This window comes from Falco rusticolus, chromosome 2 (assembly GCF_015220075.1).
Source record: "Falco rusticolus isolate bFalRus1 chromosome 2, bFalRus1.pri, whole genome shotgun sequence".
Classification (NCBI taxonomy): Eukaryota; Metazoa; Chordata; class Aves; order Falconiformes; family Falconidae; genus Falco; species Falco rusticolus.
The window spans coordinates 113,878,089-113,942,251 of NC_051188.1; the positions used below are offsets into that span (position 1 = coordinate 113,878,089).

General features: G+C 48.5%; 2 protein-coding genes across 7 annotated transcripts; both read right to left on the bottom strand.

Moving 5' to 3' along the window:
* Positions 1-480: 480 nt before the first annotated feature.
* CD2 (CD2 molecule) lies at positions 481-14,027 on the bottom strand. Its single transcript, XM_037378437.1, has 5 exons — positions 13,867-14,027; positions 10,691-10,990; positions 8,014-8,256; positions 4,439-4,558; positions 481-2,443 (listed from the first exon to the last, which is right to left on the bottom strand). The coding sequence occupies exons 1-5, from the start codon at positions 13,925-13,927 to the stop codon at positions 2,235-2,237; spliced, it is 933 nt and encodes a 310-aa protein (XP_037234334.1). The 5' UTR covers positions 13,928-14,027; the 3' UTR covers positions 481-2,234.
* Positions 14,028-26,907: 12,880 nt separating this feature from the next.
* LOC119143614 lies at positions 26,908-60,548 on the bottom strand. Of its 6 annotated transcripts, XM_037378036.1 has the most exons (10): positions 56,652-60,548; positions 56,364-56,518; positions 46,332-49,403; positions 44,902-45,055; positions 38,522-40,578; positions 37,393-37,671; positions 35,195-35,443; positions 31,702-31,839; positions 30,968-31,087; positions 26,908-29,535 (listed from the first exon to the last, which is right to left on the bottom strand). In XM_037378036.1, exons 5-10 carry the CDS (start codon positions 38,580-38,582, stop codon positions 29,375-29,377), a joined length of 1,008 nt encoding a protein of 335 aa, XP_037233933.1. In that variant the 5' UTR covers positions 38,583-40,578; positions 44,902-45,055; positions 46,332-49,403; positions 56,364-56,518; positions 56,652-60,548; the 3' UTR covers positions 26,908-29,374. The 6 variants fall into 6 exon arrangements, with proteins under 6 accessions (XP_037233933.1, XP_037233934.1, XP_037233936.1 ...); XM_037378037.1 differs by lacking the exons at positions 56,364-56,518; positions 56,652-60,548 and having other exon boundaries at positions 46,332-46,429; positions 49,270-55,967; XM_037378039.1 differs by lacking the exons at positions 56,364-56,518; positions 56,652-60,548 and having other exon boundaries at positions 38,902-40,578; positions 46,332-55,967.
* Between the last annotated feature and the right edge of the window lie 3,615 nt (positions 60,549-64,163).

Sequence of the window (64,163 nt, forward strand, 5' to 3'; positions counted from 1 at the left end):
TCTCTCAGAGACACGACAGCAGCTCACCAAGCCTCAGCCATGGGGAAGAAGCATCTCCAAAGCATCTCTACAGCTCTGTTGAGCCCAGGGCACAGTGGCAGGGGGGTCCCAGGAGGAGCCCGCTCTCCGCCTCAGATCCCAGTAACTCTCCCGCTCCCCCAGGAAGGACTGGTGCTCCCGTAACCACAGAAAAGTCTCAACTCATCTGCTTGCTCTAGAGAGGGCATGGATAAAGCTCTGGCCACGCAGGACAGGCAGAGCATCCTGCCACAGCAGGCAGGCAGGCACAGCGGCTGTGCACACCCACGCCGACCTGAGCCCACCAGCTGCCGGCACTCAGGTGGCAGCCGGTACCTCCCGGGGATTGGTGTGAAACCTCCTGCGTCCATATTTCCATGGCTCAGGGACCAAAATGTTTTTCTTGCCTCCTTTGTACCAAAGTGAGATCCAGATCCTGAAGTACCAGCACATGGTGTGAACTAAGATCCTCTCCACCCACTCATCTTTATTCATTCACTACAGGGATATAGCAGACGTTACAAAATAAACCATGAAATGTTTACCAAATGCAACTTTAAATAGCGAAAGCCCTAAAACAAGCTGCAGAAAGCTGCGGCAAGAGCAAGTGACACTCCCAGGGCTTTGCCTCCAAATTCAAGCAAAGTGACTGAGCTCCGGAGGAGGCAGACACCTCCTCCTCCCCGACAGTTACTTCCCTGCCCTTGCACCAGAAGATACAAAGAGTCACATTTCTGAGGAGGAACGAAGGATGGCTGTTCTATCTCCCCTGGCATGTCTGGGATAGCCAAGCCTGAAAGAGGTACTACACATTCTTCTGCCTAGCGACACGCTAGCTGGAAGTCTCGTGCTCTGTGGCTGTCGCAGCTCTCTCCTCCTCCAGCTGTGCTGCTTCTTACACCAGATGTGCAAGTGTACCCATTCAGACATTGCTCTAAAAAGGCCTGTCCTCTCTCGGCTCCTCAGCCGTCCCATAGAGGCAGTTAGGAACATCTCCAAGGACCAGAGGAGTGAGCAGCGTTTGTCCAGCACATGGAGGGTGATGCAGGTATTGCAGTCCAGCCTCTCCCTCCGGAAGGGAGATCTCTCAGCAGCTGTCATCGTCACCTGGTTATACACGAGGCACTTACCAGCAAAATCAAGGGACACGGTCCCTCACCATCAGCAGGAGGGCCGATGATGGAAAGCCATGACAATTCAGACAATGTCATGAGTAATCAGACTGCTCGACACTCTGTAGCACTTGTTTTGTGAGCCAGTGGATACCGGACCTCTTCTACAATAAAAAAATTGTCCTAACAGCTGAACAGATCTATGCTGAAAATAAAATTCCATTTTATTTGCCAGCAAGGAGTCACAGAAAACCGAACTGAAACAGTCCTTGGAGAGGCTGCGTAGCACATTCCCCTGGCCCTCAGCAGGTCAGGCTGACTCACAGATCGTTGCCTCATCTGCCCTTTGAAATCCCCAGTGCTGGAAATACTCTCCCAGAAATCTATTTCAGTAATTTGTTTGCAAAAAAACCTAATAAATAGATCCTGACCTTGCTCTCCCTTGCTGCAGTTTAAGCCCCTGGTTCCTAGCTTTAAACATGGTAGAGAAAGTGAAAAGTTTACTCTTTTCCCACTTGTGTTTTCCCACACAGATGCTTCAAGGCTGCCACATCTCCTTTCATTATTTCCTTCTCTGCGTTAGATGATACCAATGCTTTCAACTTCAGACAAACATTTGATTATATGCAACTGTTTTTTGATCCTGGAGGTCATGCATCTGATGCTGAAGCCAGAGGGGCTGTCCTAATGCGTGGCAGAAGAAAGGAAAGATACATGACAAAACCTTGTAAGATCCTTAGGCTTGCAAGAGCTTTAGCTTCTTCTTGATATAATCCATCCAAAAAGCATGAGGACACAACAAGGTGCAGTAAAAACAAGTGAACCACGGAAAGACACAGGTTTCAAGGCTCAATGCTCCATACCCTAACATGGAGACACTTGAAGAAAAATGGCCACAGGGATGAATGCCCATCACCTTGAATCTCCTCCACTGGGTCTCTTCATCTCCATTTGATGCTCTCTCTAATTTTCTGCAACGAAAGCTGCCGTTTCATAGCTGAGCGTTACGCAAGGCTGGGCAGGAGGGGTTCCTGACTATTGGAAACTTTCTTTTCCCAGTGAATGGTGGAGCAGGGAGACCACTGTCCCTCCCAGGGCAGATGTTCATGGTCTTTCTCTGGGGTGGTTTGGAGTCCTCTGCTGAGTGCGGGGCCTGGGCCGTGGGGGCAGTGCTTGCTGCTGCACATAGGGCTGCGGCAGCGGCCGCTGCTGCACATGCAGCTGCTTCGGGGTGGGATTGCACGGTGGCTGGGGGAGCTCCCGCACCACCATCTCACTGTCCACCTGGCGAGCCTGCATCATTCGCTCCTCATCTGCAACGACAGAAGGATCCTGCAGTCAGGCACATACTAAGCAGAAAGCAAACAGTGCTTGGCCCGAGCAAGAAAAAGCCAAATACTGGTCTCACTTGGAAGGTCACTCTTAGGTGTTCCTCCTACTCCAGGGAACAACCAAAATCACCTCTGCTTACGTATCCCGGGCAAACCCAAAAGCTTTTTGGCTGCCTGGCTGAGGTCAAGGTAGCTGGGGGCATCTGGGGCACCTCTGCCCTCTCGGGGCGGAAGGGGGGCGGTCAGGGACTGACTTTGCCAGGGATGTCCCACTGGTGGACACCCCCAGCCTGAGCTGCTCTGTCCTCTTTTGGAAACAGGCCACTGAAGGGAAAGGGAGATGTAACCCCAGGAGGCAACACCAAAGCACTCTGCCCTGCCACTATCTGTGCTGGGATGTCCAGGCACCTGGAAGCCAGAAGTCCCTTTTGTCGGCATTACTTTCTCCACACACAGAAGCAGTAAATTCATGCCAGCTGACTTTTGATCACTCACTCATCATTTCTGAAATGTCAGTCCGCTTAGCTTAGGCATTGAGGGATTTACCTCTCAAGACACTGAAATGACCTTAAGCACACACTTTAGAGAGCTGGTCACCCCTCTTATGTTAGTTCTCATTTTCCCAGACTTCTCTTTTTCTCAATTCTTGCTGAATCCAGACCCAAGAACTAAGGATATGCTACCACTGCACAGCGGAGGGAGTAACATATCCCACTCAAACAAGAACGCCCATCACGTCAAACAACACTCCGATGGCTACGCTCACACCAGCGTCACGCTCACGAGCTGTGGCAAGCCTCTTGAGATGACAACCCATGGCTGCACCGTGGCGAGCTCTCGCAGCAAATGGGGAAAGAGCTTGCTTATTCTTCATGGTTGTAGCTTCAGGGGAAGCCAGAGGGCCATGGCAAGTTACCCACGCTCAGGGGCAGCGGGGCTGCACTCCCCCCAGCCATGGGAGCAGTGATGCTCACCCTTGTTGTCAGCCTGACAGCTGGCACCTTTGAGGTATTGGCTGAGGTTTCATTCAGGCATTGCTCTTTTTATCTTGACAGAGACCTCTGTGGTGTAAAAACGGAGCTTTTACACCCGTTTGGTATCTCAAGAACTGGCTCACACAGAGAGCAGCTGTCCTTTGGAGCCACACAGGAAGCCTGATGCATTGTGTGGGGGCAGGACTCAAGCCTTCAACAAGCCCTGCAGGTCCACCTCCCTCCTGCTTCAGCCCTCCCTTCCAGTGGGCCAGATAACGCTTCTTTCGTGGCAGCTTAGCATCCTCCGTCTACCCAAACCAGCAGCAATGCCCAGGCAGAGTAATTCCTGTGGTCTTAAAGAGGCATGAATTTCTGACAACAGACGAAATCTCTACCCACTCGGAAAACCTCGACTCTGTTTGTGCCCCACGTTGGACCTTCAGTGTTGACAGGCCTCCAAGGACACTGTTTTGTAGAGAGGACAAGTTCTGTGAGATGCCTGAGGAGACTCCCAGAAAAGCTGAGCCCTTCTTGCCCCTTCTCACTCACTACCTACAAAACTTCCAAATGTGACTAATGATTTCAAGGATCCTAATTTTACACCATATAAATTTAATGAAAAAGTCTGCTGACTAATGATTTCAAGGATCTTAATTTTACACCGTATGAATTTAATGAAAAAGTCTGCTGACGGGATATCTAATTGTGTATTTTAGCCCCACGGGTGCTCGTGACTGGTGGCTTTGGCCCAGCTTTAGAGGGGCAATTCTTCCCCTACAGATAAACAAAAGGGCTTGAGGACATTAAGTCTTTTGTTCAAAGCATGTACCAGAAACTGAGGCTGGCAATGCCAACCAATCTGCCGAGGTTCACCATACGCCAAAACCAGGTCATTGCTCATGCCAAGGCAGAGAACATGCTCCTGCCCACAGGGCTGCTGTCAGTGGGAAGCTTCAGAATTTTAGGTGGCTCGTTAGCAACATAAAGCCCCTTAAGCACTTACCATCATCTTCAAGCCGTTCTGCTTTCTTCTTCCTGATACAATAAATAAGCAAAGTCAGGAAGGTGACAAAGATGACTGTACCTCCTGCTATGCCTAAGATGAGATAAAGGTCCAGCTGGCCTAGTTAAAGGAATGAAAGAGGGTGTTAGAAAAGAAACAACTTGCACAACATCTGTCTAGAATTCTTTATTTTCTTCCACTGACTGTAAAGGCAGCCCCAGTGAGAGCCCACCCTTTGCCTTTTCTCTGAACACAGCAGAAAGTTGCTGGTTCTTATCGTGGAGAATTTTGATTGCTCCCTGATGGATTCACGTTCTGCAGAAAATTGAAACCAGAGCATTCATGTGTGCTAGCTCATCTTACTTAAATTACCACAAATGCCCTGTTCCTGATAGCAATGGACCCTTTTAAGGACGAGCATCCAGGCAGTGCTCAGCATCTAACCAGAATAAACTTTTTAAGTAATTCCTACTGAGCTGGAAACACTGACACTAGCTTGCTTCATAGTATTTTGGTACTTCCTCTTCAATTTTTGGCTGTAGGCAAATTAAAAAATAGTGAAAAGAAAAAAACCATAACCAAATATCCCACAGTCTCAAAATGAGAGTTCAGTTTGCCCAGTGACGAAAAAATTTATACAAATGTTGCTTATTTTCACCAGATAAGGTTTGCTGGATGCTGGTCTTCCTTCACCACCTCCTGCTGGGGCTGTCCTGGCATTCAGCACTCGTGCTCGAGCACAGGCGCCATGGGGCTGAACCCAGCAAAAGTCTACCTTCCTGGGGGGGGACAAAGCTCCAAAGAGTGTCCTCAGCATCCACTGGCCATGCGTGTGGGGGGCTAAGAATGATGACACAAAGCCAAGAAGTCTACAGTATAAAGGCCACCATCAGCCTGGGCTGCCCCGGTGGAAAAAAAGATGAGTGCCCTCATTGATGTGGGTCTTCTCACCAGTGTTACACCAAGGTGTATTTTGCCCTTTTCATCCCTGTTCCTCCCAGCTGACTGTAAGGTGAGCCCAGGCAGATTCACGTATAGTTCTGCTTATATAAAAAGTTAGCGGAGCTGAAGGCCATTTGAAGCACGTCTTGTCTGCTAAAGGTCAGAATCCAAGGTGATAGGCTTCCAACGCAGGACCAAATGGAGAACTCATGGAGGCCAGCAGAGCTGGAAGAAGGTTTGGCTGCAAGCTGAGGGACTTTTCATCTACTGTGGAGCTGGCAGAGCCCTGCCACCACACAGAAAGGTTTGAGGTGGTTTTAGTTTGCATAGGACAGGTAGGGCTACAGGGGTTTAGTGGTTTTTTTGGTGCCTGAGAAGTGCTCTATTTGTACCTTAAAGATCCGTGTAGCAAAACTTTTACTATGTAATGATTTGAAAAAAAAAACAAACCAGACTTTCCCACTCAAATGACCCTGTGAAAGGAGAGCATTTCTCAAGGGTGAGAAGTGAAATCCAAGTATCTCGCTGATGGCTAGTGGCTGCCTATACCATCGATGGAGGCAGGCCCACGCTTGCCCAGCTTGTGCCCTGGGGTGGCCAGCGTCAGCCATCATTTCCTCATTAAGACAATGTGTTTGGGCTAGTTTGCTCTGCCATAAAGAGACCTAATCCAGCAGCATGTTTTCACACCTGGCTTCCATGCCCACGCCACATCCCGCTCCCCCACACCCCAGCCCCTTCCCAGCGCCAGCACCAACAGAACTGGGCAGCCCATCAGGTCAGGCAGCTCATGCAGCAGAAAAACCCTTTCTGGGGGGGCTATTTTAGGCATCGGGGGTGTGCTTCAGGAGGCCAGGGATGCACAGGAGAGCAGAGGCCACCCCGTCCCTCAGCTCTTTGCCCTTCAGCCAGCCTCAGCAGACCTTGGGTCACTTCAGTAAGGTCTCTGCACCTTAAGGCTTGCTCCCTCCCTTCTCACACTGCGGGCTGGCCTTCAGACTTGCACTTTCCCTAAATTCACTATGGAAGTAACAGCTGGAGACTGGAAATGCTGAGCCCGCTATTGTGATCCCCACCAACAACAACCACTTCTCCACCAGCTGTAGTGGGAATCTAGAGCAAGAGAGTGCAGCGCTTTGAATGAAGTGCTTGGGGTTAGCGGGGATGAAGCCAAGCCCAGTGAATTCAAGGACATTTCCCCCATACTGCACTGGAAATCTGAACTTTGAACTGAACACCACATCCAGTGCCATACCAGTATGGTCTGTCCCTTGGTTTTGCCATAACTTTCACAATTTTTACAAGGGGGAGAGATGACTTCTTTTGCCTATCTAATAATTTTCAGCATGGCTCTGTCCATTTAAAATTCAATTCCTTCATTTCTTTTGCTATGTTTGGCGTTTAGGAAGATGACGCTTCAAGTGAGTAAGAAAATCCAGGGTACATTTGAGCCATGCTCATCTGAGCCACGCACCCCAAAGCTCAGCTAAATTTTCCATAACCTCCCTCGTGATTTCTAGTCCAAACAGCTTATTTCTCCCCTTCTGAGAGCACCCATCCACATCCAGAGGCAGCGAGCAGCTACCACCTTCATAGGTATGATCATGGAAAGGAGAAAAATAACGTGCAGCTGATTTCGGTCAAGAGCAAAACCCCTGAACTCAATGCCGCGGTTTCACATACACAGGAGAAGATCCCAAGCCATATTTTCCAAAAATAAGCTGTTAACTTATGTTGTGGTAGCCTGGGTAGTTTTATACTATCTTATTGAGATCAGCTCTTTGGCTTTGGACTGGTTGACTGGAGTCAGCCCTTGGGAAGTACCATTAGTTTTAAAGGAATGAAGGAGCATAGAAATGGAGGGGAAAGTGCCTTCTGCCTTTTGCAGGCTGCTGTGTGTGATTGAAACACTTCTAGAACCACCTCCCCAGTTTCTTCTTTACTTCATTGGTCTACCACTAATGATGGTTGGCACCACCTGAGTCCATCAGGATGCTGACACCAAGAAGTCTGTCAGGATACCTCTGGCAACTTTTGGAGGAAGAGTCAGCAGCGATGGAAGGGAGGGAGAAAATTACAGGATGCGCAAGAATCTCTCACTCTTGCCTGATCTCACTGGCAGGCTGCAGCTTCCCCCAGGAGACTTCACCTCCAGTGGAAGCAGCATTGCAGTGCGCCTGGGGGGGCCTCTCTGCCACCCACAAGGTTTTTGACTCTGGAAAAGCCTCTCCCCTCTTCCAGTGACCCCCAGGCCTCAATGAGCATGGGGAAAACACCGCTGGCCACAGGAGAAGAGGAAGAGCGTGGCCCACCTTGCATCCCACTGCCCCTGGCTTGGCTTCCCTGCTGCTAGAGCACAGCTGCCATATGGGTAGCAGTGGGGCAGGCAGCAGCAGGGTGGGGAGGGTGGAGATGCGACAAGGCTGGGGAATGCCAAGCAGAAAGCACGGCTCATATCCTGGCTACCACACCAACATCGGCTCCCAAGAACTGTGGTGGTGCTGGACCTGCCATACCGGGTACTGGGAACCATCAATGCTCCTGGCACCTGGACCAGTCCTACAGATACATGCAACTGCGTCAGGCTTTGTGGGTCTGCCCTAGCAGATTCCAATAAAAACAGAATTTTTTACCTGAGCACTTAAGTACTTTTTCAGCAATTTTTTCGCTGACTTGGTTCTTAACAACACATCTGAACTTCCCAGAATACCGTGTGTGCAATTCCAACCGTGTGACATTATTTTGGACTTTTTTGCCTTTATCGTGAGCCAGTTCTATTATAAATGTTTCATCTTTAGTCTTCGGCTTCACTTCACACTTGACAGATGCAGTTTTATTCATGCATTCAGCACTGAGGATTGGCTGAGGAACAGGGTCTGGAAAAGAAGAGAAGAGACAGGCACGTCTGAGATGGTTTCTCCTTTTGAAAACCTCCATTAATAAGCAGAACAAGAGCTTAGCCCCCAATAAGCTGTAAAGGAGTAACATCAGCTAACGAGACCAGAGAAGAACAAAGAGCCAATTAGACTTCTGCTACAGAAGGAACACGGCAATAATAAAGAAAAAGCAGTGTGTTAGCCTACATATTTGGCCTAGCAAGACAGAGTTCCACCACCATGGGTGGACTACTTGCAGGCTCAGCTCACAGCCCACAGTCAGCCAGGGGAGGGGGAAGGTGTGTTTTCAGGGGGGGCGGTGGATGGGAGGGTCTCGGAGCCACAGCTGCCTTCAACTTCGATGTTTTGGTGCAAATAAAGTCAGCTCTGGTCTGCCTTTGCCCATCAGAAGAGATTTTCTCTAAGGCAGGACAAACAGCTGCTGACGATGCTTTTTATGCTACCAACGGCACTCAGCTAGCGCAACAGCCGCAGCATGAAACCCCATCAAAACACAACTGAAAACACAAAATGGACACCTCTCAGCTCTCAAAGAGGTTGTGACAGAGAGAATTGATGTCTGTCTCTTCTTACATCCTGCAAACAGCTAGTTACAGTTTGATTCCAGATTCTCTATCGCTGGTGGCACTGCAAGAGCCAGAAGAGCCTGCGGGGCTTTCCGCAGCTAGGGGCAACTGGCAGGGACATCAGATGGAAAAAAATTAATTTCTACCTTTAGACCAGGTAAACAAAAACATGCCAGGGCCACCTCTAGTTACAGGCACTGTAAGTCGTAGACATCATAAATTTTAAAGACAACGAGGGCTGCTTGTAGCAGTCTGGGTTCACACTGCAACACCTGCAGCCACTCCTCTCCTACGAGCTGTAACCTATATATCAGGAGAACAACTCAGTGTTCCCAGACTACAGTCCAGGTCCCGGTGATGGAGTTGTGTGATGGTATCATCTAAGCTATTCCTTTTTTTTGGAGCAAACTGTTCGTCCAACCCTAGTAGCAAAGTACAATCTGGCTGACAAATGGCTCTAGCACCTGACCGTTACTAAAGGGCTTTGTTTCCAGACCTGCGTGTCGGAGGTAGGGCAACCTTTCTGCTGCGCAGTAGGTGAAATGATGCACATGTAGCTAGGTTGGAACCGTAACCTGACAATTGAACCCAGGACTTCCCAGTGACAGCTCAGTGGCTGAAAGCATGAGTAAACAGCATCAGGTCCTGATGGCTTCCTGAATCTGGAGAGTTTACAATAATAATTCCCAAAGTAGTGAGACACTCACTGCTCAGCAGCCCCTTAGCCACGGGGCCTCCCACCATCTAGAAACCCTGCTAAACCCAGTCCAGCTGTCATCAGTGCCTCATCAAGGCATCATTTCTGTAGTGCCAGCTGGTGCCCACAAACTCATGAGGCTGGCAGAGGTGTGCATGCTGGCTGAGGAAGGACAAAGCAAAATCACCCTCTTGCTGGGAAAAAAAAACCTCACGCTGCCCTACAGCTTAGAGATCTGGAGAGGTGGCAGCAGCTACAAAAGAGCAAAATAGCCATCCCCATCTTCCCTACTCATCCCAAAAGCTTTGGGCTGCCATGGCTCTGGTCTCTCAGGACAAGACACAGCTTTGAAGCCACACAGCTGATATCCCCAGGCGTGTGCCCAAGTGTGCTTTGAACAGCACAATCGTCGTATTTCTTGTGTTATGCTATGCAAGGATAGGGTGCGGGAGTCTTCTTCCCCTGCAAATTCAACTTCTGTTGTGGTGTATCTCGGGGGAGGTGACTTCTGGCTATTTTTTACGTTAAAAGCAAAAATGGAGTGGGATTGCATTGCCTAAATACAGGCATTTAGTGCCACCAGGGCTCCTGAGATCTCCTCAGGAGGCTGGCAGATGCAACCCAAGGTGCTCACCTTGCTGGAACAGTAGCTAGAGACCAAAAATCGTAACTCAGTGCCTGTAAAATAGCACCAGAAGTGCCAGAAGTGCCCAGTGCATCAGCTACTGGTGTACCTCATACAGGTCACTGCAATCCCATAAGAAGTTTCTGGAAGCAGGGTGCTGCTGGGAGCACAACCCTGCTCGCATGGTGCTACCCCAGCTCAGGGTCTGAGGGGTCCCAGCACCGGCTCACCCTGCTGCCAACACAGCCACGCTCAGGGGCTGCTGGCTTGGGCACACGTAGAAACCTGGCAGCTGACAAAGAGTGGAGCTGGAAAGAAGCATGGGACCACAGGGCATTAATAGGAGCAAGAGAATGGGGAACATGGAGAGACTGCTGTCAGCGGCATGAGGAAAGAGATATGTCTCACAGAAGCCCCCCCAAAACAGAAAGAGGGGCAACGAGTGGGAAGGGCTGTAGGAGAGAGCAGGAATACCAAGTCTTAATCAGCTGTGCTGAGAATGGTATGGGAAGAGCAAAAACTCACCCTGAACGACGAATATTGTATCTTCTTCTGCCTTGAACTTCCCATCCTGCTGATAAACAGTCACCCTGTACTTTCCACTGTCCTCTTTCACCACCTGCTCTATTTGTAAAGTCCCATTTAGGAGCACCTTACACCTGCACTGGTCCCTGTTCACATAGTACTTCACTTTCTTATCTTTTATCTGGAGCAACCTTCTGCTGTCTTTCAGCCACGTTGCATCATATACGCTCCCAGCAGCAGCGGTGATGCTGAGAAGAGCCGACTCATTCACTGCCGCGTAAATCCAACTGGTGACAGAGCCTGTAAAGGGAAGCACAACCAGCCCATCAACGTGTGTCCAGCAGCCCCGGCTGCCGTGCTCGGCAGCCACAACGGTGACCAAAAAGGTTGTCACTTGCTACCCTTCCTGCCCCAAAGTTGCCTAAGCCTCCCTGCATTACTGACGCCGTCTTCTTCCCCTGCTCCAAAGCACCTCTTGATCATTCATTAGATAAATGTCAGCACCCAATTTAATTCTGAGAGGCAAGGAATCTAAGAGTCTGTCTTTCAAAACCTGGCTTTATACTGTGCCTGACTTATTTGGGGTGATTTTGGATGCTAAGACTCATGGCTGCTTGTGAACTTAACCCTTCCTGAAAATAAGGTCACTTTGGTGTGTTTTGAGCATGGCACAGGCTGGTACCCGGCGTGCCCATCACTGCAAACGTTACTGCGGACAGCAAGAACACAAACTGGTTGTGGCCCTGGACAGCAGGATCAGTCCAGCAATAACAGTGATGGCAGGAATAATAATAATAGTAGCCCATGTCAAGCAGCGAGTAAGTGTAAGGCACTGAACTGGTGGCAGACCCAGTGCTGCCAGCCTGCAGTGCCCCCTTCTCACCCATCCTGGGCCCCCTGCCCCGCTGGAATATATCCACTTGATTTGTCTAGCACAGGATCACAACGGGGCAAGTAAGGCAGAAACACAGAGCTAACCACATCCTGGGAACCGATCGGGTGCTGCTGACATTAGGAGACAAGCAAAAGCCAAAAAAAACCCATCCTTTCTCTTTGCAGGACTCCTTTGGTGACAGGTCCCCTCTCCAGAGCAGCCAAGAGGAGGTTCCTCCCAAAGGTGCTACCAGGACTGGGCAGCACGTAGCGTGTGGCTGCTGAAGGGGATACCGAGGGAAGCCAGGGCTGATAGCCATCAATCACGCCACTGCCAGCGGGACTGACGGATCCCCGGGCTGTGCCGGGGTGGCCTGCCCTCTCCCCAAGGGGTTCTCGCTTGACGAGTCCCATCTTCAGGGAAACGGGGCTTTGGAGTGCAAAGTTTGGCAGGAGTTCACTTGAAGGAAGGTGGTGTCTCCACCCCTGTGGCGGGTGGAAAATTTGCAGGAGGAGGTAGAAAAGTGGTCACAAGCGTCAGGTGGGATAAGCTCACTGAAAACGGAATGTGCACGCAGAGCCGTGGCTTATTGCATTTGTCATTTTCTTATGGTTCTCTTCAATTTACAAGATAAAGCCAATTGGCAGGAGGGGATTTCTCTTCTCATCACCAGATAGAGCTGATTCTGCTCTGATTTTCTATGTTTTAAGCACTTTCGCCCCACAGAATGAAAAACTACATTCATGCATATTTTTATTAAAGTCCTTCATTCCTGATATCTAGGACAATGATAAACTTTATCAAGGGGGAAAACAAACCCAGTCACTATTTTATGACACTAACGATATTACAGATAATCAAAGAACTGAAATAGTGTGCCTCTGCAACAAGAAAATTAATACTGAAGTGCTTCTGGCACTTCACCCCCGGTCTAGGGAGAGGCTGTTATTTCACTATTACATTTCTTACAAGGTATTTGACATATCTAATGAAATAATTTGGAAAGCAAACTATCAACCAGTCTTGGAAGCAGCTATCCTCCCCCACACAGATGACGCTACAGATTATACCCAAATATTTGAACTCTGATACTTGTTTCTGCTCAGTCACACACAGGTACTTAGAGCTAGCAACAGGATTTCTTTGCATAACAGATACTATCACTTACTTTTTCTCTCTGGTAGTAAAGAAAAAAATAATCTCAGTTTTCAAGGATAATTTAGTAGCTTCTTTATGAACAGACCCCATCTCTGGATATTTATCTGTTCTCTATAGTCTTGCTAATGGAAAGCTGAGTATCCCACACATAAGATATTAAAAATCTGTCTAGCTAATGCAACAGCATTTCTGCTCATGCCAACTGAAGTGTGCTCCAAGGGGCAGAAAGACCCAAACTGGCAGCATAGAGCTCGCTTGCAGTCACAAGAAACAGTTAAAAGGAGAAGGTCTCATCGTAACTTTAGAGAAGTAAGAAAGTCTTTGAAATGAATCTTCCATTCAAGGAAACAATCTTCATTACCGCGGTGGAAGATGTTTTATATATAATGTACGAAAAAAAAAATAAAATCCTTATTTATCTATTAATTTTGTTCTGGAGGAAAAGCAAAACATTAGAGAGACAGACATACAATCTGCAGTGGAATGAAATGGGGGGAGAGGGGGGAGGAGGAAATCTACGCATGATTGCATTGTCTCCATTTCTTACAACCTTCTCTAATCTATGAGTTAACACCTTAATTAAGTTTTCAGATTCATATTTTAAAAAATAATGAGTGCAATAATATGCAAAATATAAAAGATGTATGCACTTGCTTGCTGTTTTCACATCTTAGACTTCCTCAACTCCACTGAAGGCACTGAGATATATCACTCTTTCTGTTAATATTTATGGAATATAATTTGCACTTTCAAAAGATTTGCTCATCTTTGATAAGAAAAGGAAATTACATGCAATAATGCACCATGAACTGGATCTCTAATGTAGTACAAGCTACCTCGAGGGCAGAGAGAAAACTGCATGCTGACATTTCTCATTATACATGTGTCAAATTAGGGCTCATTAACTTAAAACCAAAACTGTTTACAGCTTATTATAACTGGAATAGGAAACTCAGGTCCTGCCCTCCCTCCGGCTGAAAACTAAATCAAATAATAATAGCAATAACCCAAGGATCTTCACTCATTGGAAAAGTGGAACTAGTTTCTTATCTGTTACATCCCACCAAGTTGTAAATGGTTTAAAATGCAATTTTAACAACGCTACGCTAGCCTGAAAGAGCAAAAAACAGTAAGAAAAACTCACATTTTACACTGGGAAATAAAAGCAGCAAGCACTTGGCTAGGAAAATCCTCCTAAAGTTCATTTTCAGAATCAAAAAAATCCAGTGTCGCCTTGTCTAAGGATAGCTCCTGGCAGGTGGAAGGATTTTCTGCTGTGAGCGCGCAGTCATGGGACGCATTGGTACAGCCCTCGTACCCTCCTCCCCTCCTCCACCTCTCACCCCAGCACTTCTCGTTTCTCACACAGGCACAAAAACCACGGGAAAAAATACCTCTCAGTGGGGTGTTTTATCAGGATGGGGACAACGGAAAACACACACTCAAATGTGGGAATTCCCCCAGGGTCTCTCTACCCAGCTGGACGGCCAGCCAGAGCCCTCATCCTCTTTAATGTTCACCCAAAGGGTTCGACTCCATCATCCGCATGCCACCATCCCTGTGGGAAAGAGGCGGTTTGAGAGCAGGGGGGTGACAGGAATCCTTCTGCTTCCCCCCAGCCTCAGCAGCAGCGGGAGGACAGCAAGCCCAGGACCCCCGGTGGGGAGCAGGCAGCCAACAGCTGTTGAGACAACATGTAGAAAGGAGACACGCTCCCCTTGGAAACGGCCAGGATCAGCTTTGCATTCACGTCTGATCTACGAGGGGCTGGCCAGTGCCACGCAAAGGTGTCCTACAGGCACAGCCAGCTAAGCAAGCTGCAAAACAGGGAGTGTGGAAGGGGATGAAAACACGACCCTGGGTCTAGCCTGCAACCAGAAACCTGAAGCTGGCTGGCGTGGGAAAGATGGTGAAGAGAGAAGCTGGGAGGAGGTATGAGAGTTAGGTCCAAAACCACGAGAGGCTAATAAAATCTTTATTCCCAATTCCAGCTTTGTATCGCAGGGTTTGGACCAAGAAAGAAGACAGAAGAAAAGCTGTGGCACAGAAGGTATATTAGATAAATTTTCCCCATTAGATATATTATATATATATATAATTAGGTAATATATTATTATATATATTAGATGCATCTTTCTCATTCATTCATGTCATTCTTCTTCCTCGAAGTTATAGTAAGGTCTTGTAAGACACCTTCTCTTCTCCAGCTTTGTCATTTGTAACTGGTACTAATGCTGGTAAATACCCCCTTTTTGCACAAAAGGAGAAAAAGTTACCTGAGGTAAAATGCATTAAGGTCACACAGTATTGCTGCCTCTGCACGTCGCGGGAAAACCTAGCTTTTCTTCCTTCTTTCTGTTACTGTTTCCTTACAAAGAACGCACAAGGGAGGCACATGCAAAAGGAGAGAGGAAGCAACAGCAGCAAAATGATATTTCTGTGCCTGACTTCTACCCTTGGAGAAAAACAAGCTGAGGGCAGGGGCTGCCACGCCTGGGCATCTTCCCTCGCACAGCAGACTGTGCCAGCAGTGCTGGCCCTGGGGGGCTGCGGGGACCTCTCTCCCCTCTGTGGGGACCTCTCTCCCCTCTGTGGGGACCCCTCTCTCTCCCCAGCCACACTGGCACGGACATGCAAGGTCTGCATGCTCAGACCCATCTGCTTCCAGCCCGAGCGCTCACAGGGCTCTGGGCGAAGGCAGCAAGCCGACCTCTCTGGCGCTGTGGTTCTTCTTGCTGTGGTCCATAAAGCAGAGCGGAAGGAGGCCACTGGCACGCTGAAACTGCTGCCCACACTCCGCTCCACTTGTTTCGCTTCTTCCTCCAGGCGACATCCCTCAAAGCCACCACCTGCTTCCAGCGTGCCCCTGCGCTTGGTCTGTTTGTCGGCACCCTCAGATTGCGAGCGCACTGGGGCAGGGACTGTCCTGCTCTGTGCACACAGACCCTGCTCCGTGCCATCCTGCTCGTGACTACAGGCAGCAACTGGGATTGGGACAGATGGAATACAAATGGAAAGATGCATGTGTGTGTGTGTGTGTGTGTGTGCGTGTGAAGGCGAGGGAAAGAAGAGAGGTAAAGCTCCTAGCAGCAGAACAGGGCTTAAAAGGATGCCCTGGATTCATAATGAAGTTGGCTACTTTCAGTTAATCAAGTTCGTCATGCCCAGATGCCTGCGCTCTTGTAAAATCACAGCTGAAATTACTCAGACTGGAAGCCCCTATGCTCCGGCAGACCAGTCATAGCACATCAAACGTGGCATGCTTTCGCCTGTTAGGGGAACAAAGAGACAGGAGCAAGAAACCACTCCTAAAGGATATAAAAAGGTCTGTTCAAAAATGAGTGAAGAGACACTCGGGAGAGGTGGTGAGGGCTCAGTAGCTGATGTCCCCTGTCCACTGTGCATCACAGAAGTGGCACCAGGATTTGACATTTCTGAGCACTTGGAGGGGTGTGACCAAAATCAACTTGCTTAGAGATTTTGTCTAACAAAAGCACAGCCAAGCCAGAAAAGGAGCACACCACCCACCTGCAGCGAGAACTCCCCATGAGATCCTGGCGTGTGCATGGTCCATCCCACTGAGGATCCCCTTTTCTAACCAGCATCAGAAACCTGCTGCACCGTCAGACCCCGCTGGACAAGGAGAAGGCAGGTGTCTAACCTCAGCCTGCCTGACAGATAAGAAGTGCAGAAATGGCAACATCTTTGCAGCTTTATCTTTTCTCTCTCTTGAGGAGCAAGACAATGTCATGCTGCAGTCCTGACTTGTCTTCAATCCCCTTTTTAAATGAAGGGAAGGATTTTCTGGATGTTACCGGGAGGGAAGCACCGGGAGTCCCTGCGCTGATGTCTCTGGTTCCTTCCAAGGAAAGCCCCAAGGGAAGGCGCTAAGGGAGAGGGTGTCTGAAAGTATCTCTGGCAAGAACAGCAGCTTTGGGCTGCTGCCCCAGAGGACTTCTGGAGACCAGCGCCTACCTTCAGTGATGTGGGACGGGACGCACGTCCTGCAAACAGCTATGGCAGGGGGCACTGGCAGAGCAGCCCCCCGCTCCAGCTGGCGATGCCCCCAGGGAGCAGCAGGACAGGCCCGGCGAGAGCTATGGCTGCCAGCTGCGTGCTGCCGCAGCCCAAACGCCCACCCAAGTTGTGGTGGGCAGGACGAGGCGAGGTCTGCCAAGCCCGCAGATAACCGTGCCCTCCCGTGCCTCTGCTCGCTGCAGACACCCTCTCTCTAGCCCGCTACAGAGGAAGCAACACTGCTGGGCTAGACACGCGCCAGCTGGAAAACCAAGGCACCGATGGAAAAGCAGATGTCTCCCAGTACGGTGCTGCTGGACCTCTCTTCACTCAGGTCCATCAGCCCATGGCTAAGGATGCTTGGTTCAGCCCACCGCATTGCTACGCTTCCCCATCCTCCGCTGCACGGCAGGGCGGAGGACCGAGTACAGTGTGACAACACAGTGTATCTTTCCAGCCAGTTATCTCTGTGGTACTGTTTCCATTGCAAAAAACACAAAGTGCCGTTAGTCATACACATTTGCCTTTGTTGCCTGCTCTTTCTTTTACTCTTCTGTTCTTCGTAATAGACTAAGCCGTTTCCTCACAGGGAATGTAAGTATCGTACTTACATTTCCATGTAAAGGTGACAGACTCCCACACACTTGAAGGCAACATCTTAAGAGACAATACGTAGCTGCTCCCAGCTCTAAGTCTTCAACTTAGTGATGAGCCAATAAACATTCACGCCTGAGGCTTACAAAAAAAAAAAAAAAAAAAAAAGAGAGAGAGAGAGAGAGAAAGAATGTTATTTGATCTACTAGAAAAGGAAGAGTACAAATACACTTAGTGTGTTCTGCTCGGTAAGGTCAGCGTGCAATGAGCCAGTGTGGATTTGTGGCTCATCTGCTAATTTGTAGTGTCTTCTCTGGTATGAAGCTTAGGCCACACTAAATGGCACTTGCATGGACTGCTCTGCCCTGAAAGAAGAGTCAGACACCCTGGGCTCACCATCACCCAAGACCCTCATCGTGAAAGATGACAAGAGTACCGCAAACTCACACCTCTCGATTTCCCCTAAAGACAGGCCTTTGGTTGAGGCACAGTTGGTGAGGAGAAGAGAGAAGAATGTGGTCTTGATTGGAATGCCAGGCGGGTAATATCACGTGGAGGGGAACCCTTGGATACAGCTAACCTTAGTCTTGGGAGCTCTCCTGGGATTGCACCCTAGCCTGCAAGATCAACAGCCGAGCTCCTCCTGGGTCACCCTGGACGGTAGCTGAGGGTTGCGTGATGGCACATTGCCCTTCACTGTAGCTTTTTGCAGGAATTATGGGCAGTGGCTGGAGTAGGAAAGAAGTCAGCAACTGCCCCTGCACTGTGAAATTCCGAGGAACTGCTGGCTTCCACATACAGTTTCAGCCATTTGGCTGATGAAGGCCACACGCCACCTCCTCTTCACTCCTGCCTTACACAGAGCCAAGAAAAAGGAAGAAGTCCAGCTTCAGTGAAGCAGTGTAAATATGAAGATCGTGAACTCAGAATAAAACTTGGGCCGAGGGTTTGGCAAGGATGCTGACTCAGTGGCTTGGAGCCTGTTACATGCAAACCGAGAGCACTGCTTTGCCTGGGCGCAGTGGAAATATTCAAAATATAGTGGCACACCCTGATAGCACTGAAACAGCTGACCGCAGAAACTTTTTTATCCTTCTCTAAAAAAAGCTAAATGGAAGCTTTCAAATCTTGACTCATGCAGAATAGCCTTCAGCTGATCATCTGAAGATAAATGGTTCCTTTGTGATGTGCATAATGCCACATCATCATCCCCAGGTGTTCTCTCTCTCAGGCTTGTTTTCTTCTTTTCCACCTGTAAGCATGTGTCAACAGCCACACCTCACCAAAGACACCCGGTTTAAGTCTGGTCTGAAGGATCATCACCTCCTTACAGCAGTCTGACAATCTGTGGTTTACAACCACTGAGGTTAGAGCAGATGTCAGCATCCCATCAGACAATCTCAGACAGTGCATTTCAGTCTTGCTTGTGTGACACTGATTTCCATCATCTATAACGATCCTAGATTTAGGATCTAACTTTCAGTGTCCTATTCAAGTACCTTTCAGTGACATTACTAATACTGCAAAACATGTTGCAGTCCCAGCAAAAGTTTGCTGGCGTGATGCTATCAGCCTGCCTTACACAAGAAGCCAGGTAACTGAACAGAACAGCCTCTCCCAGTCTTAGCAGTGATCAATACCGGAAAACATGTATTAACTACAATATGAAGTTATAGATAGAATAATAGAAGAACAGCTGCTCTTAGAAATATATCCAGGAAAGACAACTTGTTACTACCATCTAAGTAATCTTTCGGTCAAGTTCTGATACTCTCCAGAAATTGTCAGCTTAACAAACGCGTGAGTAACTGATGTCTTGTACAATGTTTTACTCTATTATACTATTTTAACTCCAGAGAGGAGTGAGGGACAGTCCAAAACAGGTAGATGGGAGGATGGGAAGTGATCCAGGAGACTGAGCAGGAACAACTGGGTAATACATTTCAGTACTAAAGGCATTTATTCCTGGGAGGAGCCCCAAATGGCCTTTATACAGTTTCCCCACACAAAGAAAGGCCTTAACTTCAAATGCAAGGCATCAGCACAACTCTCTTGATAAGCTGCAGAGTCATTGTAGGGATTTGTCCTACCAGTGCACACATGCAGGCATAAAACATCCCTTCTCCTAGAAGACCTTGGATAAACCTCTCTGAAGTATCACTGTGGACCCCAAAATTTCTATCACCTGTGACTGTAATTTATTTATGAGATGGTGGACCTGTAACAGTAAACAAAAGCCCACTATGTGGCCCTGTACGTACACATAAGGAGGTCTGGAGCTTATCATCCAGGAAATCAGGAGATAAACTCAGAAATGGGCAAGCGACCTGCCAGCTCAGACCTGCTGCTGCACACGCTGAAGCAAGAAAAAGAGCATCCTGGTCCCTTTCACATCCCTTACACAGCTGCTCCTTGGACCACGTACATCTGGGGCCATAAGGTCCAGTGCACCATACATCCCTTTTGCTGCTCGCTGCAGATCCCTACGCAGCATCTTGGTCTCCCCTTCTCCTGCTCTGGTCCCACAAGTTTTCTGTGCCCCATGAACCTGGTTTTGGCCTCTGTGATGCCTGTCTGTCCCTCCGTACAGCCATTTCAAGGCATCAGCTCATCTAGTCCTGCCAGCTAGCAAGCTGTGAGGGCAGCAAGTGGGGCAAAAACCAGGAGCCGAGAGCCTTGCCGTGACCAGGCAGCGTGGTTTTGGCTAGCTGGTGTGGCAGGACACCTTGCTCTTCCCAGCAGCCTCAAGCCAGCACAGGTGGCACCACCGGGACCAGGCAGTATCGTCCCTCTCACTGTGTCACCCAGCCCCACATCGGGCTAAAAAGCCCCAGCAGACCCAGTGGGCAGCCCCTCAGTGCGTGGGGACAGCAGGGCAGCAGGACAGGCTCGGCCCCATCCCAATGGCGCTCAGCTCTGCTGCCATCGCACCACGCTCGCACAGGAAACCTCGGGCGGCTGCAGCAGGGAGCTGCGTGGTAGCAAAGAGCAGGTCTTTTCCACAGCGGGGGAAAGTACAGGCACAAAGCTGCCTGGCTTTCTGAACATCTACAGCCCACGGCTCCTGTTGTCAGCCAGGCAGGGGAATGGGTAAGGTGCTGTGTCATTGCATTTCTGAGAATTTCTGTTTTGTAAGCTCTCAATGAGGCATGCACGTCCTGCACAACGCATCTGAGCACCAGCAAAGTGGAGGCAGGCTGTGGCTTTTCACAGCATTTCTACCCAGGCAATGTGTGAGGCCCAGCTCCCGCTGTCACACTCCTGAGTGTCAGAAGGAAACCAGCATCCTGCGAGTTAGCGAGGTTAACGAGAGAGGTGCTGCCTGCCATAACAGCTTTGGTAAACCTCCTTCCTTGCATCCTGGGCAGTCAGACATCCTGTGGCAGCCTGACCACAGCGCTCACTGCAGCCTGAGCAGCCTCCGCATGCAGCACCCGGGGGTCTCCAGCCCTCAGCCGCACCAGCACACAGGCATGAGATGCTGCTCTGTAGCAGCCTGGCTTAAACCCATCCTACAGAGGCCTGGTCATCACCCCAGTAGTACAGATAGGGAAATGAGGCAGAGGAAGACGGAATGGCTTGCTAAGGTCAGTCAGCCAGTCCAAAGAAAGAACAAATGGAACCAGATGCTCCCCTGACCCAAACTCCTGGCTCCCAACTCCCTGTCTACAAAACACCATTTAAAAGCACCTTCCATTCAGAGCATCTATGGCTGCAAATGAGGTCTCAGCGGTCAAGTTCAGGATGGTGCCACCATTCTTCCCACCCACCCCTTTCTGTTTCCATCACAGAAGAGCGGGCTTTTTGTGGACTATGTTTCTCTCATGTCCCCTACGCACACCACCTGCAGCAACTCGGAAAAAATTTGCTGAAAAGTAGCGACTGCTTTGCAGAGCTGCAAGTTTACAGCGCAGGCTTAATGGAAAGCTACTGTGCATGCCTGCTGCCCACACAGGTAGGATGCACTGGGTTGGAACTACAGCTGCAGCGGTTATTTGTGTTATGCTGGAAGTTCCTTTCAGCTCTGCAGCACCAGTCACTCAGTAGGAACACAGGCATCTACTTTCCTCTCTCCCCGAGGCTGTTGAACCATTGAGGTTTTTTCAGGCAGACGGTATCAAATTCATGGCAGTGTCGACTCCTGCTGATCTTCTCTCTGGCAAAGAAGGGCCTCTCCATCTACAGCTGGTTCTCCAGAGAAAGCATTTGTATTTGCCAAATAATGAAGCTCTGAAGTCTCAACAAAGGATAAGGAAACAAAGCTCACTAGCAGAAACCAAATCACCTGAAGTAAAAGAACCCCAAACCCTCAACAGCTGGGCAGGAATATATACAAGCAGAAGATGAAGTTGCACAGCTTTCACCGTGGCCTCCTATGGCAGCAAGAGAACTCCGGGTCCAGCTTGTGCGCAGGAAGGAAAGGGAACAGGCGTGTTCTCACCAGTGCTCAGGGGACCTAAAAAGCTGCCCAGGGTCCTGCCCTTCCACCACCCTTCTCCCATCTTATTTGGCAAAACCCATACCAGAAAGTGAGGTCAGGAGAAAAATCCTGAAAGGGCTGGCTAGGAGGAGAGAAGAGGCAAGGGACAGAAAAAAAGAAAAGGTATTTCCCATTTGCTGCTGTGGGAAGATTGTGTTTGATCCCCTTCTGGGGCTTATCAAAACTGCACATTCCCTGCAAATGGCTCGTGTGAAAGGCAGAAGGAGTAAGGAGGCCCCGGTCAGGCGTCACCGGCAGGGCTCAGGGGAGCTGTGGTCTACCACTGGGAGAGAAGCGCATCCATGTGGGGAGTACGATTCATGCCAAATGTCAGGGAAAGTAGGAGCAAGGAGGGAACAGCAGCGACTACTGCTTTTAGAGGACAACATTTTGCAGGGTGATGGAGGTCAGACCTGGCCTGAAACCCCTGCAGCCTCCCCACCCATTTGAGGGAAAAAACAGCATCTCTGACTGCCGCTACTCACCATCACTTCCATAGCCTCGGTCATTGAGCCTGCGCCCTTCCTTCCTCTGGGATGCTCCGCAGCGGTCGCTCTGCATCTCTGCATCCTCCTCTCCTGGTCCTGCCACGGTTCATCCGGTGACGGCAGAGATACCCGCAGCAGAGACTGTCCCACCCAGCAGGTAGCGCCTGCTCCAGGCTACGTGTGCCGCCTGGGAGAAGCCTTCTCCCACCCCAGCCTCTGCAGTCAGCTCGAGATGAATCCCTTAACTGAGGTTTGTCTGTTGTTTCAGAGAAACCTGAGGCCTATTGCTCCGTGACGGAAAGCTTTTGTGGCAGCGCAACATAAAAACTTAAGGCTCTTTGCTGCAAGTCACCCAAAGTCACTATCGCAATTCTTTCCACATAGACAAAAACACCATCACATCACCTTTTTCTTTCATTTTTTGTTTGAAGATATCTTATTACATGGGGTTTAGGATCAAAAAAAACCTTTTTAAAGCACTTCGCTCCTTAGTTTTGGGAAAATATGTTTTGCCCTCAAAGAGGAACTTGTATAAACCAAAGCTGAGACAGCAACGCTGGCAAGAGGATAGCCACTAAACTGTATTTCTTTATTCCATTTGCATATGATAAGGAAACAGATAATAATTCTCTTTAATGTACTGTGTTTGCAATTCCAAAAGATTTGCTGAAAATTGCCTTCAAGCAATTCTTGGTCTATAATACATCTAGTTTCTGTAGCGTTAATACCAAAAGCTATCAGGAGCTGTCATCAGTTTAGGTGAGTTTTAAATATTCTGCATAGAATTCAGGTTCCAAGTTTTGCTTGTTCCCTCGTTTCCAATATTAACCATAACATACACACTTTATACTATAGCTCTATGCAATGTTTTATCGTGGACATTGGCTGTGACATGGAATATGCTAACGAGAAAAATAAAACAATTAAAAATAAGCTGGCATTAACCACTCACGTTTGCTACCTCTACACATGAAAGCCTGTCCTTGCTGTTAGTGTTCGGCGCAATGGCACGGTGAGCAGACTACAGACATCTCCCTGTGCACCAGAACCAGCCCCTGCCCCAAAAAGCCCATAAACCAAGCAGCATAAGCCAAGTATTCCCATCTCCAGGAGGCAGAGACTCACCCCATCCTACAACACCCACCCCTCCAGCTCCCAGGGACCACGGGGAGAGTGAAGGGAAAACCCACAGATCACTCGCTGCCTGCAGTGACATCCCGGCTCCGGCTGGGACATCAGGCATCCCTGGCCACAGCCCGGCAGGTCCAAAGCCAGCTCCTGGAGGGAAGGGGAGGCACGGCGCTGGCACACGGCCCCTTCTCCAAGGAAAGCTTGAAGGTGATGGCAGGTGTGGACTGAGGAAGACAGCAACGTTAGCTCCTGGGACTGAGGACCAAGCTGCCAAGCACGCATCTGTACGTGCATTGAGAGGTGAGGGGTATAGCAGGTACCAAAACTTGCAAGTGTAACGAACTGTTTGATGAAACCAGGCCCCTCATATCCTCATGGTTGATGGAAGGGTGGGAGAACCCCAGGGACATGGAGCTGCTTGGGGCCGAAATCCCATCTCCTGGCCGAGGTGGGAAATACCTTCATGAAGACACCAACGATGCCACCAGCACGCACAGGCAGAACTGCTCTGGGCTCTTCCCATGCTAGGTGAACGTGATTGCTCTCCAGCTCCTGAGGGGGTTAGCCATATTTGAACACTTTAGGAGGGTGTCTCTGCTCCCTCCCCATATCACTCTCATCTTCCATATCATTAAAAATCCTTTGCCCACCAGGCGGTCTGCTTCGGTACAGGCAGGGAACAGATTCTGTAGCCCCTGTCAATAGGGGATGGCTGTGTTACTCAGCCACATTTCTTGCTGGTGACCAAGAGAGCTGGAGGAGGTGAGAGTCCCTCAGCCTCAGGGCTGGCCAAGAGCTGCACTGCAGCCCCACAGCCAGCCTGGAGCCACGCAAGCGGCGTCCAAGGGAGGCCAGCCACAAAGAAAGATGCCGTGCTTCCCCGTGGTGCTGCATAGCCCAAAGAGATCTCTTAGCTGATCATACCGAAGTTAAATTAATTTTGATATAGTCAACACGATACTTGCCACCATTTGCTTGCTGGAGAAGTACAAATATTTAGAAGGGCTTCATCTAAGGGTCTTCTACGTTCTCGGTAAAGACTCCCCCGCTGTAGCCAGCCGCATGGTCTGCCCAAAAGGTGGGATCTTGCAGAAAGGCAACGCAGTGCTCATGGTGAGCCACACCAGCACAGGATGCAGTCACTGGTTGCCAAAGGTCACAGGGCTGCCGCTGGGTGATGAGGTGGTTTCCCAGCCTCTTATACACCAGAGGACAAGAGGGGAGCATTGCATCCGCTCAGGAGGGACTTTACCACCACTAGCCTTGTACGGGCAGGGTTTGATTGCACCCAGACACTGAAGAGGCTGGCCAAAGGCACAAGCAAAACCCAAACGCTGATCCAAGCATCTGCAATGACAGCAGAATTCTGCTTCCACCTCCGACAGAAATGGGCAATGCTGCTCTTCTTGCCCCCATCTGTTACTGGTTCTGTGTGTTTATCTATGGAAGTCCATGGGGCATCTCACTCCTCCCTGTCTGGTGGTGGCAATACCTACACTTCTGGATCTTATAGAGCCATCAGAATTTGTTGGCTAGCGTTATGGAAATGATTTTGAACATATCTGTCAGTAACGCTGTATCCTATTACACATGAACTCTTCTTTTTACTTATTTTGAAATTAATTGCAATAATTCATTAAAAGTGACACAAACTTTTTATGCACCTGCCTAAAATCTAGAGGGTTTTTTCAGCTACACCATGATTTTCATCAGAAGTTAACAAAACCACTGCTCACACGCCTCTCCAGTATTTACAATGAACATTTCATCTTCTATTGTAAACTGGCCCGTTATCAGTTTTGTCTGTCTGCTCTCAGGCTCACCAAGTTCTACTCTGCAGTTCCTGTAGAGCTGATGGTGGCAGGGAGGGCTGGTCCTCCAGCTCCCCACAAACTGCTGGCTCTTGCCTCGGTGCTTTCTGTCCCAGCAGCGGGCTCCGAGGGAGGATGTACACAGCCACTGGGACACCAGGCACGGCAGCCTGGGATAGAGGTTGCAAAGCAGAGCACAAATTGATTCATTATTGGGATGGGGAGCTTTACTGACGTGAGAATTTTATGAGGATGAGTTCATTCTGAGAGCTAAAAAAAAAAAATAATCTAAAGGGATCATTCCCCTTTCTCTGATCACTGTTAGACAACATGTTTCTTTTCTGCTTTTGCTTTCACATTGATCTTCAGTCAAATAAGATCATTTTCTGTTCTTTTGTATTAATGAACTGCACAAATTGCATGATGAAAAGACTACATACTACATTTCATGTCATTTGTTGTTCAGTACATGCCACAAGCAGAAGGGAATTTTTCTCTTCCCACCATGAAACATTGACATGGATGGAAATCTAAACATCCATTCTGTACAGTGCTATAAACCACCGGTGGTTTGTCTCAGCTGGGAAGAAACCAGATCCCAAAGCACCTGCTTTTCCCACAGAGCAGAGCTCCGCTTGTCCGGCCAGCACTCCATGAGCAGAGGGATGGACCCTTTCCTACTCCCAGCCTTTCCCAGCCAGGGCCAGCAGCTGGAGTGGATGGTGTGACCATCAGCTCTGTGAGGCTCCTCTCAAGCACCAGGTCCCCACAGGAGGCCAGAGGCACCCAGAGGCACCCCAGCACCAAGGGCTCCCTCAGCAGCCCACAGATGATAGGGCTGGCATGGCACAGCCTCACCAAGGCCACCAGAAGCCTCAAAGAGACAGCACAGACATCTCTCTTCCTGGTCAAATTGCTGATAGCACCACGTACACCCATACCGTTACATGCCAGGCAGCCCCATGCCTGAAAGCATCTTCACTGTTGGGTGATGCAGAGCCACAGTCAGGCTGGAAGACAATTGCAGACTCAGGTCGGTGGCTCCTTGGGGTGCTGGGTTCACAGGCTGCAGGCCAGGCTCACCCACGTCCAGTCACACCACTGTTCCAGGGCTAACCCTGTAATGGTAAAGTCAAGGGATTTTATATGACCACAAGCCACCAGGACATTGGTTTTACACAGTGCCTGGGCACACCTGCCTAGGGGCGAGCACGAGAGTCACCTCCTCCCTGCAAAAAGGACAGTGTGGTCAAGCATCCTCCTCTCTAACAGCTAAGGTGGCTCAGGTGTCACAAGAAAATACAGATGGATAAAGATGAGTAAAATAAGACCATCTCCCTGCGTCCCTTCCCCGCACCTCACAGTTCAGGCAAGGCACCAGGGCAGGGTTTGGTGAGCTGCTGGGGCACATGCATGTGCGGGCACATGAGCACACACGCTCTGACGGGGACCAGTTACATACCACTGTCCTGCAGCCTCTCCTGGACCGGCTTACAAACAAATGTCCTTGTGATCTCTGTTCCCTTGACCGCCCAAGTCGGGTCCAGTCAGCAGTAACTTGTTATCGCTTTCCAGGCGAAAATTTGGAAACCAGCCTGTACTTCCAGTGAAAACCATAAAGGAGCAATTATTAAATAACAGAACTTAAACAGTTCCAAAACAAGTTAGAAAACAGATCTTTTTATTAGGAACAAAATTATCACGAGGAAAAGAAAAAGAACACCAAAAAAGAACAATAGCTGGGCACGAACACACATGGTTAAAAGAAGAGCGCAGGTTGCACAGCTTCTCTACTGACCTCCCAGTAACAGAAATCTTTGCCCCATTGCTGAACAGCATCTTCAGCAGGGAAGGACAGAAAACCAGCTGGGTCCTATCTGCCTCATAAAGATATCTCGAGTCTCCGATTCCCATCTCAATGGGAAAAACCCTTCCCAGACTGGGGTTACACCAGTGGCGGTGCTAACAAGGCACCCCCAGTGCCCCCCCGCCCGGGGTTGACAGCAGCAAGGCAGCACCAGGGCAAGCTGGAGCCGGGATGCACTGGGACAAGGCTGGCCCAGCTGTGTCACCCTCAGCACCTGAAACGCTGGCATCTTCTCGAGTGCAGCTCAGAGCACCGTTCAGCCTTCAAAATATGTACTGGAGTCGAGTGTCCCCTGCCTGCCCCTGCCAGAAAGTGCAGAAGAGAAGCAAAGCTGACTTCGTCCCCTCATTTTGGTGACACCGGCTCCTGTTCACCCAGCATCGCTGCCTCCAGGCAGCTGCCACCCCAAGCACTAGCCACCACATTCCTGACATTCAACTCACAGCCTTTGAGGAATGTTTGTACCGAAAGGAGATAGCACAGCACCGTGAGGAAAAGAATTATTATCTCCCTTTGACTGTGGACGATCCGATTCCTACAGCAGCCTTACAAAAGCAGAGGCAGGCTGAATCACCACCAACACAGCACACAAGACCCAAAAATCTTCTAAACAGAGCCGCGGGACGAGGAAATAAGAACAACCACCTATGGCTGGGCGTCACCGATGCAGAGCTTTGCCACGGAGGCAGACACGAAGGGGAAGCGTGCAGCCATCCGCCAGCTCCCCAGACTGGGAGGGGAGCGCCCAGCTTGGGTTTCGTTCTGCTGGGGGACCTGCAGACCTCGCTGGGTGGCACGAACCAGGCATACCCTAAATCCGTTCCCAACGGCACAATGTCAGCGCAATCTAAGACAGGGACAAAATGACAAGGGACGCAAGGAATGCAACACGCACCTCCCCGTCCCTCTCAGCCCCGTTCTGCACCATCTCTGCTTTAACTCCGCCAAGCCTTTCCAGCCTACTGGGCTAGTTTAACAGCAACACACCTCCCTTCCGACTACCAAAATGCACTTCTACAGCAAACACCCTGCTCAGGCAGCGCATCCTGCAGCACTCCCCGTGCCCTGCAGCCCCTGGAAGCTTTGCCAGGGACTGGGCTACCTGCTGCCTGCGAGAGTCCTCGCCCTCCCTCACCTTGTCCTTCTCCCCTGCAGGTCTACCCCAGCTGCTCCACTCGCAAACCTCCCCCGAGCAGAACAGGACACGTGTAAGCGGTGAGACTTGCCTAAAAGGTTCTATAAATTGCTGCTGTCTGTGCAAATAACACAGCACCGAAAAAGCCTACATGCACAGGCAGATGACCAGCTTAACCAGCTTGCCGTAGCTAAACCATTACACCAAAGGCACTAATGCTTGCACTGATGAACGGTCTCAGCATTCTAATCAACGTTTCTGCCAAAATCACACACCCAGACCCCAGGCACCCTTCTGCTGCAAGCAAGCAAGCTAATGACAGAGTTGTTGGAACTCGCTGGCAACCTGAGGAGTTAGGTGCTGGTAAAAGGTAACCAACCCATAGCCCCCTGCCATTGCAGGGCGTTGAAAGGCGAGCAAGCCAGCATCACCCCCCAGGGCGAACACCCGGGTGATCACCAGCACTCCCAACCCCACGGAGCAAGCAGCAAGGCCCAAATCTCAAAGGGTCTGGAGCTCAGAGGAGCAATTCAGATAGACACCCGGCACAGCAGATACCTAGCTGAAACCTCCACTGAGCTTTTTTTTTTTGCAGGGCCAGCGAAAAATGCCTTGAAATCTCCTGAGAAAGAGGCTTTCTCGGGAAATCTCTGGCAGGTCCTTGTTTCTGTCTGGGACTGGCAGGCCACCTCAGTCCCCCTGTCATGCCTGCCCCTTGCAGGAACCACTGGCTGGTGAAGGCATGGCAAGGCGTGGGGTGGGCAGGGAGCAGGAGGAACTGCCCATCTCATTCCAGGCGGTCCTCTAGGGCTCCACAGCTCAGCTGCAGGTCTATTAATAGGCAAAGCATCAAAGAGCTGCCAAGTTTTGTTTGTTAGTGAATCTGTCAGCCCACAGCAGTGCAGCCTTGAAGCCACCCGTGTACTTTTCCTTGTATTTTCTTTTCTTTTTTTTTTTTTTCTTTTTTTTTTTCTTTTTTTTTTTTATAATGAGGTTAGTAAGCCTGGCACCTCACATTACTTCCCCTGCTGAAATTTTCCGGATCAACTCTTAAACACAATGAGACTATGGGATGCAAAAGATGGATGTCGTAGGCCCTCAGACAGGGTAGGACAGTGAGCATGCCACATCAGTCATCAGCTGGATCTGGGAAACAGTCCGAGGCATTTTCCTGGCTTTCCACATCAACTATGACCTCTGGGTCTGGCATTTCCTCAGGCTCTGTCCCCACTGGTAAGTTTTCTTCCACCAGTGGCTGGGGCTCAACGGCTTGCCCAGTCCGGGCAGCATCTGGAAAAGAAGGGACAAATGGTTTATAAGTGCCCGTGCTGTGCTCACCCCCACGGAAACCTCCTGGCCAGTCCCTGATGCTGCAGGGTGCTTAACCCGCTCAGTCCCCTCTCCCCAGGCATCTGCAAGCCAGATGTCAATTTTCTTTGTAACTATTCACTTATTGAGCCGTCCATCATGGCTTTAGACACTGTAGTGCTGAAGCTCTGTGGGCTCACCTGCCCAAAATATACCAAAATACCAAAGTCAAATCTATTCAGTTATATCTGAGTAGTTAAAGCTGGCTAACAGCACACATTTAATAGGTTCTCACCTAAACATTTCCCACACACACGTCTGCTTTTTACTTATTTGTAGAAAATCTAAATATGGGATACTTTGTTAGTCAAAATGGCAATGTGTAACCTTTATATTAAGAGTTCTACACTTTAGGTGTATCAATATTAAGCAATTACCTGAATGACTTTTTTTTTTTGCATTACGTTCATGAGTAGCATTTAATATTTTGAAAGCAGAGCAAACCAGCGTCCAAGGTTAGACATAAAGCATAGCTGAGCTGCTGAGAGGCTGTGCATGGTACAGTGAAGGACACCAGAAGTGGAGGCAGCAGTGCTGAGATCAGGCTATACGACCTACGTAATGTTGCTCCAGTTCACGATGTCTCTGCTAGACCTACTGCAGCTGATAATGGTGCATCACTGGGGAAGGTGCTGCCCATGCTCGTGTTTGTGAAACAAAATTGAGGGAAACATGATGCAAAAAGTGGAGTGTTAATATCAAGCACTCGCCTAACAGGAGATTTCTGAAAGATTTTTATCGCTGCACTCTCACGACCATGCTGTGCTAAAGCTATGGGGTTTTATTCTCAGTTTCTTTGAAGGATTTAAAATGTGACCATATTCCCACTTTAGCTCCAATTTAAGAAAATACACAAGCCTCTGACTGATGAGATTTAGCTGTGTTTACAGCTCAGCATATTGGTGGAGGCTGTCCTGGAGGTGACTGCTTACAAAAATAATGCCGATTCTTATAAAACGTTACTGATGAGAAAGGGGGGAGGGTGATAAAATTGCAGGAAAACTGCTGAGTTTAGGGGGGGTTCTGTCTCAGAGATGTGTATTTTAGCACAGGAGATGCTGGAACAGACAGCCTGCGGTACCCTCTGTGGGATGCTTATGAGGCGGCTGCCGCTACATCTCAAGGGTGAATGAGGGCGAGAGTTACTGCTGTGCAGAAGCCAAGCACGAGTAAGGTACCGATAAATGACCTGCTGCGACTTCTGTCGCCTGGACAAGATGCAGCACCAGCCCTGCGCTCTGAGTCCCAGGCCCCTCTGCAGTCAGTCCTCCCCCACCAGCCGCACACATCCCTTTTGCCCTTCACCCTCCACACCAAGCTGTCCGCCCGACTTAACACAAGCCACCGGACCCACCAGGCTTTGGAGGGCAGTCAATCTGGGCAGCTTGAGCCTCAACATGGTCTCCATTGGGGGGGCTCTTCACAGCTTCGCTGGAGACCACGGACATGGTTACTCCATCATCCTTCTCCTCATCTGTAAAACCAAAAATGGAGAGTTGAAGGAGAGAGATCCCCACATGCCAGCTGCCTCGGCACGTTCGTTGCGAGGCCAGACCACCACCAGCACATGCTGGCGTCTCCTCCTCACGGCGAGCTGGCTCCCTTCCCAGAGCAGACAGATGCCAGGTACAGAGGGCCACTGCCAACCCGCCAGAGACCAGCCTGGCCATGCTGGCAGGATCACAGCGTGAGGTGGCCTCACTGGGCACGGGCAGATTGCACTCAGGGACTGGTGCTGACAAAGGACAGCCATCAGAAGCCTTCAGGTCATTTCAGGATCTGACCTGGATGAGGCTCAGTTCTGCCCAAAAGAAGAGCTTTTGCTGTGTTTCTTTCTGGCCAGGAGTGCACAGTGGCAAGCATGAGATGAAAAAAGAAAAAGCAAGGTCTCATTCAAGACCCCGCTGGTCTTCATGGTTTCCTATCAGCAAGCAGCTCTCTGCTCCACCAGGCCAAGGGAGGGCTGGCTGGAGAACAAGCAGCCCCCCAGCCAAAACCAGTTTATGCTGAGGCGATTTCAACCCCAGCCTGGACAAACACAGTCCTCTGTAAGGCTCATCCCAGGGGCCAACGACACTCTCCACTCACCTGAAGGCACTGGGATGAACTTGTGTTTCCTCTTCATGCAGCAACATACGATGGAGGACACAGCCACCACCAGGATAACCGCCCCCCCTGCGCACCCTGCCAGGATGTAAATGAACCACGGGTACTGCAGCAGGTCTCCTGCAAGAAGGACGGAGCGTTGTTAGTCACCAGGGTGGACAAGTTTCTTTCTCCAAACGGGAGAAACCCTGCAGCCAGGTTACGAGTATGTGGACATCACTGCTGTTGTTCGTTTGGATCAGGGGAGCTGACACCGTGAACCGTGGTACGTCATAATTTATGTCACATCATTTGATTATGGTATGGAATATTTTGTGAAGAGAAGAGGCTTGCGTGACTAAGCTGTGTGCATGTGTTTCTGCCTACTCTGACCCGTAACATCTAAGATCATTCGTAAGTTTTAATCAAATTTAACAGGGCAGGTGGTGGTTTGAAAGATGCTAAAGTCAACGAGATTTATGAAAACAGGCAGAGAAGGGGAGGGAGAGCTAAGCTAGCATCTCCTGCTGACAGAGAAGCTGCAGGGTCTCCCCTTGGAGCTGGTATTAAGCCCCAGAGAACAGGCCGGTAACAACTACACCAACACTACACCAACCTCAAAGCGGGTTTGATCAGAGCCTGCACTTGCTCCGGCACCAGCAACTCCAGCCACCTGAGCCAGAGCTGTAGGAAAGCGGCCTCACTGCTGCTGGGGGAAGGGTTTCTTTTCATTCCCCTTCCCCACCGAGATCATGCGAAACACCTGGCAGGAGGCGAAGGCTGCAGATGGCTGAGCAGACGGCCACACGCAAGTCAGCGGTAATTACTACCCAGCGCAGAGTCCCTTGCTCAGGGTCGGAGTTGCGGGTGTGTTGCTGCTGAGCAAGGAGGCTGGTAGAGGGCATCGCAGGCTTGCAGAACACGGACACCCATCCAGACCCGCTCCTTCACCGGCACAATTTGCTCCAGCCTGGGGCAGCCAGCAGGAAAACTTCTTCCCGTCTGAAAAAACCCGTACAGCTCAAGTACCGCTACAATGCAGATTCCTTATAACTCCTCAGGTGAACCTACGCCACCCCTTTTTGAATCCTTTGGCTCCTTCTCAGCTGCGCACATGCCTGTACAGCACCGCACTGCGGAAACCAACAGGCTTATCTGGAGCTCGGTTTTGAGACGCCAAACGCACAAATTGCTGCGTAGCCCCGGAGGCTGGGAAGTGTTCAAAAGCTCCAGGATACACCGCACGCTGCCACAGTCCACACACTACACAGAACAGTAAAAACAACTGTACACAGGCGCTCCTGTCCGTGAAATCACACATACTCCAAGTGTTTTCAGAGTGCTTGTTCAGGTCTCTTTAGGAACCGTTACCAAGTTCAAAAAAAATCTATACTCAAAATTAAACTTTCATCGAATGAGAAATCATTTCCCTGATAATTTTATTTCTTTTTTGTTGACAGCTTGGAGAATAGTACTAAAAAGCATAAATATACGATGGAAATATTTTTTCCTAAGCATTTGCCATTTGTTAAGGAGGCCTTTTTGAGTTAAAATACTGCGTTAAAAATTGGTAATAAACAAATAATAAAACAAGTAATGAAACAATAAAAGCCTTTTACGTATGTTGACTTGTTAACTTCTGAATCCTCTGCTTTAGATCCTGTGTGATCAGAGCCCTTTGGTGCCTGGAGAGTTTACAGTATTTCTGCCAAATCGTTTTGTGCTAACCATTTTTTAAATTAATTTCTTCAGTCGACAGGTTGCCCAAAGAGGTGCTTTTACACAGATCTTGTACCTACAGTGGAAATACTACATTCAGCCCTTTGCGAGGAGCAAATTATAACCCACAAAAATAATGAATTGGTCTTTAATTAATTAATTAATTGAGCTCATATCTCTCCTCAAGTATTCAGAATTGCTTTAGTTCACTTTTACAAATGCAGTTGCGTTTATTGACTCAGAATTAGAGTCGGCTGCTACTTTCTTGCTCTCAGACCCTTCCAAATGCGTGCTGATGCACGCATCCATCCCGACAGCGCTATCGCTAAATTCTGCTGCAGGATCTTCAGGAGGAAAATGGGGAACCGATATCGCACCCAGGGGACTGGGCAGCCGCCCAGAATAAACCACGGCCACTGTCAGCACTCCTGTGATTTATCACGGGGCTCGATTGAACAGCTGGTGGGTGTTTGCGTCCTCATTGCTGCGTGCCTCGGCCAGCTTGGGTCTGGCTACACCCAACACCCTCTGACCAGTTTAGCTGGGCAAGATTCAGATCACGGCTCCACGATCACACATGCCAAACTGGTACAGGCTGGCCGGCGGCACCAATGCCATCAGGCACCAACCACCCACGGCATTTCTGTTGGACGCCAGCGCATGATACAGGGGTTATGTCAGTAATTTTGCTTTCACACCCACTGTATACCAGCTATAAAAGAAAATACAGTATATGGTCTGGAGCTGGAGTGTCTCAGACAATGTCTAAAGTGCTAGGTGCTATTGCATATTACAATTTCTCAAGTAACAAAGGTGATTCAATTGCTAAATTAATCAAAAACTTTATGGTTAAATCATGCCTCTCTGATTTAGTTTTGATGACCACGTTTGCTGCCAGAGAAGAGAAAAACCTTCACTACTGAAGATGCAAGTGAAATAACACCCAAGGTTATCTAACTGGGGGGGGGGGGGTTGGGTGTTGTTTGGGTGTTTTTTTTAAGTAAGTATGAACTTACAACACAGACCAGTGCTTTTCATCATGGGGTTCTGGCAGTTTTGCTCAGTCCTGGGATCCGTATTTTGTCTCATTAAACTATGGCCTCATTGAAGCCGAGTACTCAGCATTTATGGATCGCTTCCAAATGGATAAAGTCACAGCCTTCTCACAGAACTACCTATCTGAGCAGAGACGTGGATAAGTTAAATGACCTGAGTTTTTACCCCACCTCTGATGGTGTGAGGCTTATGAAGAGACATGTGTATAGACTGGTCAATCTTTGTGCAGCTGGCCTAAGGAGGAGAGAGACAAGGCAAAACACCTCAGCCCAGCCCAGCAGCAGCAGGGTTGAACTAGCGGAGGTGTTTTTACAGGGATGCTGCAGAAACTGGAAGGCTGTCTGGGACATGGATGAAGGTCAGAGTAGGAAGCAGCTCGTGTTGCTAAACCGGCATAGAGCATCATTGTGCAGGAGGGTGCAAGGTCCCCGTCACCGGGAGGTAGAAAATCAGGCAGATAGAGATCCCTCCTCGCTGCAGAGCTGGGTAAAAGGACCCCCTGAACAAACCTCTGTCCCTTCTGCAGCTGTAGGCTGTGCCAGCCCAAGCACAGGGGGGAGAAGGAAGTCAAGGGGACGCTTTCTAAAGGGAGGATGGGGGAAGTCTGGCAAGCAGCTGCCAGAGGACAGAAGAGTTCGGTATTACACAGACAGCAACAACTCCTTCGTTTTCTGCTGCAAGAGACCAAACCCAAAAATTTTCTGGAGATGCCATTACTCACCATAGCTGCAAGACAGCGCAACGGGCTTGGTCCTCGTGACTCTGTCACCATGGTAAACCTCACATACAAATTCCCCAGGCACGGTTTTGTCCAGGCGAACCTTCTTCCCGTCATCCTTAATGCAAGCCCCTGGGGCGTTCAGCGCCGTGCCGTTCAGCAGCCACCGAATGGGGATGGTCCTGTTGCTGGACACGTCGCAGGACAACTCTCCAGTCCCATTAGGGAAGCACTGGATACCAATGGCCAGCTCTGGTCACACACAGCACAAGGCAACAGGAGCAGGGAGGAAAGAGAGAGGTGAGGAGCAGGCTCAGCAGTGAACGTGAGCTGGACAGGAGCTTCCCATACTGGCAGTCTTACTACCACTGCATGCACTGGTAGCCCAGAGCACAGAAACAAGTAACCAGACTTTTAGTGCCTGCCCCCAGCCCTGAAATGCTTAGCAGTGTCCACCCAACCCTGCTAGTGACTCTTGGTCCCTCTTTTGGGGATGCCATAAAAATCTGGCATCTCTTCATTTTCCTGATGGAAATTGAAAAAGCAAACAATAAAAGCCCCTGATCTGAGAGGACAGTAGAAACACGCAAAGCATCTGCCAGCCGGAGGCCTCCCCTGCAATCAGCAGGTAAATGCAGCTTCAGAGGAGGCTCGGCGCTCTCCCCCACCAAAGGTTGGTGCTTTTGCTGTCACTCTGCCTCTTCCTCCGTTTCAGAGAGGAACTAGTCCAAATCATGCCCAACATAGGTACCAACACCAGGCACCTGCAGTTAGATAGGATAACCCAGAGCAGGACGATTTAGAACGAAGTAATGAATCACTGATCCTACTACATTTTCTTGAATTTCTCTCTTTCTATCTACTACAAGGAGCTAACCTATTTCCTACATCTGCCTCTCCACAAATACAGGCTAGACAGAGAAGTGGTACAGTTTTATGACAGCAACATGGAGAACGTCTATGCAAACATCCATGTAAATAAACTCAGAAATCACTTTCTTCAACTAGGACACCATCTTCAGCTAAAACTCACTGCCTCCAGGAATACCTTTGCTGTGAAATCGTTTCCCTGACTTAGGCGTGGCAACAGGACACAAGGAGGAGGCAAAAGTTCCCAAAGCAAACCCCCTGAACTGGAGGTTAAACCGAGGACACTCCTGCGGCCTTTGCCCACTTCCAGTCTAAGCCCTTGATCTCCGTGCCAAGGACTCACAACTTTGACCTACTCTCCCCAGCAGTTCCGCCTGTTTGCGCCCAAAAGGTGTAAGGATTCATTTATCTTCACCGAGGCCAGTCTGCTCAGACATTTTCATTACAATTCCGTACGCTTCAATTTCTCTTAGAAGCTCGTGTAAGTAAAAGCCCTGCCAAAGGGACAGCGGCGATGAGGACCAGAGCCACGGCCGCTGGCTGGCTGGAGCACTGCTCAGCAGGGGGGCAAACCCATTTAAGCCTTCTCCATATTAACCCAAGCGATGAGCTGGATCCTGCACAGAAGAGACTTTGTTTGTGTCTTCTCACCCAGATGAGCAGGCACAGAAAGGAGAGCAGCAGTTCCGAGGGCAGCAGGGACACTGGCAGGGTAAGGTACCTGTCACCTGTCTCTGAACTGACCCAGAAGATGCTGACCTCCAAGCTGCTCAGGGGTGGCTGAGAATCAGAAAGTCACAGCCGGGTTCCTTCGGTACCTTTCCTCAGCTGCACAAGGCAGGGGGAAGCCCAGCGTGCCTCGACCCAGACCTGCACAGAAGTCCAGTTCAGTTCTCGGAGCCAAGTCAGGTAGGGTTAACTCCTTAAGCACAGGCGTCCACAGGCAGCAAAATGCTGTTGGTCAGTGAGAGCTTTCATGAGAACCACCAGAAAGACTACTCTGGAAATGGACTGACATCTCCAGCTACGTGTCTACATACTGAGGACTCAACTTTACAAACACTTCATGCTGCTGTCTCTTACATCAGGGCAAACAGCATGTAGCTCAGCTGACTGGCTGCCTTACAGAAGGCTCGACAGACAGGAGAGACTGACAATGCAGATGCAAAAAGCATCTCCTAGTTTACACTCACCATTACTGCTCCCTTAGGTGCCAGAGGCACCTACAGCTCCTGCAAGCTCAGGCGGTCCCTTAGGAAGAATTTCAAGGCATCAGCTTCCAGCCAGGCTCACCAATCCAAAAACTATTTGTTGCTAAGAAGGCCACTTACCAAGTACTTCCAGTGTAAAAACTCTGCTGATGTTCTGAAAAAAAAACTCGTATCTTCCTTCATCCTCCTTCTCCACACTCCTCAGCACTAGGGAGCCATTCTGCAATTTCAAGCACCTGCTGGCAGAACTGCCGCACACAGCCCACAAAGTGTCATTTGAGACATTTATCGAGCACATCACGTCCCTCTTGCTCATTCTGGAGAGGTGCTGCAGACTTTGAATTCCCATAGCAAAGACTGCTGAGCTGCCGCTGAGCGCACCGGTCCAGGTGGCAGAGCCTGAAAGGAGAGGCACAGAGTGTGGGCAGCAAGCTTGCCACGTCCATCCAGCCCCTCTTGGCTGCCTCCCAGAAAGGCAAATGCCCAGGTGAGATGTAAGAGGGACAGACCCACCCCTAGTGACAGGCTGGGGTCACCTGTAAATTGAAAATCAGAGGAGTGGGAAGCCTTCGATAAAGGCCAACTTTCCCCCCGATGACATGGGAGTGGTGCACACAGGGCAGAGAAAGGCTGAGCAGCTCGTCTTTCCTCTTCCCAGATTTGGCACGACCATCTAATACCACCACCGTCCCCCTCTGAGCTCAGGGACTGCGCTAAGGAAGATCCTCAGGGCATCGATGCCATGGACCTCGGGCAGAGGGTAGCACAAACAAGTGTTGCCTGCACAGCAGCTTTTACCCAAAGACTAAGGTCACAGTTTTCACTGGAACAAGTCCTACAGTATCCTCGCACGTTATCAAGTCGCTGTACACAAATCAGGGATGGGTAAATGGCAGGGTGACAGTAGCTCAGGGACTAACCCAAGGTCACACCAAGCATGAGGAGTGGGACCACACTGCTCCCCAGCCCCTCCAGCCAGCATTCTGCATACAAGGACCTTACATTCTCTGCTGAAATGCTTTTACAAATGCATTAAACCGCGAAAGTACGATATTGCTAGTTATCATTCGTTTACTAAAAAAATAATCCGTCTTACTTTGGTCTGACTGCCCCTTTCATGCATTAGCAGTTACGCTGTTTGATGCCTCCCCAAACCTGGTAGCGTCCTTAAAAGATCTTGGAGCAAAATTAAGGTGGCCGCTCATCTAGCCAGATCTGTGCCATCTTCATAAAGAAAAATCCCACTTACCATGAGTAACAGTTATTATCGCCAGCAAGCACTGCAGAGTAAAAGTAGCGCTGAAATCCATTTTAAAGAGCTCCTTGCATCATATGCCCAGAAGACGATCTGGCTACAGAGCTCAGTGAATATAGCATTCAGGAAATGATGTCAGAAGCAAGAGTGAAAAAAAAAAAAAAAGAAAAAAAAAAAAAAGAAAAGAAACTCCATAGTGGACAGATTGAATAATGTTTCAAAATAGATCTGCAAGGTTTTGGGTGACTGAGCTCGGGCTGAACCAACACACACCGTGATGTGCTCTGCAAAGTCCTGCACCTTGGGGCGAGCTGCAAGTGTGAGAACAGGGCTGAGAGGTGAGGAGGGACAAAATATCTCCCAGTTGTCCTCACCTTGTTTAGGAAGATGCTAACGCTGAGGCCGGGCAAAAACGAAACACCTATTTCCTTCATCCTTCCCCAGTTTATCCAAGTACAGCATCCCCACCCAGGGAAGAGAAATCAGTCCCGTCAGAAAGCACTGCTCACGCAAACCAGGCGATTTTCTGAAATGCCAGCGATCACTGACGGGGAGTCTCGCCAGCAGGAGGTGTGGGAGAAGGCTCTCCCTCTGGATGCAAACACTAAGTTGCCAGCCTGAACTTTGCTGGGCTCTTCTCGTGACCCAATTGTACCTGCCATGCAGGAAAGCCCCAGGCAAAGCACGAAGGTTACGGGAAGCTGCGCTGCAAAACCAGACTGAATGCAGCCCACGAGCCACCCCGGCTCCGTTTGGGCGCAGATCCCAGAGACGAGACTGGAAAGCCAGTCTTGAAGAACGACTGTGAACCAGTTACACACAGGGCCACACGGCGCCAGACACTTTGCTGGCTCTCATGGAGATGGCTTAAAGCACGCTTGCATTTTGCGCTGAGTACCAAGGCGGATTACAAGAGCCATGCAGCAGAAACCGTCTTGCTCACTGGAGGAAGTAAACAGCTGTAGCATCACAGCCAGCATCTGGATCTTTTTATATGCGCTTGGCAGATGTGCTGTGGAATAACTGTGGCAACAGTTCAGGATGCAGCTAGGAGTCTTATGATTCTGTGCTGTGTCTCTGGACACAAGCACAGCCCACTAAGGAAGCTCCACGCGGTGGAATTACATGTAAACACGCGTTTCTCAGAAATGGTTAAACCCCTTGCGTTGTGGCCTGCACTGTTTTCCAGACAGTTTGGGTCTGCTTGGTAATTCCACATTTCAGCCACTGGTTTGGCCCTCTGGCTTCTCAACAGTGACAATTACATCTCACCTCCTGCTCCCAGTGTCCAAAATTGACAGGTTTGCTCCCAGCCACCATAGCACCACTCTGTCTGTATCATACATGCATAAGACTGGCCTAAATTGATCTAAGACGCGACAAAAATAGCTTTCTCTGAGAAAAGCAGTGAAGCGAGTCTTCAGACGCTCACAGCAGTGCAGAGGAAGGGGGACAGAGAAAAGTATTTACAGTAAGAAACGCTTTCATTTCCTTCTGTGCTGCCGAGATGACATGAAGAAAATCTCTCTCAAATACGACGGCAAGGCTGGGGCTAACCATCTGCCTCGGATGTGCACGTTCAACCTCATCTCACCTTCATGCTTGAAGGGCAAGCTGGTAGGGCTTAGGGCTGCGGTGCCATGGTGGAGACACAAGACAGAACAGACGGCATGTGCAGGGTCACTTCAAAACAGTACCCCAATACGTCCAGAATCTCTCAAAAACAACCAAATGCAGAAGGGGTGTGCGTACAGCCAAATCCAGCAAAAGTTCACCTTCTCCTCCAGCCGACGACAGCTGCCTTGCAGAGCTCATTTACAGATTTGCAGTAAAAACGAAGAAAAATACAGCCTTTATGCTGGAGCTTTACCGTTACAGAAGTGACTCTGCATGACTGTGACATTGCGGTGTCCTGTGTTTAGCCTCCCTCTCGGTGACTCCAGGGCAAATGAGTACATTTATGAGTTCAATATTTCTGACTGCAAGTGCCCCATACATCACACGGTATATGAAGTCCCATTAGCTCCTTCTGTCCCTCACATCCTCGCTAGCTGAAAAAAATTAAATAAATAAAAAAGAAATCACAGCCAGGATAAAGATCACAGCAGCACATGCACAATCTGTGTTGTCATCAATCAGAAGTCTCCTCTTAAGAGCAAGCCTCTCAAATTTCATATATAATGAATTTTTTAGATGAGATTAAGCACTAATTTCTATCAGCTAATGAATGCTCACAACACCCTCGGCTCGCCAGAGGGTTCACTTCCCCTTTTTATATAAAGGCGCATAAGGTTTTGTTCGAATCTTGCAACAAAAAACACCTTGTGAGGCTTAACAGAAACCACAAGAAGAAGGGAGGAAAAAAACCCAAACGAGCAGACGAAAGACAAGAACTTGTAGTTGGAAGATGAACTAGTATTTTCTTTTTTTTTTTACTTAGTGAGCTGCAAACTCCCAGGGCCACTTTGTCCTTTCAGCCATTGACGGCACCGTGAAAGGAGAACAGAGATCCATTCCTTACATGACACGAGGTATTGATGGAGCACGGGAGACTGGGAAACCCCAGCTAGCAAGTAAAGCAGCACATAAACTGTGAAGTAGCATGAAGAAATTTGTACGCACTAACCCTGCACATCTTCCTTTCAAAAGGCTGGTAAGCGTAAGCAGCGCGTCTATTTTTACCGTCGTTAATGCGTGTCAGTGTTAATTGGGGAAATACGCAGGCCTGGCTTCGCACAGGGGGAGGCAGAAGAGCCAAGTGCCAGAAACTCAGTGCACGGAAACACAGAATAATCCTGCAGCTCCAGCCGTGCCAGGGCCGGCTCTGCAGGGTGCTGAGCACCCCTGCTGCCGTGGGGCTGCTCCCAGGGCAGGTACAGCCCGTGCTGCAGCGCTGGGAAGGGGCAGAGGTGTGCAGACGTTAGCTTGCTGGCCCAATCCACACCTACAGCTATTCATGCACGAGGCTTATTTTTAAACACATTTTCAGTAGCTCTTAGAAGACCTTAACTGTGCAGCTGCAAGGCAGGAAAGGGGCGGAAGCCTAAGAGACGCTTCTGTGTGGGGGCAGCAGGACCAAAGATCCTGATGAAGATGCAGAGACTGGTGAAGATTCATATTTGTAAGAATATGAATTCTTTCTTTGTTAAATGAATATAGCCAGAGAGCTATGCTTGAACTCGAACTCCTGATCAAAGGAATCGCAATAGCGAGCAAAAGCCAGCACAGATGAGCACAGAAAGGTGCGTGCTTACACGGCGATGAAGACACTGTCGTGCACTTTGTTTCTCTAACAGCCAAGCTGTGAAATTACACCAACTCGCAACTTATTTAGGAATTGGACACACGTAATCAAGATACTCCCGTAGATCACGTTCAAAGCAAGTGACTTTTGGATAAAATAGGCTGTAGTGGCGTATCGAGAAGAGTGACCATGACCTCTGGTCATAGATGAACACCCTCTTGTGTCAGCGACTCTACAGACCCACGTGGGGCTATAAAATGTAAATAAACCTGCAGAATCCCAGCCACAGACAGTGAGGAACATGGACGTACCTAGGTTTTCCCAGGCAGCCCCAAAGCACAGGCCTGCCAAATAGCCTATGGTCTCCATGAGACCTGCTCCACCAGCCCTTGTGCCAAACGCTGCCCTGCACCACCGGTGCTCCACACGCTTGTGATACAGCTCAGCAGCGCTGCTGCTTGGGACCCGCCACCCCGAGCAGACCACGACCTCTGGCCAGCTGCAGCCAGGTTACATGGTCCTGTAGGGGCAGAGACACCAAAAGGCTGTGTTGCAGCTGTGGAGAGATTCCATTTTACCAACAGCAGCCCATTCTCCAAGCTGAGCCGTGCCGCAGGCACGTGCCGCTCACTGCAATGGACGCTCACCGTGGTGGCTGCCAGCGGGTCCGACAGACCAGAGACTCTTGCCCACCGCACGGACCACAGCAGAGAGGTCTTAGGAAAGCAGACAGGCCAGACACAAGCCACTGATATTCCCCCCCACCTCCTGAAACTGCCCATTTGCCACACTTTCCACAGAAAGTTGCACCTGGGGAATTTCTTCTGACCAGCTCTCATTTGGATGCTGAATAAAGCAAATCAGGAGGAGAGAAGGAAAATGGACTTGCATTCTCATTCCTCCTGTCTCTGCCCCAGAGACGACTTGGAGGTGATCCCCCTTTCAGCTCAATCCATGCAACTTCCACGGGGCTGGTCCTCTGCCGAGACATCACCCAGCCCTGCATGGAACCCCGCAGCCAGCGACCAGCTACGCAGCGTGAGGTTTAATCAGAGGGCACTGTGGGGAAAGGAGAGCGAAGGAGGCACATTGCCACACCGGTTTTCCAGCTTCCACTACAAAAAGACCATTAGAAAGACTGTTCTGAGTCAGATTAAAAGTTCACTTCGGCCATCAGCCTGTCTGCAAACACAGCTGAAGCCAGATCCTCAACTAGAGATGCTGTCTCTATTAAAGTAGCCCACGAATTACAAAGAGCATGTTGCAGAAACATGCTGAGATCAGGAATTGCTGCAGAAAGGCTCTGTGCCTAATTACGGACCAGGTACACGTGATTTCTCCAGCCTGTAGTACCTCCAGGGAAGGAACAGTCCGACACACTGAGCTGGGGGCTGCCTGCAAGAGTCAGGGCCAGAACTTCTGGATCTCTGGGGATGCTCCCGTGGGGACTGTCAGACCTCCGGTGACAGGGGCCCAGGGAATGCTCTCTCTTCCTCAGAGTATCCGTGGATATTTTGAGCTTTCTCTTGCCAAGAGATGGAAGGAACATCCAAGATCCTGCAGCCACAGATGAGGACTTTGTTGCATTGGGGGCTTAGCAGAAGCGCTCATAAAAGGCAAAGCTGTATGGCTACATGCTCCAATGCACAAAGAGGAACCTGGGAGACCTCTTAGCAGCAGGTCTGCTGTGCTTCACACACCCCTCTGGCGAGACACATACCACTGGCCCTTGCCTCAGGCTCCCTGCCACAGCCTTTGCTTTTGCGGTGGGATGCTGAGGTTATCTGGGACCCGCCAACGCAGATGCCACTGCTCTGTCTAAAATGTATGGTCCAAGTAAGAGCGCGCGGCAGGGACGACCCTGAAGGGGCAGAGATGATAAGACTCTGCATAGCACCCAAGAGCAAACAGAGGATCTGAACTGCAGAAACCCTCTGCTCAAAATAACCCAAGTTGAAAAACTCACAGTAGCAGCCTGATTTCATGCCCACAGCGCTCTGGGAGAGCCCACCTCTGCTGCCCTGTAACACACAGAAGAGCGGTCCCACGCCTTCAGAATACGTAAAGGAGAAATTGGGGAGAGATCTTCCTCAGCTCCCAATTCTGACAAGTTAAAAATCCATGTGTTTGTCACAGATCCCATAACACATACACAAGCTCCCCTCTCCCAGCTCCCTCTCAGACACCAAACAAGATCAGCCAGGATTACAGAAGCTTATTTGGATTTCTACACAATAACAAGTTGCTGTCACCCTCAGGCCTTCTCTTCTTCCTCTTGCCATATGTGTTGGTGCTTCTCTCTCTACTCCTGCCACAAGACAGCTCAGGCTGAATGTGATGAATTCACCCCCAACTCCACTGCGACTGAGCAGCTATGAGGGGAGAGACCCAGGCAGGTCCACCAAAAACCAGAGACATGGAAGAGGAACCGTGTCAACACTGCCACCTCATCTCAGTGCTCACCTACCGCCTCACCGCCCAGTGAGACGAAGAACACAAGCATCCCAGCTGTCCAGGTCAAGCACACCAGTCACACACCCCTGACATAGCTCTTCTAGGCTGGCCCACAATGGCAAGAGAACAAGATGACTCCATATCTGGAATAACTGCTAGAAACTACAGAATCTAAATTGTGTAAATTTAAATTTTAGCACCACTGCATGCGGGGTGAAATGCTTTGCATTTGCTTTGGAAAAAAAAACCAACAACCCGTCTTATTATTACAGAGCTATTCAGATGTATGGGTTCAGTCATGCTGCTACATGAGCTTAACTGAAGGACCACATCAAGGACAGCAAGAACAGTGCCTACAGTCCATAGGCTCTGGCCAGTTTCACTGGAGTCAGAGGAAAATCTGTTTCTGTGAGTGAACAACGCTAGAAGAAGTCAAGTTCGGGTCCAGCTCACCACACGCTGGTGCAGATCAGCCATGGGTTTGTGCTTTCATCTCTAATGAATGACCCTGATGAATTCCAGCCCCTAATCTGTTTCACCTGGGTCTTGCTCAGAGGCTGCTACCGAGCAACTCTGCCCCCCGCGCCCCCAGCTCCCTGCCCTTGGCCTCAGCCCCCAAAACCTCTGGCAGAGGTTCTCAGCTCCTGCCAACCAGGATTTTTCTGCAGCCACCCACCCACTCCTCAGGTACCAGACCATCTTGTTCCTCTTGATCCATTTCTCCTTGCTTTCCCTTGTCTCACTTTGGGCAGGGAAAGTCAACTTGGGAAAGCTCCAACTTGGAAGATGAACTTGGGAAATTTCGGTGACGTTGCCATCTTCAAACTAACCTGCATTATTTACAAAGGAAAAGAGATTTCATAGGTTAAAATTTCCTGCAGGAGTCACTTAACAATGTCTTAGCCTTACATCTGCTGGGATTACAAGAAGGTTCATGCCAGGCACACTTAAGAAAATCTTTCAACGCAGTCCAGAATGGGAGCAAAAGCCACCAAAGCAGCACGACAGCCCCAAGCTCGCAGGTGGTTATGGCAGGTATTCCCCCGCCCCTCCCCCCATCACGTTGTAGCACCATAGGGATCCTCAAGTGACAGCCAAAAGACTTGAGAAAGCAGCGAGAAACACTTTGTGCCTTTTGCTGAAGCTTTGCTACCAGACACCAGAAAATGCAACTGCTGGTACCTGCAGCAAATTAGAGTGGTCAAGAGCTTTAAGAAGCTTCTTTTAAGGAGCACAGGCATATCCTTTGATTAAAAAAAAAAAAAAAATCCAGCTCATCTAACTTTGTATTGCTTACTAGAAGTGCTTAGCAAACAGAGAGTAAGGTATTTAGGAAAATTTCTATCTTGTCAGCAGACTGAAATTCATGGGACATGGACCAGAATTCCACTGAAAAAAAGAATTTAGGGGGCCACAAATGGATCAAGGCTGAAAGGCAGTGTTTTGTAGGGCCAAAGCTGGAAACATGGCTTCAGCACGCCAACTAGAAAGGGCAAGTTGAAAAGTCCTGGGTTGTGACACTTTTAACGAGGTAGCCCTGGCTGAAGCCACGACAGCAGATAAATACGGGCTTCCCAGACTAGACTAAATTCCTGCCTACCCCGAACATCTGAAACAAGTACAATTTTCGGGAAGTGTGTTTCTTCTGTGTGTTTGGCAATGCCAGGAGGTGCTGCTCCACACTCGGTGGGAGCAGAGGTGGCCTCCCAGGGTGATGGCCCCGCTCCTGGTGGGAAGGACTGGGAGACCCGCGTGGGCGGGCAGGGTGGAACAGCTCAGTGCCCGGCTGGCTGCTGTCCCCATCCCCGTCCAAACCACGCTGCAACACAGCAATTCAGCTCCATGGAAGGAAAACCAAAGTATTGCCAGACCTAAGCCTTCTCAAACCGAGGAAAACCAGCATGAGACTGACTTTTCCATCCTGAAAGTTCAAGAACACGTAGGGGTTTATACATCACGTGTTCCAATCCTCAACCAACCTTCCAACAATAACTAAGTGTGGATGGTTATTGCAGTGGAGGCACATACACCATAAAGCAAATTTCTGACAATGAGCTTACAGCGTTCCCTTGGACACAGAGCTGTACAGACCAAGCTGGTACTCACCCCTAGTTCTTTCCTCTAGAGCCCTCCATAAACATTTATCTCCTTGGAGACTGAAATCTGGGTGTATTCACCAGAGGTTTGGAGCTGGGGGGTCTCTCCTGGAACAGAAGTCATGAAAAAAAGGCAATAGACTGGAATGACTAGGTTTTGCAGCCTGTATGTGTTCAGGATTTGAATATTTCTGCCAAATCAAGCTTCTGCTGAGTCCGTCTCAAGTTCCTCGGCCCTCACCTCATGCTGTGCATGACAGCAATCATCTCATGATGATTGAGAGTGGTACGGAGTACACAACCCTATTCCTGTGTCTCAATTCTAGGCCTAGGCATATCTTGGATAGTTGTTCAGTCATCTGGTATCTTCCTGCCCTCTCCTGACAAAAAACACCCTAAATACCCTGCCTTTTTCTTTACAGAATTGTAATTTGGTTGGGGACACTTGATGGCTTTTATCAGCCAAAGCAACCGGCATTACTTGTGTCTTCAGTACAATTTTCCCTATTTGTGCTTGCTATCAGTACATCATCCCCATACTGTATTAACGCAGAGTTTCTGAGTAACTATCCTGTAAACCTGTCACTAAGATTTTCAAAAATAAAGTCAGACAATCCTGCAAACCCTTGAGGAAACGTAGTTCATGTTTACTGTTTCCCTTGCCAGGTAAAAGCAAAAATATGAGGTTCTGGATGCACGGTTATACTGAAGCAAGCTGGGCACAAATCAATCATTGTAAAACGTTTTGTGTTAGCTGGTATCACGGCTATAATTGTTGAAGGATCAGAAACTAGTGAGTGCTGTACAGTTATGCATTTATTTATTGCTCATAAGCCTTGGACAAATCTATAAACTTGTCTTCCATCTGAGCCTAGTTTAGGGGTTTTAACCACCAAGACATATTACAGGAAGACTCGCAAGGAGTTAAAATCCCTCTCAGCAGAAAATGTTCAATTATTTGTCTTATACCTTCCCTTGCTTCCTGACATGATAATAGGTACGGTTTTAAGGAGGGAGGTTTGTCTGCCTTCACTTCTATCCGTACTGGGTTAGACAACCTCAATAACCCTACGTCTGGGTGCAAAAAACCCTCAGTACATCTGAGTTCCTGGGGCGTTCCTATCCCTTCTTCACTTGCTACAGCAGTCATGATGTTTTGGCACATCATCCATCAGGAGTCACTATGTAATTCCTTGTGGTGTACACTGCAACTCTGCCCATCGTTTGCGCAACGAGTATCTCCCCACAAAATTTGCTGGTGCCGATCCCAACAGCAGAAAAGAATGATGAACGCACCGTGGACCTCTCTGTACCACCATTTCCTCTGTCCCGGCTACAAACGTAGGCTTACCTTCTACTCCTGCATTTTCTTTACCCTTCATTCTTGATCCTTCATGGGGGGTCGTTAATGTTGAATGAGCTGTGCTGCTATCTATCAGACATGAGTCAGTCTTATCTCTAGTTTTCAAATCTATAATTGGTTCCTTAAGAGTCCCTTGGGAGGATTACTTCTGTTTTCTCCGTCCACTGCTAGGGCTTGGGGATCTGGTAACCATCACTGTTCATCGCTTTCGTTCAGCTCCTGACTGATTTGATTTTCCCTTCGTTGCTGCCATAGCCTCCCTCTCAGGACCACAGAGTATTCTCCTTTCCAGTATCTCCCTTTTATTGCAGTAATCCTTTGGTCTTGTCTGATTTAGATTTGTTTCCCTTATTTCCATAATTATTACCTCTTTGCCCCCTAAAATTCCTACCTCACAAAGCAGCTGCTAACAAGCTAGCCTTCTCTTCCTGCTGTTTTCCCCTCTGCCTAGCCTTAGCCTCATCCCTTCCATTATACGTGACCGCTGCAGCACCTACTGTCTCCCCCATCAGCTGCCCTCACCAACCCAGGGAACGCTGATTAAAACACCTCTTAATATCTGGGGCTGCTTCATCTACAAATAAGGAGACAAGCAAAGACCCATTTTGCAGGGCTTCGGGGCCCATTCCCCCAAACACCCAGAACTGCTTCCCCTGCCCAGTTAGTGCCTTGTCAGCATTTTTTTTTCCTTTGTCCAATTAGCCATTCTTCTAACGCTTTTCAAAATAAACTTAATGCATCTAATCCTGCCTCGGTCTGATAATTCCTGTCTGGCTCTGCATCCAACCACGCAGTCCTACCATCCAGAGCAGCAGCCCGTTCTCAATTTTTCTCCAAAATCAACACTTACTCTTAAGGGGTAAATACAGTTTCCAGTAACCAACAAACATCAGGGTCATACGCCCTAAAAATTCCCCTAATCGCCTGCTGAAACTTTTCCAGGTTCAACCCTGGAGTCAGGGCATTTGCTGCTGCCACACCACCAAATCTGCTGGCCCAAATGGCACACATAACTCTTGTTACGGTTGCCCCTACCGCTGGAGGAGGAATAAGCACCTCCTTCAGCAAAGCTTGCACAGCTGTTGGAGGGAAAGCAGGAGGTGCAAAAGGAGGAACTGAAGGAGTGGTAAAAGTCGATAGCAGGCAAAGGAGACAAAGACACATCTATAGCAGCTGCTGGAGCTCGCATGAATAGCGGTCACTAAGGAGGTGCCTTGGGTTTGTCGTTATTATTTATCTTATTTTTGTAAGACTGGTTTGTATAATCGCCACTAGATCTATCATGTCACTAATTATCCCAAATAAACCAGTCACTGATGTGAGGTGGGAAATGGTCTCCCAATAGTAGCTTTAAAAACTTTAGGTGGCCAAAGTTAAAACTACCCACTGATGGCCACCTTTGATCTCTAGTCCCAAGTCATATCCAGCCAGGTACCTTGACACAATTCCACAGCCCTTTTTCTTGACTACCCACGGGTACCTAGCAATTTTGCTCCAACTATTCCAGATTTCCGATAACAAAGTACCTTTCGCTACACCTTGTCCCATTTCCGAATTAAAGGAATTATGTAGGAATTCAACTCACCACCACCTCACCTCTTTCTGGTGGGTTCCAGCGCACTCCCTGCGACAGACAGAAATAAACTCACCCAGTCCGTGGATCTGACACTCCCCAAGAGGTTCTGGAGTTGACCAGTGGACAAGGGGGTCCCACCTGGGCTACAAATTCAGTTGCAGAAGTGATTTGTGATGTTTGTCGACCAAGGAAGAGAGAGACACAAGGGTAGAACAAGAAAATGTTTATTTCATGATCATGAGACCCCCTCCTCCGTTAAAGAAGATATCCAAAGGGATTTTCGAGGAGTTTATATACAACTTGAAACGAAAGGCTAAACATAAGCATCCCATAGCACACAGACACACTTTTGCCCTGTCCCATCACATTCAGAATCTTTGAAGTGCTCTCAGACACCCAGCATCGTGCTGCCTCTGCCTTCTGGTGGTTAACAGAGGAACTTCAGAATCCCAGATGTTCCCCTTCAACTGTCAAACACAAATGATTACTTACTATTCTTCTCCTTAGGGCAACCTGCTAACGTTCCTTCTAACGACTGTTATCTGGCATGCTAACCTCAGCAGCTATCTCTTTAATGACAAAAGCCAGGAAAAGATATTAAAAAAAAAAAACAACACACACACACACACACAAAAACAAAAAGCAAAAGAAAAAAACCAAAAACAAACAAACAAAAAAAAAACCCTGCCAGACAGCCAAAGCATATGTACTCAGGACAGCAAGCTAGACCACCTACACCTGGACACCAAGCAAGCAAGAGCAATGCTCACCATGACCAGTCTGCAAAACAGTCTCTACCTGGCCAGCCAACAAGCCAAAACTACGCTCCCAAAACCGGCCAGAACCAGATTCTCCCCTGCTGGGCACCAACAGCATCTCCCTTCACCAGGCTGCCAGGTACACGCTCACCAGCCCCCAGCCGGAGGTGCTCTCTCAGGCTCACGGCCCACAGACTCCATCTCCAGCCGTGACACTAAGGCTCCTGCACAGGCAGGCCACCAAGAGCCACACGCACCCATGCGCCAGCAAGGTGGGACACTACCCCATACCCCAGGCAAGCTGCCAGAACCCTACCAGCTAGCCACAAACCTGTAGCATTTGTCCTGGTTGGCCAGCCAGAGCCCTAAACCACTTGCCCCGGCAAGCCAGCCAGAACCCTACGTCCCCTGACTGGCTAGCCACAGCCAGACACCACCTGCCCCATTCCCCAGCCAGAGTGCCGCAACACCGGAGCCAGCCAGCAAGGGCCCTAAAATCACCCGTCCTGGCCAGCCAGAACCCTAGAGCACTTCCCCAGCTGAGTGCCCAGAGCCCTAGACCACTTGCCTTGTCCTCAGCCACGTGGAGACAGAGGCCACCAGCTGAGCTCAGCCAGCTCCAATGGCACCATCAACAGCCAAAAGGGAAGTTAAGTGGGTACTTACCAAGAGGGTACCCCATGCAAAGGATACGGCACTTCCACATCATCCTGCCTGGTGTCCTGCAGCTTCACGAGGTCTGAGCCCTGCAGCAGGTGGCCACGGCCTTGTGGTGTCTCAGGAGTCCTCCCCACCGGGAAGCAGAGCTTGAGGTCCCCTCCCATCCCCTGCCACCAGCCCTGCCCTCCCCTACCAGCCACTTTGTAGGGGTTAACAGGTACACGAAGGCTAACAGAACGGCCAGAAAAAGTCATGGGGTGAAATAAAGTAAAAACGCACGCAGAGAAGCTATTGGCCAGAGGAACGAAGCAGCCACAGCAGCACGCACCAGGTCCACGGCAGCCCCCCGCAGCCAGCCCTGGGCTGGTGAGCCCCAGCAGTGCTTCGCCCTGGCCAGCGGCACAGCACAAGGTTCACCGGGCAGCTCCGGCCGCGTTCGAGCGTAACCTCCGACCGAAGCAGACACAGCTCTGCTGTCCCTCTCGGCAGAGCCTTGCATCCAGCTCCAGTCACAGGGCTGGCGTCTGGGTGTGAGAGGATGGAGAGGCCTGAAACCCTGATGAAGCTGGCACATCTCCTGCTGATTTAATTGCCAACCGCTTTTAGTAGCGTCAAGAAGTGCACTGCAAACCCGGGGCATAGAAGATCTTATCAATAAACATCTAAGACTCACAGTAATGGCACATGCGGAAAGTTGAGGAATTTCAATCATTAAAATCTACAGTCATCGACTCAGAGTAAAATCCACAGTCATTGACTCAGAGATGTGGTATACTTACACCTGTTGTACCCTCTGAACTGCATGACAGACAAATGTAAGCTTTCCTTGCCAATGTAAAGTCACCCAGTTAGTGCAGCAGACATGCCAAGGTCCCACAGCTAACCACTTGGCAAACTGAAACTCATCTGAAGTAGCAGTCAAGGAACTTGCTGCATTTACTTAGCTTTCCCCTTGTAAGCAGGAAGACACTTTAAGCTGAAAACCCATTTTAGAAACTCCCTTTCCATTACATGCTCCAATTTGCAATTTTTAGTAGCCATTCTCAAATCCATCAAAGCTTTCATACTCAGTTTTCAGATACTTTGTACTCATCAGCGCTTAATTTTTCATCACACGGTACGAGATTGTATCTCCAGAAATTGTTCATTGTAATCAGATCATAATGTTTCTCAATCAGTCTAAACCTACGCTCCCTGAATTCTCGCAGATCAACAGCAGAATCAGCTTTTTAATATTTTTCCTATAAATACACAATAGGGATTTAAAGAGCTCTTGCACCATGAAGACTCATAAGCTGACACCACAGACTGGAAGGCAAACCTGAATTTTGCCTTCAGACAGGGTATTTTCTGTGATAAGCCTGAATGTGAGCTAGCAGGTGATTCTCTTCAAAAATACACACATTTCCTTTCCAGACACAGTAGGAGGAGCAAGAGCCACTAAGATAGTGAGTTACTACCCTGATTAAAGTTCAACAAGAATATTGCGAGCAGTTTTAAGAATCAGAAGTTCACGAGGGTGTGGACAGATTGTAGGCTCCACAGCAAAGCAGTAACGACCCTGTGAGAACAAGGAGAGAAATGGGTTGGGTTCCCCCCCCCCCCCCCCCCGTGAAGAAGGGCACTCAGGAAGCAGGACTGTAATCACAGTCATCTGTTTTGCTCTGGGGCTAGAATACAAAGCCATCGATTTTATCTACAAAAGGAATGTGTATTGAGATATACTTAACAATTAAACAGTTCATAATGACATTCAGGAACATTTTTTTTAGCAGTAACAAAAAAAAAAACCTTCCATTCAACATTCTGTTAGGAAAGATATTCCATGAAGCACACAAGCAGCACCTGATAACTAAGATAAAGACACCTTCAACTTCCTACACACCACTTAAGATAAATTTTAACACAGGTATTGCAGAAAATACAACACCTAATTACCAAGGCTGTTCATTAATGCCAGTTACATACATGGCTACAGCCATTTGCTAGCCACATTCTGTTTTCTTTCCTTTTCTTTTTTCTTTCTAAAACAACAGTTCCTAAATAAAAGCTGCTGTGTGTTCTTCAGTGCAGTTCCTGTCTCCTGATATAGCTTGATGTGACTTCTATCTCAGCAGCACATTCTTCTAAGTGAAAAACAGAAGTAAAATCATGCTTAAATCTACCAAGATAAACTGCAGTCTCATTAACATTTAATGCGTTAAGATAAAGGCTTAAGCAAAGCACCCACATCCACTAGAGCTGTTAAGGTGTTGGCCCTGTTCCCCTGTCCGTTCAATCAGGTGCACAGACCACCCAAGAGGAGATGGGGACTGAGGTCAGAGCCCTGATCTGGCCTCCAGAAATCCCTGAGGTCCTTCTCATTCCACCTGACAGAGCTCCAGCTACCTTGGAAGCATTTCCACACAGGCTTACAAGTTATCTGCTGGGAACTTGCATGCAGGCAGAGCTGGTTTTTAACAAGGCAGCAGATAACAAATTAAGTCCCTGAACAGTTCCCTGAGAACCACAAGAAGGTCCATTTCCTCGTCATGCTGAGGAAGCATTTTTCTTGGATTTGATTTAGGAAGAAAGAATCCTACTGCGAGGTCACAAGACATAGCAAGAGTATATTATGAATCAGCATCCGTCATATACACTAATGCCCAAGGACACATCTTGAATATTGTCTTTGACACTGTCCAAAACCCAAACAGCAAGTTTTAACAGCTTCCCTACAAAAGTGGATCCTAACATTTCCAACAGCTGCTATGTCGGAAGTGGAAACAAATCCTATGCCTTTTGTCGTAAGTTGAATTTGGCATGTCCGAGTTATAAAATTACTGTGGTCTGGATGAAAATAACTCCCATACAAATTATAATTGCTTGCTTCTAAAAAGCTAACTGCTTTTGGGCAAAGGCTGTTTTGCCCTGACAGGCAAAGAGTCTGCCTACATTTAAACCACCTGCCATAACACATTTGCCTAGCTAATTCAAAGTAACATAGGATGCACCTCAAACAGCCAAAAATGCTTCCTGCTTGTCTCTTCTGTCTACCCATCCAATGGACACATAGGAAAAAAATTTCTCAATTTCTCTCGTTCCCACTCCCAGGAAACAGAGGAAGGGCACTTATTAAATGGCACAAAAAACAAGTCACCTCAAACAGCAGTGTCGTCAGAACCCAATTTATATTCCGAGTTCTCGTACTGCTCTGGCTCGAGTCAGAGATGGCAAGTTCAAGCCACTGAAGCACTAAAGATGAAATTGCCTTCAACATCCAGGGCTCTCGGGAGGGCAAGGCAGCCAGAGTGCTTTGCTGGGTACTGACAACATTAAGGGAGCAGCACAAGGAAGAAACTCATTCTCATCCTCCTGGCTATGAAATACAGGAACTAGAGTGAAAGGTGACATGGATGACAGGGGTTACTGGGAAGAGAGCAGGTATTTATTTTTGTGGGTCCTCTGGCAGCCCTGAAATGACAAGCAGAGGGTGGCGTTGAGAGCGAGGAAAGAACTCGAAGTGTGGAACCCTCGAAGAACTGCAACATCTCAAGGGTCAGGATGCTCAGAATAGGGAGGAGAATCCTAATCAGCACCTTGCAGGTCCCTAAATCTCCACGTTATTCCACTGTGGGTCAGACCACATGAGGGCTTAGGCAGCTTTCAGTAAACCTTGCTGGACTGGGTTGACCTCAATAGCTATGTTAACACATATTTCAAATAAAGATCAAATTTTCCTAGCTGGTAAATTCAAGCACTGGATGAAGTGACAGAACAAGATTTGAAATGAGGTCTAAATTTAGCACCTAATAACTAAACACGGAAGTTCAGTAAGAGCTCAGCACATTTCACAGCTTAAGTGGTTGGGTTTGGAAGTCTAACTGTTAACATCCCGATTCCAGACTTGCAGCACAAGTGTAGGTGCTAATTGCAAGGGTAACAAAACTTAAATCAAAAATACCACAAGTCAGTGTTCTCACCTAGACTATCGCATGAACTCAAAAACAAAAGCAGAATCTGCCAACCGTGAACAGATAATCTATAGATTGTAACATAAACAAGCATCTGATCCAGGCAGCCCAACACAGAAAGACAAGGACTTGAAAGTGAGAATTTACACCCACCACGCACATACAACTCAAATTTTCTTCAGCAGACAGTGCTGGGAGCTGTTGCACACCCTGGCCATGTACTGCCCTGCATCCTCTTTCCCGATCACGCAGAGCCCCAACGTCCCATTAGGAAAGACACAAACACACTGGCCATCTCCAGCATTGCCATGCACCCAGCGTGGCGAGGAGGTACCTCCCCTGTGCAAGCTGATCTGAAAAGGCTGCTACAACTGGGGGTAGTCAAGGTCAAAACCAACATAGTCACACACTCACCCATCTAATGTGACAGGGTGAGCTGAAAACACAGCGCACAGAAAAAAAGTCATTAGCAAACAGTTTAACATAATTACACCCACTGGGCTGAAAATCCAGCAAGGACACAGGTTTGAGAACATCACCTGGGAGTTGGGATTTAAGAGTGAAAATTGGGATTCAATTCCAAATCCAGCTACTAAAATATGTGATCTCAAACTAATCACTCAATCCGGGCTTGTCCAAGCGCCATAGGTTATGCACAGATGGTTTTGCAGTAGCCTTCCTCCTTAGCAGCTTCGTAAAGCTTAAGTGAGAAATTTCTTTAAACTCCTGTAAGAGATTTTTGGCGAAATAAAGCCACAAATGCCATAATCTGATACTTGTTGAAAAGTACTCCAGACAGCTAATGAATCGGCCATTTTTCTTCTTTGTAAATACAAAGGCACAACTCATACTCAACTAATAATATCTAATAAGCCAACTCTGTCAAATTATATTTGTTTTATTACTATTACCTCACTAGAGTTTATTATGGCACTCCTTCAAACATTAAATCTTTAAGAGGAAGTTGTAAGCTTAATTAATTAATATTCTATTTTTAATTGCTTGGCTTTTTCATATTCCACATATACTGACATAATTCCATTAGCTGAGGTCTTTTATTTCCCAGTGGAATTAATTTCAAGCGGAAGCTACTTAACAACAGCAAGTGCAGCAAGCTAAAACACTTTAGGAAAATAATTTTGTTTCAACACAACACTCAAATGTTGTCCTGGTCCTGCAGCTAATAAATCCAGCAGTAAAACCTCTAGGAACACATCCACACCAAACGAGATTTTTCCATCCCAGTTTAGCATCAAAGCATGCTGCTACTAGGGAGTTACTAAGAATTAAATAAACTTTCTTTACCTTCAGGAGTAACAACTGCCCACAATGCAGCCTGGAAGGTGAAAATAGGTAGTATTTCAGAAGTAACCTTTTCTTTGCTATTATGTATAGACTTCTTTATGGCCTTGTTCACCAGAAAACCTTTAAATCCCGCTAGCGTAGACCCCCAGTGAACATTACTTGAAGTAAGAAGGTGAGGAGAAATATTTAAAGTATTCTTGCTTGCTAATCTTTTCCTTACTCTGAAGACAGAACTGTCAGAGTAACTATTGTGCTCGAAAAAAAAAAAAAAAAAAAAAAAAATCCTGTGGTTTCAACCACTGTCAGAGCCGTATCAGCTACGAACTTGTGGTTAAGTTTCTTTTTTGCATGCCCCAGTGCAACAGTGAAGGTTAGCACTATCAGACAATTTTTCACAGCAAAAGAGAAATCCAAGGAAAAGGTGTACCTGCAGGTCAGCAAAGGAAGATTTATTGCTGATGATGGACTTGCATGTCTGTACAACTGCTCCTCTGGCACTCTGCAAAAATATTCCAATGCTGCAAAAGCTCCTATTTGTGTTCGGTAAGGTGCACGGCTTTATCATCAAAAGTGTGATGATGTCTACAACAAAGAACATTACAGTTACCTGCAGTACCAGAACTTTGCTCAAGGAAACAAAATGTATGTAAAATAGCACACCACCATACAGCAACCCAAAGCAGTGCCACGCAACCAGCTCAGCTTCCAGTTTTACCTGAGCGTGTCCATGGTTAACCAAACGAAGCCACAGGAGCACAGCACTTCTGGATATGCCAGAGGAGCGTATGCGAAGAAACCAAACGCCCGCGAGTCTCCAGAGAAGTCCATGGTTCCAACACCTCTCTGCCAGCTAAGCAGTCACTTCAGAAAGTCAATTTATATCTGGGGTTCACAGAATCTGACTTCCCAGCCTGACAGACAGCCCACAAATTAGGGTGAAGTTTCCCTTCGCAGTACATGCGCTGCACCAAGGCTGCAGCTTGAGCAGTGAACTACTGATTGAACCTGCCTCCCGTTCACCCCCAAACCACTGCCTCTGCTTCACCAAGGAACAAAGAAAACTGCCCATAGGGCTGAGCGGACACCCAGGATGAGCAACAAAATGGACAGAACTTCTGGGAAGGAGAAAAGGCTGTCTCTTTGCTTGTCAAGCAACACCTTGGACCCAAACTCAGCAAACACAGGGTCATAGAAGACCACGCATCCACGAGCCTTAGAATGAAACAAATGCCAGCTGACTCATGCTATCCAAAATAACTGCTTGCTGTGGTTTGCACTCATACAGAAATGAGAGACATCTCAAAGCCAACTGCCTGAAAGACCTCAGCCTGACAAAAAATATACACTGCTATACAACCAACAAGTCAAGCACTTCTCATGTGCAAACTTTACCAGAGAGATTCCATAACCCTCACTGCTACCTCCACTGGCTATGCATTTGATCACAAAATACAGCTTTGTGGGTCATCTTTACTGACTTGTTTCAGAAAATACAGAGACTGTGAAAACCACAGCACTCTGAAAATGACCTATGATTACGCATTCAAAAGAAAAGGGAGGAAAACCTGCAAACTAGCTTCATTCAAGACAAAAGCAATCAAATTAACAGCAAGAAACAAGCACAAAAAGCCAGCAAATAGAAACAGTCTAAACCATGCACAATCCTGCAGCTACTCAGAGACCTAAATGAATAGGGTGATTTAATGAAGCCAGATAAATAGCCGGATGCTTGTCAGTGCCATCGGCAGCAAACATAATTCAGCTTCAAAAGATCTCTGAAGGAGAGCAGCTACACCAATAATTACCATTTTTTGCTGTAACAAAGATAGACAGCGCACCGCCTCAGATGCACCCTCCCCAGTATCAAACCTTCCACGGCAGTCTACATCTGGACTAATTAAATGAGCTCCACAAGCAGTGCAGGTCCCCAAAGGCATCCATTTGACCTACTGCAGATCTACCAGTGATGGTACAGGTCCTCTTCCTTCCTGCCGGCCAGCTAAACTGGTCATGTTCCTTGTTATGTGGAAAAAGGCAACATATTTAGGTAGTCAGTAAGTGGCTAAGTCTTTACACAGCCCAAAAGAGCAGCAAGACTTGCTGAAGAGGGGCAGTCAGTATTTTAACTATAGCTTTATCCTGGGTTCAAAATGACTTGCACCATTAGTCATACTGGTCTTGTTAACATCGTGTCCTTCATAATTCTCATGCTATGACAGAGACGCACATGCGGGCAGGTATACACGTGTCTGCGCACATACTGCTGGGCAGCTCGATTTGAGCTTTTTGTTTTAAGAGTTGTCTTTCTTGTCCCACCCTCAGGCAGTCATTGTAATTAGAGAAGCTCACAAGAAAACCAGCCCTCTCCAGCCTGTCTTTGATAGGCTTGCCCTGCAAAACTTTCATAGACTACTAGACTCCAGTACTCTCATAATTACCTGAACTGTTTAAAAAGTCTCCTTTGTTACTCATTTCTTCTCAGCACCCGCAGAGTGCTGAAGCCCAAATAATTTGCATATACCATTACGTTTGGGGAGATAAGGCATGTGCATGCAATTTCAGGTACACAGTTTCACTGACAATTTGCCAGCCACTCAGTTCCAATTGAAATGAAGCTGCAACGGGATCCAAGGCTGCTATCTTTTACATTGCATAACACAATTACTCTGACGAAGCCCACAAAATACATATTTAAACAAATAACCACGTTAATGTAACTCAATCCCTGGACCAATCATCACCTACAATGAAGTAATTCAACACCACACTGCCTGAGGGAAGAAATGGGTAAAGACTGACCCCTTCAGTACACAAACATCTTATTCCCCAGATACCACAGAGCAAAATCCAGCTTTCTTAGCACAACCTGGGACATTTATCTAATTGAAAAAAATTAAGAAAGTAGAGTTAAAGCTGTACAAACAAGTTGCAAGTTCTCTCTGGTGAAAAACAAGCTTTCAAATAAAGATGGTAATAACCACCTCATTCGTGGTTCTCCTTCCAATTCTCCCAACAATTGTACAAGGCATGTTGCCCATTCTGGTTGGCTTCCCAGTGCTGTTAACTACCTGATGTCCCTCCACACACAAGACTGTATTAGCACTATCTTGCTACTTCCTAGAAAAATGAATGCATACCTGTCACTTCCTCTTGCCTAACTTCTGCTGCTCAGTATGCTGGTTTTGCACGTGATTTCTAAGTACCTAATCAGTGCCCTGACGCAGACTCTACAGCCCCAAAGAAAGTGATCTCCTAGTTCACTCTGAGACAGATGTAGAATGAGGGCACCGATTCACAAGTCACCAAGTACAATGTTCAAACGTCTCTGTCTGTTAAAAATACACTAGTACAGTACAGCATGGCAAGCTTCAGCAATGCCAGACTCAACACACTATTGCAGGGTGTGACCTAGGACATTTGCCTTTTTCTTGAGTGTTTCATCCATAATGCTTAAGCAAGCCTTTTTTCCTCACAGACAGAAGTGTCAATTGTAAGGGAGTTATATGAGGTGACTGCATTATACACTGAAACACCTCAGTGTAAAACAAGAACAAACTCCAGTGCTTTACCGCAAAACTTCTGCACTTCAAAGACACTTTCCCCTAGATATGTTGAGTTCTTCCTCTAGGTCACCAAGATTACATGTGCAGCTTAATTAAAATAGAGAAATTAGTAGGCAGTATTGTTTGCAGATACAAAAAAATCAAGAGAGTTACAATAAGAGGCTTACTAGAATATCACGTTCAGATATTCTGGAAGTAAAACACTATTCAAACAATCTGTATAACTGCAATGCAAATAATAATGTAAGTTACGCTGCTGGGATATGTGGGTCAGGGAACACCACAGCTGCAACCATGCAAATGCAATTTGCAGAGAGGACCTTTGGCCAAAGTAGTCAGGTCACAGAGAAGCAAGATTTTAGGGGTTTCACAGAGGAAGCCTCACTTCATGTTTGCCTTTCTTAAAGGTAGGCCTTTAGCTAGATCTGCAGTGTGACGCCGTACGGCAGCCTGTCATGGTTACTTGGGAAGACAAAGGCCGTAATGCCAAACACCGGCTCCCACCCCCTTCTTTCTTCTTCCGTTAGTTTATATACCTAGCATGACGTCCCATGGTATGGAATACCCCTTTGACCAGCTGGGGTCAGCTGTCCTGGCTGTGTCCCCTCCCAATTCCCTGTGCCCTCCAGCCCTCTCACTGGCTGGGCCTTAAAAACTTGAAAGTCCTTTACTAGTATAAACATTACCCAGCAGCAACTAAATACATCAGTGTGTTAGCAGCACTGTTCTCACACCACATCCAAAACACAGCACTGCACCTGCTACTGAGAAGAAAATTAACGCTATCCCAGCCAACACCAGCACACAGCCCTTTTCCAGCCACCGCGGACACAACCACCACTGGTTAATGGAAACGGGCGGCATAGGCCAAAAGGCAGCCCGGGCTGGCAGTTCCGAGCACCTCACAACCGCAAGGAACACCGCCCCCTCCCCTGCAGCCGCCTGGCCCTCACACGCAGGCCGCAACAGGCAGCCTCCCTCCCCGGGCCTAGCAGGCCGCAGGCCCTGACCCCGGCCAGCAGGCCCTACCCCGGGCCCAGCAAGCCCCGCTCCGGGCCAGCAGGCCCTGCCCCCGGCCAGCAGGTCTCCCCCCGGGCCCCGTCCACACCACACCGCCCCGCCGCTGGCCCCCGCGCTGCCCCGTCCCCACGCCGCGCAGCGACCACGCGAGGCGCCACCCCCACGGCGCATGCGCGCCCTGCCCGACGGCGGCCGCCTGGCGCCCTGGTGCATTCTGGGTAATGTAGTCCGGCGGGGGCGGCAGGCGCGGGCTTCCCATGGTGCGCAGCGGCCGCCAGGCGGCGCGGCTGGGCCCCGCTTCGGGCCCCGGCCCTGAGGGAGCGGGGCGGGCACCCCGCGTTGGAAAAGGGCAACCGGTGACCCCGCCCGGCGGCAGGGGCTGGCGGTGGCGGTGCCGCCGGGGTGGGCTGGGCCCCCGAGATCGGCTCTGCGGGGCCGTGGATAGTTAGTGCTCTGGTCTGTGAGAAGGGCTCGTTCAACCGCACTAACTGCTTCTGGGGGGGGCCTCTTTAGCGGCTCCCTGCCTGGAAGTCCTCGGCTACTCCCAGATACGGGGGTCATCAGGCGCTCCTAATCACTCAATTACAGACGCATTAAGGGAAGATTGAGCAAAAGAGCGTGCAACCTGCCACAGCCATGAAACGGGGGCTCAAAGGGTCCAGTGAGGCCTTGGGCACCTGCCAGCACAAAGAGGTATCGGGCTGCCGCCATCTCAGGAGAGGTGGCCTCCCGTTCCCCTTGGGATGAGGGCACAGGCTGCATGGGGATGTAAAAACATTTGGAGTATGTCACTGGCCAGCTAAATTGTATTTGTCTTTTAAAGATGTGGTAAAATTTAGCATCTGTTGAAAGACTCCTCAACGCAGCCTCCCAGTTGCCTTTCAGCCTTTGTGGTTTCTCCAGCTTTTAGCCCTTACTTGGATCTGTAGAAGTGTAGACAAAGCAATAAATCTGCATAACGAGTAATTAAGCAATCAGCAACTGAGATAAAAACAGTCCCTCCTTTAACTGACAAGTTTTATTGGGTATGTAGGGACGTACATAAAACAGTGTCTTAACAAGCTTGCCTTGGCCAGCTGTCCCGGGAGCTTGAGGGTTGTCTCTGGTGAACTACACAGGTGTTTGCTTGAGCTTTGTTCTAGTCTCCTCTAATTTTTTTTCCAGTTACTCAGTGCTGGGAATGCCTCTGCTTACTCAATGGGTTGATTTTCCTCCCCCAGCTGTTACACTCCTTTACAAGGGCTTTTCTTCCTTATCCCTTTTCTGGTTTATTTAAAAGGGAGTCTTAAAGTATCACACAATGACAGCTACTCCGTCTTTTGGGGAAGGGAAGGGTCCGTCACGGGTTCCCTTACACTAACCTTCATGCGTGATAGCTACAGACTGCTGGTCTACAGGTGTACTTAGGCAAGCCCCCAGTGATTACTGTGTTTTACAGGGGAGTTAAACATCAAATAGAGTAAATCTCAGCTACATGTTACTTGCCAAAGTAAGTGGTGCATCAGGTGCACAATTGTAACTTTGATTTCTTCAAAAAGGGAGTGCATATCATCATCTGTAAACAAAATAACATTAAAAATAGCAGATCCATGGATGTGCACCCATAGTTGTGGTTTTTTTTTTTTAATTTCTATTCAGAAAATCTTTAATTTATCTAGTCTGGGTAAGTTTGAATCAAACCTAGCAAGAAGTTTGTGACAACAAAGGGTTGCTGTTCCTGGGCTGCCCTGATTGTGTGTTGGCAGTAGCTCTGATGGCCGTTTTAGTCCCAGTCAGTCATAGGTGTCCTTGAGCCTCCTGGCAGAAAGCTCTTCTTTCTGCATCCATTTTTAAGGCTGCCTAGCAGATTTGATTCAATGCAAGAAGCTCAAAGCAGCAGTTACTACCAAGACACAATATGAATACCTTAAGCTGGAATCCTCCCAGAGTACTGGCACATACTGTAGTCTGAAGAATGTGTATCCTTGAAACACAAGGATGTTGCCCTGAACTACTAAAAAATGGAACATGACACAATGATGCTGCTGCATTGTTTGGCAGTTTGCTTATTTGCTTGGTTTTTTCCAAAAGTACGTGCCTAGATCAGGGCAGCTGCATTTCAGCATTGACAGAGCCACTGCTTGCTTTCCAATTTTTCAATCCGTCTGGTGTTAGTTTGCTTCCTGTCATTTTTTTCCCCTGAAATGTAACGGAGGCATGGAGATACTCAGACCTGACTGAGTGTGGTCCCGGGCAGCCTGCTCCAGCTGAGCCTGCTTGAGCAAGGAGTTGGACTAGATGATCTCCAGGGACGCCTTCCAACCTCAACCATGCTGCGATTCTGTAATTCTCGTGTTAGACACTGTTTCGGGGGGAAGGGGGGAAAGCTTTAATACTTCACATCCAAACCAAGGGCTGTCATTATCTTCTTGGAAAGCACTGCAGTTAACTTTTTGCAGTGTTAACAAGCAATCTTATCTAGGCTATGGAAAACTGCATGATTGATCAAGATGAAATACTTGGAATAGAGTTTCCTGTCAAATAAATGGGCTTGAAGAAGAGTAAGACAGCAAACTGCTCTTGTTTATTTCTCTTTCAGCAGCTGTGCAGAGTGTCAGTGCTCTACATATGAGTGATTAATGTATCACTCTGCACCAAACGCTCTTTCAGTGCAGGTGAAAATGGTCAATCAATACCTAAGTTTAAGAAACAATCTTCAGTGGGCAACCACAATCCTTCAAATGTCTTTAGTAAACTTAGTTCCTTCTATTCAGGAGGCAGTTTTGCTGAGTGTAAAGGAATTACTGTAGAGGCTGTTGGGGAGGTATGGCATTCCTTTCAGCACTACCATACCAAAAGAACTGCAAAGCTAAAGGTTAGCTAAAGCTTACTGCAAATGGAAGAAGTTATTCCCATAGGTAGTGCTTCTCCTTATCTACTGCCATTTCCACAAGGGCTTTTGCATTTCTCCAACAAGCTCCTTCATTAGACATGGGGGTTTTTTGGTCATTTCAACTATTTAAGCATGTGCGCTTTTTAAAGACAAAATACTTCTAACACTAAAAGCACAGAACCTTTTAAACTGGTATTTCAGCTTTGTCAACAACAAAAGAAGGAAAGGGGACTTCCAAATCACTATGCAGCTGAAGTTCAAAGTCATCAAACACTGAAATTGCTCTGAAGTAGTGAAAATGGAGCCAAGGCTTGACAGGGTGGTGCTCCTGGACTAATACAGCTATTTTGAGATGCAGGAACTTTTTTGATAGCATCCCTCTACATTCAGGCAGTTGCATTTTAATAGTTACCTAGTAAATGCTGGCTTACCATTTATATCAACCTGGAGACGCTTTGCTGCTTTCCCTTTTCCTTGAAATACGGTCACATTATCCATTTTGTACACGTTATTGCTTTATGCATTTTTAAGACAGTCAAACCCTTTTCTGAAGATTTCTCCCAAATTAGTAACTTTTAATTACTGAATTATCTGCAGGATGCTACATGCACGGTAACCCATAAATGCCCACACCTTGGTCACAGAATCACAGGAATGTTAATTGGAAGAGACCTCTGGAGTCCAACCTCCTGCTCAGAGCAGCACTGTCACCAGCACCAGCTCAGGTCAGGCATGGCTTTGTCTAGCCATGTTTCAAAAACCTCCAAGGATG

Coding starts and splice junctions, on each gene's coding strand:
- LOC119143614 (XM_037378036.1), bottom strand. CDS start 38,582: ATGGATTTCAGCGCTACTTTTACTCTGCAGTGCTTGCTGGCGATAATA. Junction 31,088..31,701: donor GTTCATCCCAGTGCCTTCAG/GTGAGTGGAGAG, acceptor TTGGTTTTACAG/ATGAGGAGAAGGATGATGGA. Junction 29,536..30,967: donor TGACTGCCCTCCAAAGCCTG/GTGGGTCCGGTG, acceptor CTTCTTTTCCAG/ATGCTGCCCGGACTGGGCAA.
- CD2 (XM_037378437.1), bottom strand. CDS start 13,927: ATGAACTTTAGGAGGATTTTCCTAGCCAAGTGCTTGCTGCTTTTATTT. Junction 8,257..10,690: donor TACAATATTCGTCGTTCAGG/GTGAGTTTTTGC, acceptor CTTCTTTTCCAG/ACCCTGTTCCTCAGCCAATC. Junction 4,559..8,013: donor AAAAGTACTTAAGTGCTCAG/GTAAAAAATTCT, acceptor TCCTTTAACTAG/GCCAGCTGGACCTTTATCTC.